General features: G+C 44.4%; 3 protein-coding genes and 1 long non-coding RNA gene across 4 annotated transcripts; all 4 read right to left on the reverse strand.

Annotated features, from left to right (window-relative positions):
• Nucleotides 1–19,202: 19,202 nt before the first annotated feature.
• On the reverse strand, nt 19,203–20,178 carry LOC136485950 (uncharacterized). Its single transcript, XM_066482739.1, has 2 exons — nt 19,746–20,178; nt 19,203–19,417 (listed from the first exon to the last, which is right to left on the reverse strand). Exons 1-2 carry the CDS (start codon nt 20,073–20,075, stop codon nt 19,343–19,345), a joined length of 405 nt encoding a protein of 134 aa, XP_066338836.1. The 5' UTR covers nt 20,076–20,178; the 3' UTR covers nt 19,203–19,342.
• A 753-nt stretch (nt 20,179–20,931) lies between these two features.
• On the reverse strand, nt 20,932–25,596 carry LOC136489649 (putative disease resistance protein RGA3). Its single transcript, XM_066486227.1, has 3 exons — nt 24,673–25,596; nt 21,157–21,702; nt 20,932–20,958 (listed from the first exon to the last, which is right to left on the reverse strand). The coding sequence occupies exons 1-3, from the start codon at nt 25,594–25,596 to the stop codon at nt 20,932–20,934; spliced, it is 1,497 nt and encodes a 498-aa protein (XP_066342324.1).
• Nucleotides 25,597–32,557: 6,961 nt separating this feature from the next.
• On the reverse strand, nt 32,558–34,309 carry LOC136485725 (uncharacterized). The gene is made up of 3 exons (XR_010766529.1): nt 33,296–34,309; nt 33,032–33,217; nt 32,558–32,926 (listed from the first exon to the last, which is right to left on the reverse strand). It is a non-coding gene; the product is annotated as an uncharacterized lncRNA (long non-coding RNA).
• A 339-nt stretch (nt 34,310–34,648) lies between these two features.
• On the reverse strand, nt 34,649–41,074 carry LOC136489650 (putative disease resistance protein RGA3). The gene is made up of 3 exons (XM_066486228.1): nt 40,289–41,074; nt 34,808–35,351; nt 34,649–34,680 (listed from the first exon to the last, which is right to left on the reverse strand). The coding sequence occupies exons 1-3, from the start codon at nt 41,072–41,074 to the stop codon at nt 34,649–34,651; spliced, it is 1,362 nt and encodes a 453-aa protein (XP_066342325.1).
• Nucleotides 41,075–65,819: the final 24,745 nt, after the last annotated feature.

A 65,819-nucleotide genomic window follows, 5' to 3' on the forward strand; every position in this document is an offset into this window, starting at 1 on the left:
GCCACGACCCAAACATACAGCAAGTGCTAGCAGTGATAGGTGGTGTGGAGCCCAATGGAGGCAGAGGAAGGACTGAACCTTCGTGGTGTGAATGGCTGAATGCTGAAGCACAGGTTGGCCGGTGGCAGGGAGAGAGAGAAAGCTCAGAGGAGACGATGACCCGTGACTGCCAGTCAGTCGTCGGCGTACGGGCTTGCCGCGTTGTGTTTTATGAACAGCTACCGCGTTTTTCATTGTGACTGAACGATCTATGTGCCTTTTTGACAGTGAAGAGAACCGGGGTTCATTTGTCTGCATAGCGTGCTAAGGTTGCTAGCAACGGAGTTTTAATTTTTGTGGCCCGCATCGTCGTGTGAACTGCTGGACCAATACTCGGCCGCCGCTGGTGTTGGACTCGGAAATGACGCATGTATCTCCAACCAACAGTTTCCACGGATAAACAACAGACGGCGCGGCAACGCCCCGTGCCATGGTTTTCTAGTGGATTTCGAAATCTAGCAGCCAAGGATTGCTGCCAGGCCATAAGCCAAACATGCACCTAAGTTCTAGCAGTGACAGCTGGTGTGGAGCCCAATGGAGGCAGAGGAAGGACTGAACCAGCGTGGTGTTAGTGCTGAAACAGAGGCTGGCCGGCGGCAGGGGGAGAGAGAGCTAAGACGAGACGACGACGACCCGTGACCGGCAGTCAGTCGTCGAAGTACGGCCTTGCACTACGTAGCACTTCGCTGTCGGTTCAAAATACCCCATCACTGTCGGATTTTGAACCGACACAACCATGCCGACAGTCAGTGGCGGAGCCAAGATGAGCACCTCGGGGGGGCTAATCAATAGAGATTTAGAACAAATATCGAAGATTAATGGTGAAATCACGTTTTTTCTACAGTAAATACAAAGCAAAATCACTCTCACGGGGGCTGCAGCCCCCCAACACCCCCCCGTGGATCCGCCACTGCCGACAGTGATGAGGATCAGCTATCACTATCGGTTCCTACAAACCGGCAGTGTTCTTCAACTTCATTGCCGGTTCTTTACAGAACTGGTAGAGTTCCGGTCCACCAACACTGCCGGTTCATTAGACCATCCGGCAGAGTTCAGTTCCACCAACACTGTCGGTTTGTGTTTTAACCGGCAGTGTTATCATAACGAGCACTGCCGGTTTGTGACAAGAACCGGCAGTGATGGATAAGCTAACGCTGCCGGTTTGTGGCTCAAGCCGGCAGTGCCATCTTGGCCAACACTGTCGGTTTGTTTCTAACCGGCAGTAAAGGTTACGACAACACTGCAGGTTTGTGGCTCAAGCCGACAGTGCCATCTTGGCCAACACTGTCGGTTTGTTTCTAACCGGCAGTGAAGGTTACGACAACACTGCCGGTTTGTTGCTAACCGGCTGTGATGACCCGTTCGCATTTTATTGTTTTATAATTTATTTTAATTTATATTTTTTTGTGAAATCGGGTTTCGCTTTATATACGCTACGTAGACGACAGGTCCATCAATATTTACAAATGTTATGGTTACAGTTCAAATATTCTTATCAAGAACTCGATCCCTCAAAATAAAAAAGAAATTATTCGATAAGATGAAGCATGCTTCTCGGACTTCTTATAATAATCTAGCGAGCCGCTCTGGGCCATACTGGTCCTTAAACTTCACGGATTGTGCGATGAAAAATACTCCATCTTTTTCTAATACCTCGGCTAAGATGAATTTTGCCAGCTCCGGTTGCAGTGCGACGATCTCCATGTCTAACAGTCTTTCGTGGTTATATCTCTTGCGCTATCGTTCAAAAAAGATGATATCCATAGAGGAATTAGTAAATCATTTTGTTGAATTATTAACAGACAAAAATAAAATGAGGATTATACACACCAACTTATCTGCTTCTTCTGATTTCCTGCCGATGTAGCGAAGCATTGCCCACATTACATAAAATTCGCATTCATTGTTTCCTGCCGGCTGTTTTAGGTATTTCCCCTCTATTTCGATAACCTTGAATGGGACCTGCGACCCACCGATATGTCTTCTTCGCACACTGTGCAACATTAAAAGGAGAAACATTAGAAAGCGGTATGTGTGACTAGAAAATAATATGTTATTAGGATCGCTTACTAATTCAGCACTGCCACCGGTGCATCCAGATGATGAAATGGTTTTTTCTTCGAGTCCCACACCTTGATCAGATGTTTAGCAAGATTGACACAAATGAAGACGAAATGGTTGCTGCAATCACATAATCCTAATTATCGACTAATCTTAACGAAAAAAGAAGCATAAAATTAAAAGCCGAGAACACATACTCGCAGTTGTAGGCTAGAAGTATGTGGGTTTTGTTCTTCATCTTGAATTCATCAAAAATAACAATCAATCTCTCTTTCAAGTCTTCCACGTCATATCCATGGAGGCCTAAACATGTCTTCTCATTGACTCGGAAGGGGTCCAAGAAGCCTATGTTATCCTATTTGCTTTTTAGTATGCAAAATTTTGCTATACACCTACATAAAATTATGAAAATTGGTCAAAAGTTAACAATTTGTGTCTCGAGAGAGTAGTTAATTATAATATCGTACGCGTAGGGTACTTACATAGTCCACAACAACAACATTTGTGAATCGAGAGAGCGTTTTTGGTATAGCTGGAACAAGCATTCCCACTCGACATCGAACTTCTCTTCTTCTGGATAATGAAAAACATGTGGTGAACGGATAATAACCTCAAAACCAAAGTCCTCAGTCTCTGTTGCTTGAGCCATGTAATATTCATGCAACTGGCGCATATATGTTGTCAAATTTTTATACTCGTCATTGGGAACCAAAAGATTGCTCCATCATACTTCATTGCCGGTGTTCCCGTCCCTTGTACATCATAGTAGATGTTCGCGGACTCTTCCATGGTTAATTTGGGGTTGTCTTCGACGTACTTCTGTATCTTCCTTAAATCTTTATTGTGTATTTCATCGGCCCTTATTGTAGCGTACTGGTTATGTGTTTGCCTTTCAAATTTGGACTTCAACAAACATGGAGGCAGTGAGGCATAGAGATTGAAGAAACTAACACAATCTTTCTTCGAGATGTGTGCTGTAAATTTTTCTTCCATCAAGTTTGTAACGCTGCCACTGAACGGCCTTTTTCTTTTTTGTTGGTCCACTTTGGGAGCATTAGCTACCGAATCCAAGGACCTTTTCTACGACTGTGAGGATGCCTTTGATCTTGTTTTGGGCTGAGGTGGTGGAGGAGGAGGAGGATGACGACGAGAATTCTGTTTTTCCGGGGCTGATGAAGATGGAGGAGGAGGAGGAGTCTTCTCTTTTCTTGGGGCTGATGAAGATGGAGTCAGACGAGGAGGAATAGAATTTGACCTCCGTCTTCTCGGGGGTGAAGGCAAGGGATGAGAAGGGGAGTGATCTCTGTTGGGAGATGGTGAGTGATCATCGCGGGGAGGCGAAGACTCGCAGTCGTCCTCATCATCAGAGGACAATTGGTGGTCAAGCTTAATGAAGCGCTTGCACCAGGCCACTTGACAGACCTTGTTATGACCAAGTTTCGGCCTGTCTACCGCTGTGGGGTACTCAATGTGTATCTTGTTATACTTCTTCTCAAGTATTCTGTCAATGGTGACGCGAGCGTACCCTTGTGGAATTGGGTGGCCATTAATGGTCCCGTCTCCCGTAGGCCAGGCCTGGCCGAGTGCCACCATGTCCTTTGTCCATTCCTGACAGATGTAAAACTTGACATTGACGGGTTTAGTGATGCCGTCCACCGGATGAGGCACATTCACATCTTATTCGTCGAGCGGGGTCGATCTGCAACTGCTGCGACCCCTAAACTGTAGGCTAAATGTAGTAGGAGTAGGGTTTTGTGGTACTCCTGACCCCTTGGACAACAAAATTTGCTGGACTCGTGCTTCAACAGTCGAGTCAATTCGTGCGTCCATTCTGTCTTCTATCTCTTTTAGTCACCTCAAATACTCTGCCTTCTGATCCACTCTACCCCTCGAGCGGCTCCGGTAAATGTTAGATTCTTGAGGGAATGCTAGTTTCCAAGGAACAACACCGGTTCCTCTAGTGCGACCAGGGTGCTTCTTGGTTCCGAGTGCTTGGGTGAGCACGTCTTTCTCCGTATTAGAAGTGTGAGTCCCTTGCCTCACCTCCTCAGTTACCTAGGAGATCCTCTGGATGAGTTTGCTCATGGGTTGATTTGTGGAGCTAAAGCTCCCGTCCTCGGCGTGACGTACATTCCTCCCCATACAGTATATTACTGATCTGGGCTCCCAATTGGCGGTCTCAACCTGAACGCCTTCCTCAGCAAGGCAATCCATCTTTTCAAGTTCTACTTCAAATTCTAGCATCTTTTTGGCGTAGCCACGAGAGCCGAGATGATGAGGATTCGTCGCTTTCTGCGAGTTCTCCTTATTCTTCATGCTCAGTTCTAAGTACTCCTCGGATAACCTGTATTCCTTGAAATTCTGCAAGAAGTCCTTCTGCTTGCTAAACTGTCCACCATCGAAATCTGGCTCTTTATTTTGGAGGACAATATTCTAGTACAATGTCCCCTTGAGATTCTTGAAGCATGTCCCCATGATTTCTTTTGTTTTTTTCTTGACTAACTCCTTGTCATACTCCATTGGGAAAGTGAAATACTTTGGGATCTTGATATCCCATATGTAATCCTTCTCACTTTCAGAAACCCTCCATGGATCATCATCTTTCCCTATCCACTTCATGTACCTAATCGGGATGAAGTCCCTTACAAGTAACCCGAGGATAGTCTTGTATTTGGTCAAAGCTATAGGCGGTGAGAGTGCATCCCCGAATTCATCGAACTCAGTGATGTGCCAGTGTGCATTCCTACCAACAGGAATCTTTGACACACGTCGCTTGGATCTGGCCTTCCTACTACCCGAACCCTCTGCCTCCTCGCCCGGCGGAGGCTCTTGCTGGAGACACCAAGTATGCTATGACCCTCTCAATTGATTAGCGTGTGTGGCTACATTGTCACATGATACCAAAGTTACCTGGCTATCTTGGTCATTTTGACCCAGATCGAACAGGCCGGACGGGGTCCATGGCTGCTCGTTCTCACCGTCCTGATTGACACCGTCACCGTTTGTCGGATCATGTGGCTCTCCTGTCCCAGCGATATCAGCCGCTTCTTGTTGTCGATGTGTTCTTCGGCAAAAGAGTAACAGGCGATGACGAGTCATGGCTATGACACGATCGTGGTTAGTTTTGGCTGCGGACAACTACTAATAGCATATGTTCATATTATATATATATATAATATGTTTAATGCAAAGTCTAATAATAAGTCCATATACAACAAAGTCAAATAATAGCATATATTCACCTAGAACAAATTCATTGTTTGATTGACCACATACAACAAAGTCCACTTACTGTTCTATGAATCTAAGCCTACATCAACTTCCAAATAAGAAAAGCAATGACCATAGCCATAAATAAAAGCATGACATCTTTCCAAGACTAAGGAGCAATTCTCCGAATCTTCACATCTCTGGCAGGTGGCTTCTCTTCAATCTCTAGTGCCAGCGGATGGCAATGGTTTGCATCAATTGGACCATAGTAGGCTGGTTGCCTATGGTTTGCAAGGTAGGCCGGATGACTATAGTAGGCCCTCAAAGCTTCCGCTTTTGTGTTGTATTTTTTGTACAAATTACCAGGGTAACGATTGACTTGAGCATAGCAATCTTCCCAGGTTCGATAAATCCCAGGCGCGTGACCAACATGCACTACATACCATGCGATGGTTGCCTATACATTTAAGTAAATTAGGTTGTCATTCAAACATGATGTATTCTTATAAAATTTAATATATTTATGAATAATACACAACCATTGCATAGATAGGAGTGTTTGGAAAACAGCTATTACTTACACCCTATTCCGAAAGAGGGACCAAAAGTTTTTACAGTGGTTCAAGCCTAAGACATGAACCTGAGCACCTTTTTAGGATTGGGAAGCACTATCTAGTTATAGGCATCCTTTTAGATATAAACTACATAGACTTGTTGAGGCTGGGCTAGTAAGCTCCAATTTATAGTCTTTTGGTATGTGGTAAGTGGTAATGGTAACTCACTGAACAAGAGTTATTATTCAAGTTATATGGCCAAACTAAATCTATTTAATGTTCTTTATCCTTGACATGATAAAAAATTATCTCAATAATGGGACTGTTTATTATTCGGAGATCAATGTGGTTTAGTAATCATACTTGCTAGCATGCAGCATCATGTGTCATTACTTTTTTACTGTGCACACATAATATTTTAAGGAGGTCCAACATTGTAGTCCACTCCGATGCTATCAAAGTCAGATGAACAGTATCTAGCCATTTCCAATAAATACATGGGTGTTTCTAATAGATTAAGACAATTAATAACAACTTGGAAACATGGTCATGTGCCAAGTTCTCTCTGTATCATAAAAAGACAAACACCTATTTTCATGATTTTGATCCCCGGTTATCAGAATGGGTTATATAACTGGTGAGAAATTTGAATCGCCATAAGTGGTCGTGATTCGGAACAACAACTACAATGAAAAATCTAGTTCCACTGTCTGCTAACCCACCAAGCAGTTGGTGCATTCCCAAAGTGTGCTCATGGATGGAGCAGGTTGTGGCATCACAGGACCACTGTGTGGTGCTCCTTCCTGGCTACTGGGCTGCAATGCACACTCACTAATCGTGACTGTGGAATCTGCAGCAACTGATTGACTGCAGAGAACACAGAGAAAAGGAAGGAACTGCCTTGAGCACAACAATTTTGGTGATTATAGCAAACACTAAAACAAAGCTGGAACAACATTGTGTATATACTTAATTCTAGAGCCCTGCCATGCATGACCTCGAGAGCGAGACTCAGTCCACCTTTGCTGCTGCTGTCGAGCCAATTTTAAGAGTTGTTTATAACTTTTTTTTCTAAAACAAACATCTATAGATGCCTTTTTTAAGCATGCTATACATTCCATCAAAATCAATTGACACTCTACCTATAGTGATTATTTTTCCTACAAATGAAATTCAGCAACATCATTTCTAGATATAGACCTTTTTTACTAATGTACGTTGTTAAGCAATGTATAGGTTGAGCTCAGCTTCCCAAATGCAGTTCTTTGTACAAGCAGGCTTAAAGCCTTTGCTGCAGATTAAAAAATAGAGGGGAACAAAATAATTTATAAAAGGAAGCTTAAAAAATAACCTAAAAGATAACAACACATGACCATAGCACACATGTCTGTAGCCTCAGTAATAGTTACTACAACTTATGATTATATCATCATTGCACATGACCATAGCCTCAGTCCAATTAATATATTAAGTCATCGTAACCTTAGTCTAAGTGCCATCATAGACGAGAGAAAACACTCAGATTAAATATAGTTATCATCGGCACTGACGTCATAGGAAATGGACAGTGCTAAGAAGTAAGAAGACACCATTGGCAATGGATCAATGCTCAGATTAAAAACAACCATTATAAGCATAGACATGTGCTTGGTATAGAGAAATCCTCAGAATATAAACAATCATCATTGGCATGGACATGTGCTCAGATTTATATAACAAACATATTGCAACAATGGACATGTGCTCAGTATAACCATTTTCATTAACAAATTCAACTCGAGCTTCAGCAATCACTGAGAGGCCTCACAAAGACGGTGGGGCATTTCATCAAACACAAAGACGGCAGTGAGCCACGCACTCACCGTGGGGGGTGTGAAAAGCAGCTGTCCGCGCGCTCCTGAAGGCCTCGGCAGTGGGAGTGCAGTCTTAGAGGAGGGGGCCACTGCCGGCGTCGTGGACGAGGAATGAGGGCACGGACGGCGCGGTGCTCCGGCGTGGGGCAGTCGATGGCGTGGGTTGGTGCTCCGGCGTGGGGCGGTGCACGGGCGTCGGCGTCGAAGAAGAGGAGCGCGGGGCTAGGAACAGCGGGCCAGGGGCGGTGGACGGGTGCGCGAGGAACGGTGGTGCCCGTCGGCGCGGGGTGGTGCTCCAGCGGCGCGGGGGGAGGGGTTGGCGCGAGGTTGAAATGAATTTGGAAGATTTCAACCCGCGCCTTGCTATATACCAATGAGGTTCATCACTGCCAGTTCTAATAATAAACCGACAGTGATGAGGAACCATCACTGCCGGGCCATTCCTCAAACCAGCAGTAATGGGGGTGTAACAGTAATGTTTATATATATTAAAAAAATTCTTTTATATACTGAATAAATAGAAGCATGTGTATTCCTATGTTGAAATGGCTTGAATTTTTTTTTGGCAAGCATGTACACCCAAATTAAGACCCCACACAGGTTCTTAGGTTTTTCTGATCATTTTTTATTTATTATATTTTTCTGTGTGCTGAATGAAACAAAAGAGGGTGAATTTCATCTTGGACCCAATAGATTTTTTCATCAACCTCCACAAAATTTTTATCCCTAAGGCACATTAGAGCCTATGTAAAAGTTTGACACCATTCCGGATCTTTTTGTGGGTAGACTCAGTTCAACCTATAATTAAATAGTGTCGTCGCGCGAAAATTCAATTAAACCTCAGAAAGTAGCAAACCGTCTACAGAAAATCCCAAACTAGGTGTTTCGTTCACACGTGGCACGTGCAAGCCTAAGAAAAAGTTTGAGACCAATACGACACCGGAATGCGTATGAACCACAGAAACCTTGATAACCTATGTGTATAGTCATGGTTCGATGAAATGGCTCATGTACCTCTGTGAAGAATATATACTTCGCCTATTTCGAAATGGCTTGAATTTTTTTTACCAAGCATGTATACCCAAATTAAGGCCCCAAACAAGATCTGAGGTTTTTCTGATTATTTTTTTATTAATATATTTTCTCTGTGCTGAATGAGACAAAAGATGGTGAATTACATCTTGGACACAATAGATTTTTTCATTGACCTCCACAAAATTCTTATCCCTAGGGCACATTAGAGTCTGTGTAAAAGTTTGGCACCATTCTGGATCTTTTCGTTGGTAGACTCAGTTCAACCTATAATAAATCGGTGTTATCGCGCAGAAATTCAATTAAACCTCAGAAAGTAGCAAACCATCTCCGGAAAATCCCAAACTAGGTGTTTCCTTCACACGTGGCACGTGCAAGCCTAAGAAAAAGTTTGAGACCAATACGACACCGGAATGCGTATGAACCACAGAAACCTTGATAACCTATGTGTATAGTCATGGTTCGTTGAAAGGGCTCATGTACCTCTGTGAAGAATGTATACTCCGTCTATGTCGAAATGGCTTGAAATTTTTTTGGCAAGCATGTATACCCAAATTAAGGCCCCAAACAAGATCTTTTCTGTTCCTGCGGTAAGGGTGATCCTTAGGTAGGAACCTACGGTGTCCCATATAAACTATCTTTGAGTTATTTGATAGATTTACAGCATCGGTGTCGTCCAAGGACTCGACACATCCAGTATAGCCTTTTGTCTTCTCTCCGGACAATGAACTTTGACCTGGCATACTTCCTTGATCGTGACATGTTCGTTTTTGTACTCGTCCCAAGCATCCGGCACACCCTTTTCAAACATTTCCACTAGTTCATTGATCACTGGTTCTAGAAACACATCAATATCATTCCCAGGTTGTCTATGCCCTTGGATCAGTAGTGGCATCTGCATGTACGACCGCTTCATACGGACCCAAGGTGGAAGGTTGTATATACAGAGCGTCACTGGCCAGGTGCTATGATTGCTTCTAACCTGGTCGAAAGGATTCATCCCATCTGTGCTCAAAGCAAACCAAAGGTGCCTTACCTCTCCACCGATGTCCTTATAGAACATAGTATTGATAGTCCTCCAGTCATACCCATCGGCGGGGTGCCTCATCATTGTATCTTTCTTACGCTCTTCGCCATGCCAGCGCAACAGCTTGGTTGACTTTGCACATGCAAACAGCCTATGCACCCGGGGAGCTATAGGGAAATATCAAACGACCTTTACGGGACCTCCTCTGGTCTTGGTACCCTCATCTGACGGCCCTTCCTTGTACCGTGGAGCTTCACACTTGGGGCACTTGTCCAAGTCTTTGTATTTTTCTCCACGGTACAATATGCAATCATTGGAACATGCGTGGATTTTTTTAATCTCGAGGCCGATGGGGCAGATCATTTGCTTGGCCAAGTATGTCTTTTCTGACAACTCGTTTTTTTGGAGCATTTTCTTTATTATACCTAACAACTGATCGAAGCCTATATCGCTCAATCCGTTTGTCGATTTGAACTCTAACAACATGATATCGGCTTCTAGTTTGCTCATTGGACAATTCCTATACAATGGTGTTTTGCCATCTTGTCTCATTTTCTCTAGCTTTCTCAGCTGTCTTTCACTAAGACATCCGGTCTCTACATTGCGTAGTAGCTGAGAAATGCCATCGTTATCCTCGGTGTCGTCAGCTAGCGTGTTCCTAAACACATTATTAACTGTGGCCATGGGTTCCATATTGACACAGGGTTCCTCATCAGCATCGTGGATGGCTACGTTAGGCATGTTCACATCATCATCGTTTTCTGGCAGAACTTTCACACCAACCGCACCATGCATAGTCCATATCATATAGTTTGGCATGAAACCCCTGGTAATCAAGTGCGATCGTATAGACGCAATTTGACGAAAGTTCCTTTGATTTTTGCAATCTTTGCATGCGCAGAAAGACAGGGTTCCCATTCCCAGCATGGGCTTTGGCATTGGTGATAAACTGGCTGACGCCATGCATGTACCGCTTGTCTGTTCGGGACAGATGCATCCACTCTCGATCCATCTCTGCACAAAAAAATACTGAGACAGTAATTACAAAGAATTAATAAGAAATCGAGCTTCATGAACAACAATTGTAGCTCGAAAGTATCATTTTTGGAAAACATTATTGTACACTAATTATTAGAAAATTGAAATTGGTAGCCCCGGCCCTATAAATTGAAAATCGTAGTAAAAAACAATTATTGTATAATAATGAAGAACATCTATTCTACTCTACTTCTAAGAACTAATTATAGCATCACATACTAACAATGATGATCTTGACCACCATGGAATAATTAGCTAGGAATTTAAATGTGTTCATAGACACCAACCTTTTAGATGATGGATTCACCACAATTTGAGCCTTGCACAAATGTCCAATTGGAAAAGTGCTCTCTAGAATGGAGAAAGAACTAGAATGAGAATCAAGCAATGTAGCCATCAAAACGAATCTAATTAAACAACAAAATCAAAGGAGTGGATGTTTGTTACTAACCTTAAAGCAAAAAGATCAACCATTCTTCAAAATCCAAACTCTAGCTTCATGGTGAAGAGCAGCCACAACAATGGAGGGAAGGGCCCAAACGCGCGCCTCTGTTCTCGGGATGGAAGAGAGGAGGAAGGAGAGGACGGTTGTAGCCTTTTTGTGTTGTAGGTTTATCACCGTTGGTTCTTGGCTAGAACCGATAGTGATAGAGCCCAATCATTGTTGGCTCTTGGCTTAAACCGGCAGTGATGAGTGGCCGCCAAAACACTGCCGGTTCAAGCCACAAACAGGCAGTGATGTGGTCCTTCACTGCCGGGTTTAGCCCAGCCCCAATCATTTTTTTCATTTTCAAGCTCATAACCGGCAGTGAAGGTACATCACTGCCGGTTGTCACAAATCCGGCAGTGATGAGGCCGACAGTGATGTCTAGATCTGGCGTAGTGTTGCCTCCTGTTGCTTGATGAATCCATGCAGGGGTAGCTGGCTGGCAATCATTTGCATTGCATCGCGTGTGAACGCTGGGAGAAAGAAGTTGTTGGCACGCAAAATTGATCCGTGCAACAACATGATAACTGTCATATTTTCGCAACGACGAGCGATTGCTTTCTGAGCAAAGCAACAAAGGATCCTCGCTTTCGTGGAGGGGAACCGACTGTTTTTCATCGCAAAACAGTAAAGATGAATCAATCCCTAGGGTAGCTAGGGTTCGGCAAGATTACGAACTACTATGCTAGAAAAACGTAGATGTATTTTTGTGTTTGTCGATTGATCAGGCAATCGGCCGTGCCCCATACAAAATATATATAGGGTGCCTGGTCTACGGCAATAGAGGAGTCATATACATATACGTACAAGATTAATTATCCCTTGTACAAGCCTAGTAGAATATTCCTATTCCTAACTGATCTGGTCATACGGATCTGATATGTCTCAGAGTCCGATTGGAACTTTCCGTGTTAGGCCAGCCAAGGACAAATAACTAATAGATGCAAAATCCTTTTCCGTTCCCTTCCTCTGAGATCTCTCTTGCTTGCTTTCTCCAACACGTATGCTCCAGTATATATCTATCAAAATGACGCCTGATTGCACATGCATATTTCTGATCGTACTCCTTCACTAGCGCCTACAGCTTGATGTCAAACTGCCACCAGCCAGCACTTGCCAATCCAGAAGAATGTCCTTTTGCTCCTCTTGCATGCTGCTGCTAGACTAGGTTACAAATTCATCAGAATACTTGTCAGCGACCGATTTATTTTGCTCAAACATTAAATCGGCCAATGGAAATATTGCAGTAGCCTATGAACAAAACATTGCCAAAAACCAAATTTCACGATAAACCCGGGGTATCCAAATTATGCTATCAAAAGAAGTGTGTGGTGTTAGTGCTAGAGCAGGGTGGGGTAGTGGCAAAGGGTACCAACGAGCCCCCACCGCGAGTCAGTCTCAGTCGTCGGTTGCCTTGCTTGGTTGTAAAAAATAAAGCAGCTGATCTCCAGTCGATGCATGGTGGTTGTCGACTTGGACATTGGACACTGCGTCTTTAATTTTGCACACAGAGATAGTTTCTTAAGAGGAACTACAGTAGGTTCTATACTTAAGTCTCCATAGCTAAATATAGGTGTCAATGTCCAAAGGCCAACTCTAACAGGATCCTCGTATTTAGATGCGTACCCAAATTCTCCTTCTGGCTCCCATTGCCAAGGGTCCTGGGGAAGGGCCCCAAATTTCTGTTGGGGCGGTTCCTCCGTCCCGCCCAAGCCCGGATCCGGTGGCGCATCCTCCTTTTTCGCTTCCCCATCGCCGGTGGAACTCCTCTGCTCAACCCGGCCGGGAACCCCTCCCGCAAGCACGGTGCCACTGTCTGTGCCATGCTCGCAATGGTCGATGCCGAAGACCAGCACTGCCTGTGCCCTACACACAGTGGCCAGGGCCACCTTCGTCCGACGCCCGCCTCTTGATCCGTGTGGCCACCCCAGCCAGCTCCCTATCCTCATGCCGGTGAGGCCGCTCGGCCTTGTTTGTTTCCTCCTCCTAAACTTTAGTCCCTATCACATCGGATGCTTGGACACATGCATGGAGTACTAAATATAGACTAATTACAAAACTAAATGCACAGATTGAGACTAATTTATGAGACGAATTTTTTAAGCCTAATTAGTCCATGATTTGACAATGTGGTGCTACAGTAAACATGTGCTAGTGCTGGATTAATTAGGCTTAATAAATTGTTCTAGCGGATTACTGAGGACTTGTATAATTTGTTTTTTGAGTAAATTGCACGGCTGATCCTTAAAGTATTGGGTGGATTTCGTCTGGGTCCCCAAACTATGAAATCGCACTCTTGGCTCCCCAATCGACTTAATTTGGTCCATCTAGATCCTAAATAGCCCAGGCAGTGTCAAGCAGTCGACATGGCTGTCCACGTACGCAGGGGAGGCACGTGAGGCACACGTGACCCGTGGCAACTGCTGGCTTTTTAGCAAGAAGGCTCCGGACGATCTCATCTTCTCCCACTCACTCCTTTCCTTTCTCTCGGACCTCGACGAAAGGGGGGAAAGGGGCGGAGCATGACGACGCCGGCGACTGATGCCGTTCACGGAGGCGGCGCTTGCAGAGAGCGAGTACGACCCGACGGCCGCCCCTTGAGGGCCTCTAGGCGCGGACGGTGGGGGAGATGGCCGTCGAATCGAGCTCGATGGCGGTGACCAGGAGGCGCAGTGATGAGCCGCGACTGATTACGTGCCCGAGGTGCCATCGTCATAAGGTAGTAAAGTGCCGTTCGAAGCAGCCGTGGTCCTTGGATCAGATCTTCTACACCTGCCTAGATCACAATGTAAGTTAGGTTTGCCAGTTTGAGTTCATTCCAAATCCGAGTATTAGAGTCCAAGTTTTCAGTATGTGTGCTTTGTGTGTTTGATGAATCTGCAGAAGGATGGAACTGGTTGCCCATTTTTCCTTTGGGAGGCAGGATACATCAACCACTTGGAGACAGAAGTAGCAAAAGAAAAGGCTGCTGGGATGCAATCTGATGAAGTTACTAAGAGCCTATTGGAGAAGAATGTCGACCTGGGAAATGGAGATGCCACAACTGTTGAAGTAGAGCATGCCACAACTGTTGAAGTAGAGCTTAAAACTTTGATCAATATAGGATATGATATTGTAGGGCTCTTGAAATGCATTCTCTGTATGTGCTTGATAATTGTAGTTGTGCAACTGCTGTTGGTGTTTGTTCAGATGAAGAAGTGAATGGTGAATGTGAAGAAGGTTTGAGGAGTAGGAATGCTTTTGTTTATGTGTGAACTTGTAATGTTTCCATGTAAGAACTGGTAATGCTTTATGGTATTGAACATGTATGTTATCTGACTGCAATTTGTGGTATTTGTGACTGCAATTTCAGAAGAACACATTTCACTTAGGCAAACTGCATTATGATGCTTAGCAACCAAAGTTGTACATCCAGTCATGAAATTGTACATCCAGTCATGAAGTTTGTAGCTTAAGACAATGGCATTGCATCACATGCATACAACCATCTACACTTGGACAGCTGCAGCTCAGTGTAGGCATCCCTATACAAGATGTCTAGACTTTTGGCATGCATACTAGTGTTTATGCATTACAAAAGATGATGCTATCCACAAAAGCAACTATACTGCTACCATATTCCATGTTGCTATCAACAAAAGGCAACTATATCGCTTTCCTATTTCAGTCACAAAAGTCAGGTTGGCATGTCCACAGTTTCATGCAGCATTTTCAGATGTGTTCTTCTTTCCTTGAACTCCTCCAGTCTTCTTGCCCTTCTTCCCTCCACCTTGTCCAGCTTCTTTGCTCTTGCCGGCAGTTGTTACTTTCTTCTTGTTCACTCTTGCCCCGCCTGCTTTTGTTGCAACAGTGATAACTACTGGTCTTGCAGTTGGCTGGTTGGACTGAATGAAGGTAGAGTCTGGCAAGGGTTCCAACTGCTGATCTAGGCTGTTGCATTGAGTGGGCTACAGGTGGCAAGAAAAATGCAGATTGAGATTAGTAGAGTAAAATTGGTCATGCAAACGGTAGAGTAAAATTAAAATCACACAAACCTGAGAGTGCATCTATGAAAGCATTGTTTCCTGTGTCATCTCTACCCTATTCCTAAGGTTGTACTCTATGATGGCCTTCCTAACAAGCTCAACTATACCAAATACTTGCCCTACCCTGAATGATGGATTCAACAAATCTTCCTGCCAAAATTCTCTGAACCATTCCTATTGCTACCTTCATCAGAACCTGCCAAGTCAATCTTTTCCTCTTCTGTTGATTCATCCTCGTCTCCAACTGACATAGTCATAGATTGCTTCCTCTTGAGTTTGTTGCCCGCAGCCTTCTTCCATTTGAACATTTTACAACCCTTAGTTGCCCCTTCATCAAACACACCAGCATCGACATTGTCAGCAAACAGGTCATCATCAGAAAATCCAATCTCATAATCACTATCATTAAAGTCTGAGTCATCTGAATTACTGTCATCTGCCTCAATGCCATCATGTACTGGATCTTGGTTCCACTCAGTGGCCTTCCTCAGGTTTGTGTAAAACACTGGCAATTTCTCTCCTTCCTTTCTTTCAGCTGTCACAACCTTAACATGACTAAAGACCTTGGGCAAACTACAGACAGGATTTGCTACAATGTCATCCCAATTGATACCAGAACAAATCATATCATGATGATCAAGATAAATGACCAGGTTCCTCACCCTATCAATCACAGACATCATGACCATTGTGTCACTATCAGTCTCTATAAGTCTCAAACCATCTGTTATTGTCTTCCCTGGCAATAACCAATGCACCTTCAGTGTACGTGATTTCTTATCATAACCTAACTCTTTCGCAAAGTCCTTTATCCATAGGGGTGACCAAGTATCAACATCACACTGATCAAACCAGTCAATTTTTCCATCGAGGTAAGCACGGTTCTTCCGAACACCAACAAAAAAACCACCATGATGCACCTCTAGACTGAACTGGTTAGACCCTGGACCTATATTTCAATCAATTTTCAACATTCAGTTCAAAATTTTTCTCATCCGTACCAAGAACCCTAGAACACCGCCATTCATGCCTACAAATCAACTACTTTCAAATAAAAATGGCTCAAATATACCGTAATGTCCACAAATCCATAGCAAAAACTCAATAGAGGGTCCAGATCAAGATAGGGTTTCTTCCACTCACCGTATTCAGCCACCGGCTCTCCTTTCTGACGCAATCTGGCGGCCGTCGAGTCATCCTCGCTCTCCGCCCATGCCACCTCTGCGAACAGCTCCCGTCACCGGCGTCGCCACCCTTCGCCCCTTCTCCCCTTCGTCAAGGTCTGAGAGTTATGGAAAGGAATGAGGTGGAGAAGGTAAAATCGTGCGGGGCTTTTTGGCTAAAAAGCCAGCAGCTGCCGAGGGTCACATGTGCCTCACGTGTTCCACGTCGACTGCTTGACACCGTCTGGGCTGTTTAGGACATAGATGGACCGAATTAAGTAGATTGAGGAGCCAAGAGTGCGATTTCATAGTTTGGGGACCCAGACCAAATCAGCCCAATACTTTAAGGACCGCTCGTGCAATTTACTCTTGTTTTTTTATTATTACTATTTGAACACTCTTCACGTGACACCCCCATGTGTCACCCGATGTGACACCTCTAAACTTTAGCATCTGGATTTAAACACCCACATAGCTATGCAGCAATTAATCTTCGAGAACTGCTCCGGTACTTCTCTTTTTTAGAAATTATATGCATCTCAAAGAATATATCTAAGAATTAACTTTTTTTTGAGCAACTTCTAAGAATTAACTAAACATCTTCTTCATTCTAGTCCATCTGGATCCCATATGGGCCTAACCCTTCCAAGCCCAGTCCAAATTCAATCCATTTGTTTTTATCGTCCGGATCCCCTTTGTTCGGAGTCGGACTAGCCTGTAGCCACGGAGACCCATCCTGGATGCTCATCATTTGCGTCGCTGCATCATGTCGTCGTCCTCACCGCAACGGCGCAGCCGCATTCGAACTCGCAGGAGTTGGCCCCGAAGTCATCCTCGCAGCCCTCTGAACGCCTTCCTGCGGTGCGCTGATCCGACCACTGGCGTAGTCAACTAGGCATCACACGACGTATATACGTATACTGCATATGCAGAGAGCAGGATCGGAGACACACAAGGAGCCATATGGGGAAGTGACTTGACGGGCCTCTCCAGCTCTCCTCAGTCGAGGAGGCAAGCGTGGGCGTCTGGCAACGGCGGCCAGCGACGGAGCGGCCCGCACCTCCGTTCTAACTACAGGGCTGCCGTGGTGTTTTAGCTTCGTGAACAGCTTTGTCGGTGAAGCCGAACTTTTTTCTTGACTCGTTTGGCAAAATAGCTTCGCACAGAAGACAAAAAGAATAAAATTACTATAATACCCCTCCTTATCTTTTACTTCTCTTTTTTTCCTCGTCTTCTTCGTGGGTGTCTTCTTCGTTCTTCCTGCAAGCCTTTCTTCCAGACGACACCTCTCCCGGTGGCCCTCCAGGCGGCTCGTGCCCCTCTCGGCGGCCATCTCCCCCTGTAGCGGCTCCCCACCCATCAGCCCTCCAGGGGCCCACGGCGGCGCTCCTCCCGGCGGGAGCAGCAGCGCCCCTCACGGCGGTAGGCATAGCCAGCGGCGCGCCCCTTTTTTTTTTACTCCAGCGGCGGCGCCCCGGACACCTTTTTTGTGTGACTCCAGCGGCGGCACCCTTGACGCACGCCTGCATCACCACGCGCCCGGCGGCCGCGTCTCACACCCTGGTGGCCAGCCCTTCGGGTTCCGGCCATGGCCGCGTGCACCTCACGGCTGCGCACTACATGCTGACGTCACTGAGAGAGGGCAAATGCAGTCTTTTAGGAAATTGGGGCCCACTTGTATCAGATGAAGCTGGGATAAGCAGCTTTTTTCATCTCTCTCCCACCCTATGCCTCTGTAAGAGGAGAAAACAACTCGTGAAGCTATTTTGAAAAAGGATGTTTGGCAAAAAGATAGCTCACAGTAACTTATAAAGTTGTTGGTGAAGTTGTACCAAACAGGCCCTTAATCTTCATCTTCAGCGAATGTAGTCGATATTTGGCGACTTGATATGGCTCATCTTGTCGTACTACCCCATTCGGCTTACCTTATAATCTGGCTTATTCGACTTCTTATTTCAGCTGGAACAGTGTTTTTCTCTCACAGCAATTCAGCCGGAACAGTTTTTTTCTCTCACAGCAGCTGCCTATTAACAAAGACTCATACAAAAAATCCACTAAGGTCTTGTTCGGATGATGTCAGATTCACCTCAATTCATTTGTGTTGGTGTGAATTGGGGTAGAATTTAGTTCAAGTTACACTCCAATCCACCTCAACACATGTGAACTGATGCGCATCCGACTATGTCCAAACAAGGCCTAAATGTAGTTGTTATCAGAAAAAGTATCTGTTGGCTTTACACGAATGGGCTGGGAAGAACAAGATCATTATGTACATGCTACTTTTTTCTTTTTCACAAAGATTATGTACATGCTACTTGACGGATATCTTCCTCTACAAGTGGAATTGTGAATTGGTCTGTCAGGCAATACTGGGTGGCTTTTATTTTTTTTGGTCATTTTGCTTCACAAGATTTTTTTAGACGATTTTGCTTCACAATGTTAGAACGACCGATTCAAGACAAAAAGAATGACGGACAAATAGTGTCGATTTGACCACCAAAGCCACCATGCTTGGTTCATCTGTTATCCACAACTAACAAGGAAGGCTCGTTCTGGACATTTGCCCCGTCTTCGTCAGAAAGCAGAGCACATCATAATCACCATGATGATCTGGCAGGGATCAGCAAACCATTATGGTGCTCCCATGTCTTCTCCCTGTTTTATTACAAATCCATTACTTGTACAAATATACATAGGTCCATTATTACTTCAATAAAAAACATACATAGTAGATGAAATATAGAGGCCCAAGTAATACAAGAGTGCCTCCGGTTACAATGATTCCTCAGTATGTCGTTCGTAGGCCTCTGTACACAGTCTGGGTGTGACCACTGACCACACCCACCGGCAGCATCAAGCAGAGCAATTGAGCAAAACAGAGTACTGGCCGCTGCAAGCTAGCAGGATGCGGCTCCGCCATAAGGATCCCTGCATATATATTAGTTACATACAGGATCAATGGATAATGATACTTCAAAATTGAGTCCGTATTAAGCGGTACTACTACGTAGTAAGTACTACGACTGCACATGTAGGTCACTGCACTGTGAACCAAAAGTAATGTGGAACACCTGTTACCTGAAAATATAGTACGTAGTTTATTTCTGGTATGGTCGTGCAGCAATTAGTCTTCATCTTCAGCACAAATGGTCCGTGACTTGATATGGCTGATCTTGTCGAACTCAGATGAGCTTCCTGTTAACAAGGACTCATACAACTCCTTGCTGCAAGTCAATTTGAGATATCTTGGTCTTACTGTTGTCACATATTCCGGAACTGTCTTCATGGTGCCGTCCTCCATCTCCATGCTGTCGAGTGATGGGACACCATTTAACACCTCCAGATTTCGGCAGTGTGAGATCCTGATTTTCTGCAACTTGGAGATATCACTGATCCTTCTCAGCTCCGGGCAGTCGAATACTTGAAGTTCCACAACTGAAGGGAAGTTCTCTGTATATGTCAGGTTGCTCAGCTTGTACAGGCGCACTTCTCTTAGAGCATGCCTCCTGCTACTGGCGAGCCCTGGTGGAAGACAGTTCAGCTTGCAGTTAATAATTACGAGACCCTTGAGTGCAGGCATTGCCATGGCATCTACTGTTGCATCCTCACCCTGTTCCTCCCATTCCCACTCTTCCCATTCGCACAAGCCAGCCAGACGAAGAGTTGCCAGGTTAGGAAAACCTACTACTGATCCAGTAGTGACAATACCTCCAACAACTGGCAGGGAGGAGGGTGACTGGAACTCAGGCCCAACACTCTTGATAGCAGGTGCGTCATTAATGGAAAGCGACTCCAAACTAGGGAGCTGGCACAGACCGTCAGGGAGTTGGGTGCAACAACAAAGTTTGTCCATCCTTAAAAGCCTCAGGCTCTTAAAGACACATGTAGCTGGAACCATCATCCAATTTGGTAGCCGGCTACAAAAGTATCCTACAATGCTTAGATGCCGTATGCTGGATGGAGGGCTGAGCTTCTCAATTACCTCCTCCACTACTCTCTGCTGCTGCTGCATGTTGGTTTCATCCCTCAATCCCATGAATCCGCTGCTACTCCAATGTAGTTCCAAGTAATCAAGGTGCTCCTTGCTACTAACCATGGCCATTCCAGCGGACGAGCTAGCAGGCACATTTTCTAGACCATGTAAGGTAAGCTCCCTAAGCTGGGACACAGGCCCTATCTCTTCCAAGCTGCACCAGCGCGTGCCCCCATTCTTGTCCAAATGTACTCGGAACCCATAAAGTGTTCTTAGATTTTTTAACTGACCAAACCCCTTGGGTATTAAAACATTGTAATGGGAACCATACATGCTAAGAGTTCTTAGATGCAGAAGCTGTGTAATGCAGCTAGGAAGATGGTCTAGCTGTGGACATCTGGCAACCACAATGTGCTGCAAGAACTTCATCCTATGAATGTCTCCAGGTAGCCTAGATATATTTGTATCCTCAGTGGAGGTATCTCAGGTGCCTCAGCTGACATATAGAGTCAACCAATATATCACAATCAGTACCCCTTATAAAAAGCACTCTTAGGGTAGACAATCTCCCAAATGAGTCACTAGGCTGAACATTAATTCTTTTATTTATAATTAATGTTCTTACTGATTTGTGCTTCTGTAGAATATCCCATTCTAGTGCTGACTTGGTTGATCCTATAGACAAGTGACGTACATGGCTGATCTTGCTACCACCATCATCTTGCTGATCCTGGACCACCAATGATTCTTCTTTAGACATAAACTCTGCAAAAGATCGCACCACGTCATGCATGGTGCAAGAGTATGGAGTGAGAGCTGATTCTGGTTCAATAAGATTCCTCGTGATTAGCTCCTGGTAATACCCATCTGCTATTTCTTCTAGCCAATCATCATATGAACTACTGCTTCTGTCCGGTGGATGGATAAATCCCTCACTGATCCACATCGGAACAACTTCACGTTGCCAAATAGTTGTACCTTTAGGGAAAAGTGAGCAGTATAGGAAGCACTGCTTCAGCTGGGGAGACAAATCCTCATAGCTCAAGTAGATCAAGTTGTCCAGTTCCTTAGGCAATCCAGCTACTGACCATGCATGATGCTTCAAAACAGCCTCCCAATCACCCTTGCTTCGGGGCTTCGTACTTAGCAGTCCTCCCATCACTTTGATAGCAAGTGGTAAACCTCCACACTTACTGATAATTTTCATCCCGACAACTTTCAAGTGATCTGTTCCATGTACCTACCAGCACAAACAACCATTTCCACTCATAAAACATATTTACAATATTTAATTTGTAAAATAATGGTAAGGAGTTAGCCGATTTACTTTGTATCATAAATGTTAGTAGTTTCTTATATAATTTTGATCAAAATTTAAATTACTTGACTTCTTGGGAAGTGAGAATTGCATTATTTATGGAACAGAGGGAGTAGAAAGGTTCAGTTTGGAATTTGTGGGCCCACCTCACATTGGGAGCATTGGCTGATTTGTTGATGGACGCTAAATTTTTGGTTTCCATTCAGTTTGCTACCTAAATTTGCCTACATCGCACATTTAGGTTGACAAATCGATGACAAATATTTTTGTGCAACTTTGCACAACTGAATATTTGGCATGGAAAATTTCGAGAGCCAACCAAGCATGCCTTAAAAATGCATAAATTGCCAAAATCAAATTATGATTTAGTGGCCAATCTTACATGTAGATGGGAGAGATGAGTAATTTATTGGAGACTTATAAGTGACCTTAGATTATGTTTAATACTAAAAAAAAATAATATTGATGCAAATTTAGAGGTACATTTATTACCTTTTTATAGTCGTACAAGTCGATAATTTAGATGCAGATGTTTATGTTACCTAGATTATTTTTACTAATGAAAAATATGGGTAATTTAGATGCATATTTAGGTGTTACTTTTGTTATTTTCATGATGATAGAGATGGATAATTAAATGCATATAAGGGGTTTTCTTTAGGTTATTACTAGCAAACATACATGTGCGTTGCAATGGGAACTTTGTCATGTAGTTAGATTACTCATGTAGTGTTGGATATCTATTTAGTAATCACTTCATGTGTTTCAATTCATCTAAAATCAAACTCTATATTGTGCCTTGACACATGCTATATTTTTACTCATATGTGTATGGGAGGAAACTCTCAACAATCATGTTATTTGTTCCATTTCATTTTGGAATCGGGCTATGCACCACGCCTAAACGTACACTTAACTTGTACAGACATAGGTAAATGTGGTGGACCATGGTAACACTTTTGTATTCCAATTTGTTTTGGAAATAGACTCTGCATCATGCTTAGACATCCTACTCTAAGTTGTACACAAATGGAATAGATTGAGTCTGTTGGATCCCATCGGGCAATTGTGATTGATGAAAGATAAAGAAACCTTTTGGTCTTTAATATATGAAAGAAGGCCCGTGCGTTGCTATGAAAGAATGCCTAAGAGTTTTGAAAAAAGATGTGTCATTTGTCCGGACAAGTTTTTAAATAAAACAAAAAATGAGAATTATTTTTGAATGACGGAAGCAATAATTAATACAGTTTCAAGGGCATGACTAGGAAGTTTTTGGTGCCATATCCGATGACAGTGTGTAATACTCTGCGTCCAGAATTTGCTTATTTGACCCAGTTCCTCAAGTGCAACGGGCCTGCATACACATAGCACCTCTCTTGCACTTCAGTCCTCAATTTGTGTAAAAGGATTAACTCAAAGATGCTATTTTTCCAATGACAAGCCTTCACACTAATAAATATATAAGGTGGTAATAAACCCACCAATTGTAACTGCTCATGTGCCACATGGGCCAACAACAGGCATCTAACAGGCTGAGGTGTTACATTCATCCCATGAAGGGTTGATGTACTTGGCAGCTCACCACACACAGCAGATGCCTAGAACCACCCCTTGGTACACCCCTCCTTGATCACATGCCAAAAGAGTTGATGCTCTGAATACTACATATAACACCATATGTTCGAAATCTGCTTACAGCCCAGCTCCACATGTGGAACGCGTCTGCATAACACATCTCTTGCACTTTCATCATCACTTTATATAATAAAAAGGTTAACCCAGAGGTGCTACAATTGGAATGAAAAGGATTATAAGCTAGCCGTCACGCGCCCTCACGCTCCTAAGCTTCCAAGGTGGTACTAAACACACCAACTATAACTCCTCATTTGGCAGATGGGACGCATGGGCCAACAACACAACTACATGCTTCTAACGGGCTAGTGTGTTACACAATGTTCACCATGTTTCCAATGAGCCATTATTAAAACTTTCTGGCACTTTTTTGGGATTTAACTTGGAAATCATTGTCAAATATGTGTTGTTTAGGTTATCACTGTGGATGTTGTCTTTAGGATCTCTTAAGCTTTTATGTCTTGTTGCAAGGTGGCTCCTTCCATGTAATGGGGGTCATTCCCTAATATCTGCTATTTTTTCTTAATAGGTGAATATACAACTAGAGTTTCAACTTAAGATATATGCATAGAAAATTACAAATGACTAATAATAGGATAAAAGATGTAGTCCATGACATCGTAGCTCATCATGGACTACAACCATTGTGGACACACAACTTTGTGATACAAAAAGGAAGAAATAGTGAATATTGATGAAAAACATATAGATTACTTGGTCAAATTATCACACTTCGGTAGAGGTAACAGAGTATCTATATGGTTATTATGTATAAAGAATAAAAGAGAGATAAAGGGCACAAAGACAAGCAATTTGATTAGATATAGATACTAAACATTTCCACAAACTTCTAAGACTTATATCTCAAAGGTTCAAACCTGTATAAGTGGACACGTAATGGATTAGTGTGGATTATTTAGATGCATATTCATGAGTCACTTTAGATTCAACAACAAAGCACGATAATTTGGATGCGTACTTATGGCTTTACTAGGAGTTGTATATTGTAACTTGTTTGTAACACCATAGTTTTCTAAACTTACTATGTCAAAATAGGCCCTGAATAGATAGAGTTAAGGGAATAATGTGCATTAAACTGCAAAATAAATGGTATATGTGTTCACTAACTTGGCCAGGTGTTGGAGGCAACTGTTTGTTGAGCAAGGACCAAGCATCATCTTCGTTGAGTGGGCTGACATGATGTTGGTAGGAGGCTCCGGTCCTTAGGGCTAGGTCTTCTAATCTTGTAGTGATTAGCACCCAATTGCCCTGTTGATTTTTACTTGCATTTATGACTGGAACACTAAGCACATTGCTCCATGCTACATTACTCCACACATCATCCAGGACCAGGAGAAACCTACCCATGGACAAGGTGTTGGTGAGCCTCCGTAAGAGGAGGGTCTTGTCTTGCACCCCACAATGGACACCCCCAGCATGCTCAATTGCTATCCTGAGAAGCCCAACCTCATCAAAGTGTTGGGTGATGCTTAGCCATATCTTCACTTTGAAGTGTCCTTGGACGGTGGTCTCATTGAAGATCTTCTGGGCCAAGGTGGTTTTGCCCATGCCACCTGGGCCCACAATGGCCACCACTTTGATGTCATGGTGTCCATTGATGGTTAGCATTTGAGCAAGCTCCCTTGTCTCCCTCTCAATTTTCTCACCAACAATAGCTGACTCAACAAACTCAGATGTCATCTTCTCGCTAGTGGACATCCTCTGCTCCGGGTGGGAGCCTAGATTGATGACGAAGTTGAACTTGTGAGCCTCTTTGTATATGTTGTCCAGCCTCTGGTTGAGCTCCTTGATGCGGCTGCCTATCTTGTGTGCGAACATAGGATTCCGTAGGCAGGAGAGCAATGGCCGGCAGCAACCTGGAGCCTTTTCAACCATGCTGCTACCTTTCGACTCCCTCTGCTTGTCAGCTTCAATTTGACATAGGTCTAGGATGTCAGTGGCGTCATACATGGCGTTCTTGAGCATCTGAACCCATCTTTGCACCCTCTTTTCATTGATGCGCTTCCTCTCAGCATCAGCAAGGAAGCATTTGATACTTTCCATGTTGTTCTCTAGCTTCTCAATATCGCCAGATATGCCCAGCAACATCTTCACCTCTTCTGTTGCCATGTCGGCTATCAGCTGCATCACGTAGGGTCCCATAGCATCCAAGATTGCGGCCATGGCTCCCCCAGACGTCCGTCCTATACATATACAATTACATCAGAATCATACACTTGTTTCATCAGAACAACCACAGGATCATTTATTCTTTTGTGCCACTTGTACTAAATCACCTTATTCTAGACCCTCATATAATTTGGATCATGATAATTCTTTTTTTTCAATCTAGATCTATTGTTTTAAAGTGAATTAGGATTTGCCAAGGGATACTAGACGTTTAGTATGCTTACTTACACCAAAAGGGCGAGCAGCTGGGAGTTCAAAGATCAAGACGTTAGTATGCTTATACTTACACCAAAAGGCGAGCAACGGGGAGTTTAAAACTAACGCTGGAAAAGAACCAGCCTCGCTCAAGCTACCTATTTCGCTCATTCTTTTTTTCCCTTTTTTTAGAAGGATAGAACTTGCAGTCAACATGTAGATTTGCTACAGATACATTTTATAGGCATGATCCTGCATTAATGTGAATAGAACATGCATGCATGTATAGCTAGCTAGAGAAACAAACTTCTCCAAGAGGATCTCTACACACCGCTTTATCATAAAATTTAGAAAACAAAACAAAAAGCCAGACTCCTATAGACTCTCCAAAGCACTCTCCATGTCTTTTGCAACCTAAAACCACCCTTCTCACTCTCCATCAATAGAGAGGCTAGGCAAGTTGTGCCTTACTTTAGAGCTGCGTACATCGCTTCCACTTCCCTCCCCTGCTTCAGCGTCAGATGCTCTCATGTTATTTTTCTCATCTCCTTCCTGCTCTCATGTTATCTTCGTCTGGGTATATATAATAATAATAATAATTTACGTACCTTCACCTATCTCAATCGCACCCTTGCATACATGGCATTTGGGTTGTGATATGCTCCGATCTGTTATGTGTTTCCTTCCTTGCAAAGCAGAGCATCTGTGTATATATGATATATAATAGTACAACTAGTGCTCTCATGTTTCATTCATCAACACACCTGATTCAAGAACCTTTTTCCCGCCTGGCCTACTTCAGTCGCAGACCACCAAGGATGATGGGAGTAATCGCTGGTCAAAATGTTATGCGCACCTGGCCATCATCTGTGAGCCGACAGCTCCTGCTATTGCTTATGGCCTTGGCATTAATGTTCTTATATTTGACCTTCCATTGCAGGCAAGACTTTTGATGTCTCTTATCTCGGAAAAAAAATTAGGCTGGGATGGTCCCCATCGAGTAACATTGGGCACCCAGAATAAGTTTGGTACACGTGTCCATCTACACCCTGTTCGCATGATCTAATCAGCCATGATACAGTGTTTTTCTCTCACAGCAAAACAACATCAGCTGACTTATAAGCCACAGAAACGATCAAGCGAACAGGGTGCTAACAAATGAAACTATTTCTTAAATTTAGAAGGAATAATTGGAAAGAAAAACTACATCTCTCTTATACATTGGATGCATGCACATAGACACATGTCGCAAATCCATGATGGGGGCCTATGGTTGCATCATGGGGATGGTCCCCACCCTTTTTTTTCCCATCGGGGAGGGTATCTTTGAGGTCAAGGCCACAGCCGGTGACACTCACCTTGGTGGTGAGGATTTTCACAACCACAGATGTAGGGGCCGAGCTGGAGCAAATTTAAGGCGGGGTGTGCTTGCCTTGTGGGTGCATTGTTTTTTGCCATATGGATATGATGTGTATAATATACTTGTTCTCAGTCAATAGTCTACATTAATTAAGAAGGGAGGGATGGGAACATACAGGTTCTATAGTAAAACCTGTCAATAAGTTGAAAGCATGCACACAACACTAGTAGGTACTGTACGTGTGCAAGTCCTAACATCTCCATATACTACTCCATATAACTCCTAGATTCCGCGTAACCAGAGCGTTTTGGTTCCTGTTTAGTTACTGTTCATGAATCCTGAGCATCCACGTGGGCTCGTGCGTGTGTGAGCGTCGATTTGGGCTCTCCCGATTAATTATTGTTTAGTTACTGTTCACGAATCCTGAGCATCCACGTGGGCTCGTGCGTGTGTGAGCGTCGATTTGGGCTCTCCCGATTAATTACGGCCTTGCGCCGGTTACCTCTCGCTCTCTCCGCCAAAGAAGAAAAAAGAAAAGAAATCACATGGCACTGCGCCTCGCCATCTTCGTCCGTATTGCGTCCTCCTCCTCTCCCCCAGCTGAGGCGCTTCCTCTCCCCCAGCGGCGCTGGCCAGCCTTGCCTATGCCGCCACCATCCGCACTTCTTCTTCCTCCTCCTCCTCCTCCTCTCCCCCAGCTGCAGCGCTTTCTCACGCTCGGCGGCGGCTGCAGGCCTTGCCTACGGTTCCCCGTGGAACCAGGACGGAGAGGCAGTGACGGCAACGGCGCTTGGGTCGTCGGCAACCATGGGGCACAGGCGACGGTAAGAGCCCGCCCTCATCGTCATCTCCTCCAGCAAGCATGGGCTCCCCAACTCTACCTCGCCATCTTCCTAGCACTAAGGTTCACGCCCCCTCCTCCTTCCCTGTCCGATCTTGATCTTCTTGGACAGAAACTATGTTTGGTTAGGTCTTGGCTACTTGCCTCCACGTGATTTCCAATTTTCCATGTCCGACAGATGCACGAGTTCTCGAGGTGCAACATCCCCTTCTCTCCTAGGTGCCAGATCCCTTCCTCGCTCATTTGCTCTCCCTCCCTCCCTCCCTCACTCACTCACTCACTCAAATTTCCCCACACTGATTAGTTATTCTACTAGGGTTCGAGCAGCTCATGGTGCGAGAGGATGCACATATAGCCAATTGCACTCTATGCAGTTAAGTTCAGATGTCAGCCTGATATGGTCAGGCAAGGAACCACTGCCAATATGCAAATATGATACATGATGCCATTTTTTATTTGATGCCCTCTCTCCCAGTCAGGCAGGTCCGCAGGTGGAGCATCGGTGGCAGCGTCCAAACCAATTCAGAGCCTGTTCGCTCGTCTGTTTCAGCCGGGGCTTATCAGCCATGATATAGTGTTTTCCTCTCACAACAAACCAGCACTAGCCGGGCTTATCAGCCCAGAAACCAACCAGCGAACAGGCTAGAAAACACTGATCAATGATGGTTAGGTTGCTCCATACCAATTTGACTTCGATTATCTCATTCAGTAATGAGAATCAGACATTAGTAGTGTTTTTACAATTTAAGATACTCCTACCATTTTTTTTTGCATTAAAGTTTTTTTATGGTTGGATGCCAATGGTTCATAGAATCACCAGTAATTTTGTTTTCGCTGTTACATTACACGAAATTGATCTACGATTTTGATTCATTCTGTACTGTACTACTCTTTTATCTATTTATAATATATATATTTAAGTAGCAGGGAGAAACTCCTACTGATCCCTCAAAAAAAAACATTACACGAGTCACTGCCCAGATCAGCTTATCTGCCTCTCTGTGTTCTGACTATGATGAGTGTATGATTCTGATTGTTTTTTAGTGTAAATAATTTTGTGCAAAATTGATTTACATGTACTCTGTCAAACATCTATAGGTAACTATTTCGCTCTACGATTTCTCTGAATTTTGTGTGGAGTAATTATTTGGCTCTACTATGAATTCTCTTTATTTGATTCTGTCATCCTGTGAAACATCTGAATGAGCCCATTTTGTACATTGCTAGAGTGCAGTCAGCACTGCAAATTTACACTTCTCCATCTCTTTTTCCTGTCAGATTGTTTCATGTTCTCCATTTTACCCTCTGTATGTATGGTTCTCATTGTGTTTTAGCATAAACAATATAGTACACAATTGATCTACAAGTAATTATTTGGCTCCAGGATTCCTCTATTACATTCACCTTATTTGGTTCCGTGAGACATCTATGAGTGCATTGTGTGAATTGCAATCAGCATTGAAACTTTTCTTTGGTTATCTATTTGTTGAGCAGAAAACTAAAACTGCTCTTTTGCAGAGGTGGACCTCTGTTTTTTCTCATACCTCTGAGTCCTGTTTTTCGATGTTCAGCATTAGGATATATGCCATTAGCATGGGCCATAGTTCATGTTTCTGATTACCCGTCAAGATTTGACATGCTGTGGACATGGTTGTAATCCTACGTACACAAAGGTAAAATCGTTCCTTCTGTGTGGTGCATCTCATAAGTTATGCCCATTTTCAAGTGTTGTTTTACTTAGCTTATTTGAACTAAACGGGTACCACATCGATATAGACCTCCATTATTTCGATCAAATTGGTGAGTCAAAAGTTCATTGTCGAAGACCATGTGCATTTAAGCTTGAGGGGATAGATTCTTTGTTCATTTTGTACCAATATCTGTTGTGTGTCAATTATTTCCTTCTTTCTGTATGACTTAAGTTAGCTAGCCTAGCCACTTAGCCTACAATCAACAGATAAAATTTTGAAAGATTTTTCTCCCTGTGTCACGTAGGGACAGTGAAGCAAAATAGCTAGCACAGATAACCTTGGCACTACAACTGCATAATGGTCTGTGGACATGGATCATATCTTAGATGTTATGTAGGCTACACATGAACTGGATATAATTATCGCGCCAAGGTAAGTATCATGTGTGTTATCATAGACAGACAACCTTTGCACCTATGCCCTCAACTGAAAATGAATGATTGGCACTTAAACACAAAAATGACTCTCTTTTTCTATTTGTGTCTTCTGATTCTTCCAAAATAAAATGCAGCAAGACCTGAATTACATGATATGAATTCAGAAATACAATGCATATCTCTATTTATATCTTATTTCATTTGATAATGATCTGTGCTAAACTACAGGATGGAAATACCACTATCTAATATCATTTTTTCTTGCGTAGGATTACAGGTTCATATACATGGCGATAGGTACGACAAGAATAGCTAAAATCATGATGTATAGTCAACAAAGATGATATTTCTTTTCTCTCAAAAAGGCACAAAGTCTTCCAGAATTGAAATGAATTGTGGATATATGTTAGAGGTAGGTGCAACTTCAATAGATGGTTTATGCAGCAACAACAGTACCAAACTAGGCTAAGATGAAGCCCTACAACGTACACTCTTTATCAATCACGTCAAGGCACTGAATCCCGTACTGTTATTAAGGTGTCAGTTGTAAAGGAGTAAGTTCTTCTGGTGATCAAAATTTTTACGTGCCTACAAAGTGATATATATCCTGTAATGCTAGGATTTTGATGTTTTCAGGATTTTGTATGTGACTGTCATGTTGTATCATACTTCATATACATGTTTGATACATATATGTTTGTCTATTCATACGGAATCAACTGTTAGACTTTTGGATCATTGATTATAGGATTTGAGGGTTTCTATATCTAATTCTCTTAGGTGCCGCACTGGACCTCACCATGTGCGATGGTCTAAGTTTTAACGGGCTAGCCCACTCTGACCTATATGCGTTTCATCAGCCTCAAAACACGCGCCTCTCTTCCTAGTTAGTTGTACAACTCATAGAAACCAAATATATACGTGCGCAGGCAAGGATACAACTAGTGCTGCAGTCTCACCTCTCCAGCTCGGTATTTCAACATTGCTAATTCACCATATAATATCAGGTCTTGTTTAGATTGAGGTTAGGAATTAGTATTTGGCACTGTAGCACTTTCGTTTGTATTTGACAATTATTGTCCAATCATGGCCTAACTAGGCTCAAAAGATTCGTCTCGTAATTTACAATCAAACTGTGTAATTAGTTATTTTTTTTATCTACATTTAATATTCCATGCATGTGTCTAAAGATTTGATGTGATGGAGAGAGAGTGAAAAAACTTGCAATCTAAACAAGGCCTCATATAGTAATATTATACCTGACACCCTGCCGTGTCCCTGTGTGGCCGGGGAAAACAAAAGGTTTTGCTCCCTCCTCGAGATCTGCAATTGAAAAATTGGCGTCGTCCAGCCCAAAGGCCAGCTGATATCTGTCGAGGCCGGCACCCTTTCCTTTCCAGCACACACCTCGGCCACGCCGGCTTCTTTGGCTTCTCATGATTTGGCACTAGGTGGTCGATCGTGTCTTTGCAACTGTCCTCTGTGTGACAGTGTAGAAAACTGAAATTAAATCTGCCAGCTAGAGATGATGATCCCTGGCCCCGCGCACTCCAATGGCAGAAAGGAATGTACAGGATCCCATCCCTGCATACATTAAGTTGGTTGCATAAAAAATACATACTAAGACGAGCAATGTGTTGCGAGAGAAAATTATTGACAACCTGGCCCTGGCTAAATATACACTTGCTTTATTTCTGATCTTCAGGAAAGTAGTCGACTGATTTGATATTGCTGATCTTGTCGTTCTCAGATGAGCTGCCTCTTAACAAGAACAATTATCAACCCGAGATACCTCGGGCTTACTGATGTTCGGTATTCCAAAAGTGTCTCCATGGTGGCATCAATAGTCTCATCTCATGCTGTCTAGTGATGGAACTCCTTTTAGCACCTGCTCATTTGGGCAACCAATGATCCTGATTTTCTGTAACCAAGAGAGGTTGTTGATCCTTTTGAGCATGGGACAATCGATTGCATATGTCGAGTGCGGGGACACATCGAAGCACCTGCTGAGGCCAGTGGTGGAAAAGCTCCTCGTACAGGTTGAGAGCCCAAGCGACAGAGGTGTTCTGGTGCAAGGCCCAAAAACCAACCGACGACAGGGTGGCTGTGCTCTGCTCTGCTCTGCTTTGTCTCTGCTCTGTTATACTTCGTCCTTCCTCTCTTCACAGACATATGGTATATCTATATATACGATGAACCTCTGTCCCGTGCTTCCAAAGAAGTATGAATGAACCATTATATTCCTCAGTCACAGCTTTGCAGACACAGTGAAGGCTCGTCTGTCTCCCTCACAAAGCAGAGGGCCTTCATATATTGGTGCAGTGCAGGCGACAGAAGCAGAGGACACATATGGTGTTGCCACGAGATTAGAGGAGAGGAAAACTCCATAATCGCCATTACATTGAGGAGGTTGAGTAAGATCGACCAACAATAATGATTGGGATGCCTGATTTCAGTATCATCAATCAGGTCAGAATACAATGTTCTTACTGCATGTCTGCTTTCATCACCACACATTCGGTCCATTACAAGATCCACGACTTCAGGCCCATTACTTGTGCAAATATATATAGGTCTATTACTTCAAAAAAATATATATGGAGTGTACAAATATACATGGTCAAGACTACAAGAGTGCATGAGACGGTATCCGTAACCATGATTTGGCAGTATGTCGACAGTCTGCATGTGAACAGAGTATGTGTACTGCGTGCTGGAGACGAGCTTCTACCAAGCAGATCTCAGTCCCACTTGCCAGTGCAAGCTAACATCATGTGTCTGCCATAAGGATCCTGGATGCCTGCATACATTAGTTACACGGTCAGTGCATAATGACACTTGAAAATACGTAATAATTTGAGAGAAAAAATATAATTACAAATATAAGAGATGATAATACACATACTTTGGCCAGACTTGAACAGGGAAAAGGTGAACACAAGCACTGTGTTTTTATTTTGTTCCAAGACAATTGATTGTTAACAATTGTAGATGTCCTATCGTCGGACGGGCAGGCTGTAGCAACACTTTGTTTAATCACCATATATTTTGATGCCCTGTTGTTCTATGTATGGTCCAATGAAAGCTTTTCCTGCAACGAATCAGAGTACAAGCAATAATTAATAAATATGAAAACTCACTTCCGGCCTAGTGAAAGAATGAAATTTACCTGAACATACGAGCCACCTCCAATGCAGCTATGCAGTTACCAGTCTTGGTCTGCATCTCAATCTTGGAGGCAGGCAATCTTGTGCTTTCCAATGTGGCTGATCTTGTCCCATTCGGAGCTACCTGGAGATGAGGAGGATTCGTATAGCTTCTTGTTGCAAACCAACTCGAGATACCTTGGGTTTACAGCTCTCATGTATTCTGGAAGCGTGTCCATGGTGGTGTTGTGCAGTCCAAGGCTGTCGAGTGCTGCGACACCTTCTAGAACCTCCAGCTTTGTGCAGCGAACAATCCTAATCTTCTGCAACATGGGGAGTCCGCTGATCCTCTTCAGCTCAGGGCAGTCGAACACGTCAAGTTCCACAACTGAAGGGATGTTCTCCACATGTGTCAAGTTGGTGAGCTTGTACAGGTTTAGTTCTCTCAGAGCATGCCTCTTGCTGCTGGCGAGGCCTGGTGGAAGACAGCTCAGCTTGCAGTTTTTGATTTGGACTGTCCCCAGACAAGGCATGGCTATGGCAGTTTCCACATCCATATGCTCCTCACAGTCGTTCCATTCCCACTCTTCCCACTCACATAGCCCAACCAATTGCAGATTTCTCAGTTTTGGAAACGGTGCAGATGTACTAGCATCGGAACCTCTAGCTGCCAAGGAGGATGACGCTTGGAATTGGGGGCCAATACGCTTGATGGCTGGCGCGTCTATGATGGTCAGCAATTCCAAACTTGGGAGGCAGCATAGACCATCTGGGAGCTGGGTGCAGCAAGGCAGGTTCTCCATCCACAAATACCTTAGGCTCTTAAGGTCCGCCGACGCTGGAGCACACATCCAGTATGGTAGCTGGCGACCAACGTATCCCCCTTTCAAAATAAAACTCTCCAGGCAGGTTGGAGGGCAGAGCTTTTCCAAAACTTCCTTGGTCACGCTCGGTTGCTGTTGTTGCTCTGCCTCACCACCACCTGTCCACTTGCACTGTAGTTCAATTCTAGATACCCAAGGTGGCACTTGCTGCTAATCATGGCCTTTCGAGCCATCCAGCTGTCATGCACCTTCTCTAGGCCATATAGTGTAAGCTTTCTAAGCTGAGAGAGAGGCTCCAGCTCTTGCAAACTGCACCAGCTATTGCTTGCATCCATGTCCACATGTACTGGGAAGCCATAAAGTGACCTTAGATTTGTTAACTCACCAAACCCCTTAGGAATGACACTAACATTTGATCCATCGATGTCAAGAGATCTTAGATGCACAAGTTTTATGATGCTGCCAGGAAGATAGCATAGCTTCTTACAATTACCAAGTGAAATGTACAGTAGAAATTTCATCTTCTGGATATCATCTGGTAGCCAAGATATATCAGTTTCCTTCAAGTGAAGGTATCTTAAGTGCTTCAACATAGATGAAAGTTTACTCTAGAATTTATAATTAATGTCCTAAGTGACTCTCGCCTTTGCAAATTGCCCCAATCCAGTACTGATACGGTCTGTTCTATGGAGAGGCGACGGACATGCATACCAGTAGCAGCCTGTTCTCTGCCAACCACCACCACTAGTGATTCTTCTCTTGCCATGTATTCAGCAAAGGTGCGGACCACATCGTGCATGGTGCACCGGTTTCCAGTGAGACCATATCCTTTTGTAGGTTGTATAAGATTCCTCTTTATTAACTCTCGGTAGTACTCAATTGCCATCTCTTCGAACCCATACTCATGTGAAATAATACTACTACCATCCAAAGGTTGTATAAATCCTTCACTAATCCACATTCGAGTTACTACATCTCCAATGATTTCTTTACCTTTAGGAATTAGTGAGCAGTACAGAAAGCATTGCTTTATCTGGGGTGACAAGTCCTCGTAGCTCAAGTATAGTCGGTTGTCGAGTTCTGGAGGCAGTCCGGTCAGTGACCAAGCTGGCTTGTTCAAAACAGATTTCCACTCATGCTCACTTGGGTATCTTGTGCTCAAGAGACCTCCAATCACTTTAATTGCAAGTGGTAAGCCATCACAATTTTCAAGAATTTCCATCCCAATAGTTTTCAGTTGATCAATTCCATCTACCTGCCAACATTTAATTTAAAGCTTCTTAATTATTTCTAACATCTATCAGGTTGCTTATGTACTTCTCTAAGCAAATAAGCTTCTTCTGTAAAACAATGAAGCGTAGGTTGGCCAACATATTGGAAGTGTACCATCCTTTATTCGAAAATAAGCACATGACTATGCTTGGAAAGGGCCGATTTGAAATGGAATCCGCAAAATCCCATAAGACTAATATATGGAATCCGTGCATTGCAATTGGGCTTTAAATGTTCTCATTTGGGAAATAGGACTATACTACAGAAAGTTTTGTAGTGGCTTTCCTTGCAAAAAAAAAAAGTTTTCTTGTGGCTACAGAAATCAGACTTTAAATGGTCTCTTTGCGTTTTAAATTTGTTGTGTGTCAGCTACGTGGTATTATTAGCTATAGAACAACTAGGATAGTCGAAAGTCAAAATCTGGGCATTATCTACTAGGACGCACTTGATGCATTAAAATATTCATTTATATGCAAACTTAGGGTCTTCGTTTTGGTTTATTAGAAATGGTAGACTGAGTAATTTAGTTGTAAATTTTGGACTACTTTACATTATGGTTTGTAATGGCATAGGTGGATAATTTAGACAAACGTTATATTTATAGGTTACTTATTGATGAAATCCAAACATAGGGATATGTTAAGCCTCAGGATCAAGGGTTCCTGACAGAGAGATCCAACGACTGACCCCTCCCGGATAGCTTGGGGGCTACACCCATTGGGTGCGCTCGCGTGCACCCTCTGGCTAAGGCATTGGGCCGAGCCCGAACATGCCTGGCACCTCTGCTTGGGACTCGGGGGCTCGCCCGAGCCCCGGGCTCCTGATCGAAGGGAGCATGGACCCGATCCTTAGCTCCTTCCCAGCCTTCGGTTCTAGCAAAGGCCTAGGCTCGAGGCAAACCCCCAGAGCCACCAAGGCTTGGGGGCTCCCTAGCACTGCCCCACAGACGTGGCACTGTCAACCGCTCCTCCGAAAGGGTCATGCACTAGGCGTGATGCAAGAAGCCAAACTCCTCCGCTAGCCTCGGGGGCTCTAGGGCTTCCAGGGTCGCGCGTTAGCCCCCCAAGCTGGCTGTCTTCGCCACCAAGAAGCCTCCAGAAGGCGCACCTGGTGAAGACCGGTCCAAACCGACATAGCCTGACATTCAACGTGTAAGAACAGAGTAGCCGGACGATGACCAGGGCTTCTTTGGCTCCACGACATCGCCACGGTCCACTTGATGCCACGTCAACCCCCTCCTAGACTCCAGTGCATGTAGACCATTGGCTAAACTCTCACAAACCATCATGTACCCGACCTACCTTGATATGTAAGGGGAGGTCGGATCCTAAGATGGGAGAGGATGATTGTAGTTGACGATTCCAGAACACAATTCCAGATGATCCAGAGACAAATCATTGGACTCCTCAGCAAACCAGTTCATGCTCTGCACCAAGAGCAAATCCACCCAGAGAGGGGCACTGAGAGCTCCTTCCCCTTCCTCCGATCGTCTTCCTCCTCTTCAGCGAGGGGGAAGGCTCCACCAGCGGCAAGGCTTCCCTAGGATCAGCACCGAGTGATCCCTACAAATCTCTCTCTCTTACACTCTGTTGTAACCCCCAGATTTTGGGTGCCCTTGAGTATAAGGATCATCAGCTGCTGGACGTAGGGACCTGAGCGCCCGAACCAGGATAAAGCATAGCGTCCCCTCTGTTGATTCTCGTGTTCCTTGAGTCCACCCAAGACACTGGAGACATGTACTCTGACACTAATACGAACAACAATGCTTGCTGTGGTTCTGATCCCGTGACAGCTGGCGCTCTAGGTAGGGGAGCACGTCAAGTGTGATTACTGCTCTATAGTGGCTAGAGCCACCCGCCTCATTGCCGGATCAAGCGGCGCCGCCCCAGACGGTGGTGTCCGCTTCCCCGGAGAGTTCTCCATCACGGCCAGCACCTTTGCTCTGGGCCAGGTCCTCAACTTCGGGAGCCTGGCCTACGTCGCTGACCACTATAGCGAGCTCCGCCCACTCAAGGAGGCTCCGCCCGCTCAAGTGTAATTTGGCCATGGTTCTTCTATATGACCAGGACACTTTGATTGGCCAACATATTAAAAGTGTGCCATATTGTAAAGATTTGCGGTACGGCACTCTTCAATGGTGGTCTTTGCTAAGGGACACTGCTCACTGTTGTCTTGGCTACAAAGTACTTTTCAATGCTGGTAATTGGTTCTTAGACAATGTAGCTATTAAAATAATATTTCTAAGGACTGCTTTGGAGAGAGAAGTTAAAAGTGACCAAAATGCACCTGACTATCATTTTTTGGCAACGCCTTGCTATTTAGTGGTAACTCTGTGCTCCAATATTTGGTTGTGGAAAAGCACCCAAAGGTGTATGTTTTATTGGTTTTTTGTGTTTTTTGAGAGCTAGTTGTGGGTTTGAGCACCCAGGGTGCTTTTTTCTTGCTTTTTAATAAGAAATGAGGAAAAATATATTATGATATGTAAAATTCACTCAACCATGTGGTATTGGTACCCATCTTGATGAGGACAAAATTTTAAAAATATATATTAATTGCTCCTGGTGTGTAAAGGGCATCAACGGTGGCATCAGTTAGTCAGGGTGACGTGTGTTTGGTGGGGCAGTGTGTTGGTGTCCTGCCTACTTGGTGGGCGGCTCGGTTGTGGCCTTATCCTTTTTTTCCTTTAGACCATGCGTAGGACTATGCAAGGGCCATGAATAAAAGTGTGGCAATACAACAATTATTTGCAATGAAATATATTCCAATATACCAACCGTGGCAATATGTACTTGGTGAGATGGACAGTGCCGTGCAGTTGTTCTTGGCGGCGTGGGGGAGGGTGGGGGGAAGGGCGTGATGCACGCGCCGTGGGGGGAGGGCGCGACGAAGGCAATGGCGTGGCCACGAGAGGGAGGGCACAACAAAGCCCTCATCTGTTTGTGTGACGAGGCGCGCGGCTCAGCGAGCAATAGGTATGCCCTGCGTTGACCTTTTCCTGGACCAAGGCACTTGTGGTCCAATAATGACAATGTACCGCATCAAAACAATCCTGAACTGATGCAATAAAAATCATATATTGCATCACAGTTTAGCACTATCAATTGTTGCAACAGTACCACCTACATATTGCATAAAAAATCAATAGTAACGCAACAAAATTTTTCCGATGTAATAATTTCTACCTATTGCATCTAGTGTACAAAATCGGTGCGATAGATCATACCTATTGCATCGAGATGAAGTACTATCGCATCCAACTCCCTGTCGATGCAATAATGACCACCTATTGCATCAGATTTGCAAAATTGATGCAACAACAGCCACCTATTGCATCAGATTTGCATTTGATGCAAGGTGAAGCGATGCGATAGGGTCAAAAATTACTAGTGGCTGAGGAGCCCCTGAGCATCGGTAGCTCGGGGCTTGTCTTCTTGTGCCTGGGCATTGGCTGGCGTCGTGAGCTGGGAAGGAGCCAAGGACCGGGCTTGGTCGTGCCGTAGATCGATAGCCCATGGCTCGGGGAAGCCCCCGAGCCCTAGGCAGAGGCTGCGGTCGAGTGAGGCTCAGTTGGTTCTCTTCGCCAGTGGGTGCGCGCGAGCGTGCCCGATGGGCATAGCCCCTGAGCCCCCGGGCGATCCTGAAGGGGTCGGTCGGGGGGTCTTCTTTGTTCGGGAACCATTGGACCCGAGGCTTAACATACATGTCTGTTAGGATCTCGTCAGGCGGATCTATAGGTGATTCGCTGCCCCTCCTCCGGCGGCGCTTGGGGCGTGGCCCTCTTCCAGCAGCGGTGACAGATCCGCGCGGGGTGCGTGACCCCTCCTCCTGGGGCACGTGTGGGTCGAGGCCCTCCTCCATTGGCGTGGCGGCACGACCACCACTGCTAGCGACGGTGGGGCACGACCACCACCTCCAGTAGCGGTGGGGCATGGCTACCACCTCAAGCAGCGGTGGTGGATCCACGCAGGGCGAGGCCCTCCTCTAGCGGCGGAGCGCGACCACCAGCTCCCGCTGTAGTGACAGATCCGAGCAGGGCGCGTGGCCCCTTCTCTTGCATGGTACGAACGTGACAATGGCGGGCTCAGAACGCGGTGGCATGAACACAGAAGCGGCGGGCTGTACATGGGTTTGACGTTGGGCTTGGGATATTTTATTTGTTTTATTTTAAATCAATTAACAGATGCGGGCACCGAGCACCGCCTATGTTAATCGTGATTAACACATACATTGGTTTGGTGGCGGATAGCTTGCCTGCCTCCCAAAATCGTTTAGACCGCCTGTAGTAATATTTACTATGCTAGTGAAGGGCGGGTGATGCAACTGCCTCTCATTGGGCGCTTGTGGAACTATTGATTTACTTCTTTCTCCAACACGTCTTATGAGCATCATTGTGGAGGCATTAAATAAAGTATCTAATTATGTACTCCATACATTCCAAAAGTGGACAGCTTTATTAAGTCAAACTATCTTAGGTTTTACTAAATTATAGAGTAAATTATTAACATCTATGAATTGAAATATATATATCGTAAATTCATTTCTCCATAAGTTAAATCTAATGATACTAAAGTTGATATGATAAATATTGTTACTTTTTGTTGATATACTAAAAATAAGGGCAAATTGGAGATTGGTAAACTTCGCATTGAAATGGATGTGCACTGAGTTTCTGGATGGAGAGAGTAATTAATAGCTAACCTGACCCTATAGTGTCATTTTGTTATTAAATTTGATTATTATGTTTGCTAGATCATAGTTTTCCTGGTGTCTTTTTGCTACTCTCCAAAGCTGCTGTTCTGCGCAAGAATGCTTAGATTGTACTACGAGACTTCATAGGCTTTCTATGAGTAAAGCAGGTGTCCTAGTGTATAGAGTATGGATAGACTAGCCTTTTTTTGTGGATAAGACGGTTAGACTAACCTGATCAGGCTGCAGCTGTTTCTTGAGCAAGGACCAGGCATCATCATTGCCTAGAGGCCTGACACGGTGTTGGTGCAGCGCGGCTCGCATCTGCTGTGGTAGGTGTACAAATCTTGTGGTGACTAGGATCTGACTTCCTGGTTGTTTCTTGCTGGCAATTCTAACTGCGACACTAAGCACGTCGTTCCATGCTCTCTGGCTCCACACATCATCCATCACCATGAGAAACCTGCCCTTATTAGATAGGGTGTTGATGAGGGTGTCTGTGAGAGTGCGCTTGTCTTGTTCCCCACTATGGTTTCCCCCAGCATGCTGGATTGCTGTCCTTAGTAGCTCAGCCTCATGGAACTGCTTGTTGATGTTTAACCATATCTTCGTTTTGAAGTGCACTTGGATGGTTGCCTCATTGAAAATCTTCTGGGCGAGGGTGGTCTTTCCCATACCACCCATGCCAATAATAGAGACAACTTTGATGTCATGATTCTTGTCATCTCTGGTTAGAACTTGGACGAGCTCCTTTGTGTCCCTCTCTATTTGTTCCCCAACTATGGAAGACTCGTCGAAGTGTGAACTTGTCTTGTAGATGGATAACTCAGCAGCAGTTAGCCTCCGCGGCTCTGGATTGGAACCGATGCTGATATTGAACTTGTACTTGTCCGCTTCCTTGTAGATGCCTTCTAGCCGCTGGTTGAGCTCCTTGATGCGGCTTCCTATCTTGTGTGCAAACAAGGGATTTCGCAAGCAGAAGAGCAATGGCTGCAAGCAACCTGAAGCCTTCTCCTCCATGCTGCCACATTTAGATTCCTTGTGCTTGTCAGCTTGAAGTTGACAAAGGTCAAGAATGTCAGTGGCATCGTACATGGCGTCCTTGAGCTTCCTCACCCATCGCTGCACGATCTGTTCAGTGATGCGCCTCCTCTCAGCATCGGCAAGGAAGCAGTTGATGGTCTCCATGTTATCTTTGAGCTTTTCAATCTCGCCGGACACACCCAGCAATATGGCCACCTCTTCTGTGGCCATGTCCGCTATCAGCTTCGTCACGTAGGGTGCCATAGCATCTAGGATGGCGGCCATGGCTCCAGAGGACGTCCTACATAAACAAGTAATCCGTCACACATTACTCTCATCGGAATAGCCGAGTCTTGTAATGGACAGCCAAAGTAATTAAGGGCCAGCGTGCACGCACCAACTTAAATGACCTTAAGGTAGCTAACTCATATTCAAACCGGATGCAAGGCTTATTTAAGGAGAATATGTAATTAATGATTAACATGTGACTCAGATCTAAATTAATGTTAACCAATTTGTGATCTGCAAGGTCTCATCCATGGCAAGGCAGATTGGGTAGCTAGTGAATGAAAACAAACATAGACTTCCAAGCACTTCAAACAGTACAGTGGAAACGATGCTAGCAAGAGACATTGGAAAATAAAATGAAATTAAAAGAAGTTGATTTCTGTAGCAACGGGAGAGGATGGAGTCACCTCAATTTGCAGGCGCGCGGGGCTTGAGCTGCTACCTGCTCGGCTGCTTTGCCTCTTGAGGATGTGATTGTCGGTGACACAGGCAAGGTGACAAGTACGTATGGTCTGGCCCCTTATGTATAGCTAGCATTAGCAATGGGGAAAAATAAAGGAGACAAGGATCGAGTGACCAAGTAAACTTGGCATTGAAGCAGATATTCCTTGCTTCTGGAATGAGCAGTCCATTTCCTACTACGTACTCCATGGCTATGAGTTGTGTATTCAATTCCATGCCCGGCTGGAGGATCGAATTCCGGATTGAATAATAGTAGGAAGGAATTAGGCGTCATACTCATACACGGCAAGTTATGCTTTGCAAGGCAAGATGGCAGCTTCTTGGCTGCATACATATATATGCACACATACACATGGCAGATACTGGTTGCATACATATGCATACATACATAGATCAATCGCTTGCTACCTACTTGTGATTGGGATGGGATTGGAATGGAATGTTACTTTGGGTTGGTCCTTGTGCACAAGGAATATAATGCTTTTCTTTCCCTGGAGTGGAAAAGAAAAAGTGAAGAAGAAACGCTTTGCTTGATGGAGCCAAGAGGTTGAGATTCGTTCGCTTCTGTTGGATGTATATAAAAACTGACAAAAGGGTTGTGTGCGCCAAAACGCTTTGGATTCATTAGTATAAACTGATGGGCAAAGCAATTCTTGACCTCGAATGCTGACGCAAAGCAATCTCTTCTCCGTCTCGATCTTCTTCAGTGCTCCTGTGTCTAGCTAGCTGGTGCCACCATACACTGCTGTTTCATGGACGAGGAGGATGCACCCTCGCTCTGGTGGAAGCAGCATTACTGGCCTAGGAATTTTAACAAAGATACTGTTTCTTTGGGAGACATGATGAAATAGAATGACCCCCCTTGATTTCATGCGATGGAATAATTCCGTCTAGTGTTTAGTTGGGAGAACAAGATTAATCGTGCTTAAGTTATGTTTGGTCTGGGGATAAAGAAAGTGGAACGAGTCATTGACAAATGGAACCCAGCCATTGGTAGAGAACCGAGCTTTACTCCCGGTGGGGAACCCCCTCTAGTCCCGGTTCCCCACCCGGGAGCAAGCATCCGGGACTAAAGGGGGGTCCTTTAGTCCCGGGTCAGGAACTGGGACTAAAGGAGGACCTTTAGTCCCGGTGGGTAACACCAACCGGGACTAAAGGTGCCTCCTGACATGCCACGATGGCCGGCACCTTTAGTCCCGGTTGGTAATACGAACCGGGACTAAAGGTTTTTTTCTTTTTTCTTTTCTTTTCATTTTTTTGTTTTCTTTTCAAAATAGGTTTTCGAAGTCGTATTGTACGCTGCTAATTATACATTTATACGCGCATATAGTATGTTTCGGTTCAAGCACAATGAACGTATTAAATCACACAATTCAAGCATAGAAATATATATATATATATATATATATATATATATATATATATATATATATATATATATATATATATATATGCATGCATGCATCATATATATATTTACATGCATGCATGCATATGTGTATTTTACATTATATTATTTCATGTGCATATATTACAAAAGATTGCATTACAGTTGTTGTGACATAACAAGTTTCCTCTCATCCTCTAGCTTGGCTTCAATGGCAGTGTTGGGTCGAAGTAGAACTCGCCCTTGGAATCGATGACCTGCTCATTAAAAAATTCGGCTATAGACTCTTGAATTGCTTTGATTTGGTCTTGCCGTATGACCTTTTCCTCCAACCATCGAGTCTACAGGTTTGAATTAAAGGAAAATAAATTAATATATGTACATATATATATATAAAGACATAGTAACACAATCAATAATAATAATTAAATGAATATATAGTGTATTTTTAACGTACTTTGAGTCTCTCTGTAGGAGTTCTTTGGGAGAGCACCTTGATAAACTTGCAAACATAGTAACCACAGTAGTTGTTCCCCTGTTCCTGCCTCAGACACCACTTTACGAGAAAAAGATTTGTCATCCAATCTGGTGATCCGGTGAAAGCTATATGTTTAATTAATAAAGATGGTGCGATTCAGGGGACTTACTTTCAAAGGGATTACATTCAGTGGCGCTTTGCATTTTTCCATGTGTTGCTTCTCAATAAAGGTTTTCCAAACACTGCCCAATAAAAAATTTGCCACATCATCAGATATAGTTAATCATCATGTTTGTGTGTATATATAGTTGCTAGAGATCCCGAAATTACCTCTGGATAATATCTATCATATCTTGGTAGTCTTGTTGTGGTTTTCTCATCGAGTCATAGATTATCAAGTGACTTTTCACCAGATCGATGTCCATCAATATCCAGTGATTGCTGCATGTGTTTATAGGATATAACGCATAACACTCATTAATTAACTAGAATCAACATATGAGCCATTAAGGATATGATCGACATGATTAACACTCACTTGAAGTTATAGGGAAAGAGTATATCCTTCTTGTGGCGTTGGTTCACTAAGAAGTTCATGAGGTTACTCTCTGACTCAGACTTCCAATTAGTCTTTGGAGTAATTGGGTCTTTGAATACTATATGGGGATCAACAAAACCAATTTCATTGCAGCCTTCCTTTCTGAGCTCTGTCATTGTAAATCTGCATATATATAGTACTTGTTAGGATAATTTATATGCATATACACACATATTATGAGTTTAATAATAGATCGAAAGAATTATTACTTATAGGCAATAGCAGCTAATGATAACTTTATCCAGAGAGGTCAGGTGGCATAGTTGATGAAATTCTGCAAAGTCAACATACATAACATCATCGCCACGGAACCAATGTTCGTCTCTAATTCTGACACCAACGCAGAAGTCTCCACTGGTAGACGCCTGCATGTACCACTTGTTTAGCAGGTACATTTGCGTCCCCAGATCAGATAAGCCTTGAGGGTTGTATAGACTCTGGCCTAGTACAAATTTTTTCTTCCAAATATCAACCTCCGCCGCACTCTCAATGTTTCCATCACCAAACATCTGGTAAAGGTCGAGACCAGTCTCATTAAGAAATTCACCAAGGTGATCCAAATCGACATCCGGAGGTATGTTTGCCTGATGCATTAATCCTAAATTCGAACCATATTCATTACCAACAACTAGCGGGGGGATTGATTGGTGCGCTTGTTGTCCGAGTTGGGCAACTCCTTTCCCTGCCCGCTTCTTTTTCTGTGCCACCTCAATTGACTTGGTGAGAGTGCGGTCATAGTCTGATAACGTTGATTTGGACGGCTTACGAGATTCCCGCTGTTGTTGCTGGTAAGAAGTCACCTTTTTTCTTAGAATATCTGGAGCTACGAAGAAGTACGGTTTCTCCGGGTTTCTCCTTGCTTCTTGATTCATTTTAAGTTTGTCATAGAATCTAGACATGTCTTTTTTATATGCATCAGTTCCTTCTTCCTTCTCTTCAGATATTATTTTGGAAATAGCCCTTGGTTTCACGGTGGCTTTCTTTGCAGGCGGGGACTGGTTCTTCGTTTGAGGGGCTGGCCTCTTGCTAGGCTTCTTGGTAGGCGGGGGCGGGGGAGGCGTTGGAGACCTCCTTGGAGGTGTTGGCAGCGGCGTTGGAGACCTCCTTGGAGGTGGCGGCTGTGGCGTTGGAGACCTCCTTGGAGATGGTGTGGATGCAGCCTCGTCTTCCAACACAATGTCATCGTACAGAGCACTATGATGATCTGGCGATTGAACAATTGGATTTAGGTTGGGGGAGGATCTGCTACAAAAAAAGGAATGACATATTATTATGAGCAGATTGTTAATTATTTAAGCCAATACAAATTAATGATGTAGTGTTTTCATCCGCACGTACCTATGGTGAGGTAGTTCAGGAGGAGGTGGAGCCGACATCCCTGGAATGATGATGTAGCGCTTGCGCCATAGAATGAATGTCTTCTCCGCTTCTCCAAGAGTCTTCTCGCCATCACCTCCAGGAATGTCAAGAGGCAAATCACTAAAACCTTTTTCAGCTTTATCTACCGAGATGGTAGCATATCCTTCTTGGATTATATTCCCATGAATCCTTGGTGTCTTGGTTCGGTCGATAGGATTAACAAGACCGATAGCCACCTTGATTGTGGAATTCTCCTTCGGAATGTGTAGCTCACACGTTGTACAAGGTTCAGTGACGTCATCCACAGGGAAGCGCAGTCTTGTGTCCCCTTGATTTGGTATCTCCGTGGAAGCGCAGCTGCTTTTCAACTGAACAGATTGGCTAATGTTGATTCCTGGCTCTGATGCCTGCTTGCTTGCACTCACTGCTATTTGCACTTGCCTTCTGATTTCCTCCTGCATTCTCGCTTCAAGGTTTTTTTCCCGCTCCTGTGCTTCACGCACCGCTTCCTCCAACCTCTGGAGCCGCTGTGCCTCTTCTTCCTTCTTTCTCTAGCGACTTCTGTAGGAAGGTCTGTCCTGAGGGAATCCATGCTCCCACGAGACACTTCCTTTGCCTCTAGTTCGGCCACCATGTTCAATAGTCCCAATGGCGTATGTCAGCTCATCCTTCTCTCTGTTGGGCCTAAACGCACCACTAGCAGTAGCTCTCTGAGCATAAAACAATCTTTCTGCTACTTCTTGCAGTCTTGCGCCATAAACACACTTCCCTGTCTCCTGGTCTAGTGTTCCCCCATGACCGAAAAACCAATTCTTTGCACGTTCTCCCCACTCGAGTGATTCTGGTCTGATACCCTTGGCAAGAAGGTCTACTTCCATTTTGTTCCACTTCTTAATGGCAGTCGGGTAGCCACCTGATCCCAAGGTATGGTGGTATGTCTTCTGTTGGGCATTACGTTGGTTCTTTATCACCCGACTCACACCCTCTTCCGAAGTCTTGTACTGTACAAACTCATCCCAATAGGGCCTCTGCTTTGAGATCGGGCCTGGGACAGTAAAATCTGGTGCTATGTTCTTCTTGATATACGTCGTGTATAGGTGTTTCTTCCAAGTCTGAAACTGGGTGGCCATCTTCTTCATTGCCCAATCCCTAACTCGCTCCTTCAATTCATCACCATCTATTATATCATCATAACCATCTGTTTGGAGCGTGAAATGTACCAAGACATCATTCCAAATTAACGCCTTGTCACGATCGGAGACAAAACTGATATGAGGAGCATTGGTCTTCTTCTTCCATTCACGGGTACTAATCGGGAGCCGGTCCCGTACAAGGTAACCACAGTGGTGCACAAATTTCATTTTATTCGGCCCCCCCCGGTTCTCCTGTATCCACATTGAACTCCGAGATGATGAAGCGGCCCTCCAATGGCTTTTTGGGACCTCGAACATTTTTACTCTTCGTTGTAGTTGTTGATGTCGATCCAGAGGGCTACAAAACATAAACATTATTTTTAATGTCATGAGCACACATAAGACATATGATAATATATATAGCTATTAATAAAAAATATATACTTGGCCAATATGTTGTTGCTCATTTTGTTCAAGAGCTAAGTACTGACTCCCGTCATCTGTATCCTCTTGCACGTTATTTTTAGCACCATCATCGCCGGCAACTTGAGTGCCAGTGTTGATCAAATTCATCATCAACTCCTCCTCATCCATGTTTCTCGGGTCGGCCATCTAGCTTCAAAAAACAAAACCAATATATAGTACGTCAAATATATATGTCTGTACACATGGGTGAACGAGGGCGGCGGTGCTCCGCCGTATACATAGAAACGCATGGACGAACGAGGGCGGCGGTGCTCCGCGACGTATATATACATGCATATGAATACAAATGACGTATATATACATGTCGGCGCGGTGGCCGGTGTGCTGACGACGACGACGTGAGGCGGGCCGGCGTGCTGACGACGACGACGATGTGAGGCGGGCCGGGGCGGTGTCGGTGCGTGATGTTGTGATCCTATGTACCATGTGAACCATGTAGTCATTCATCATATGAGAAAATTCTATGTTAATAATGTAAGTATAAGTCATTATGAAATGTAAGTATATGTGTCTTATTGCTAATATAACCATTACTATTTCTGAAATGATAAGAATTTATTTTCTTCTTCTACAGGCGATCTCTGATGCTATGATATAAAGTTTGAAGATAGTCTTCCCGGAAAAAATATGTAATGCTCATATTACTTTAGCAACATTAATATATTATATCTGTATATTCAAAGTTCACAAATGAAGAAACGTTGAAGTTTTCCTTCATTTGTCTGTAGCCATGCATGCAAGTCCAACCAAAACTGCTTACATCATCACATGTGATATTTTTTATAAACTAAAAAATGCTTAGTTTACAAACTGGGTATCAAAATTGAGTTCCTATTTGACCATTATATATCCTACAACAAATCCTTCAAAAAAAAGACCCTACATGAATATATTTGGATAAAATTTCGTTAACAAACATTGATCTATGAAGATAGAAAAAATTCTTCTATTGAAACTGCATCTTGGAATAATGGCATATCATATAGTGATGAATATATGGCGGTTGATGGGCTGGATCATTTTTAGCTTTAGTGACAACGACAATGGTTTCCAAATAATATATAGCGTGTTTATTATACAAGCCATGGATTTACATCGATCTAATTAATTTCTAAAGTAATTTCATTGGTGGTCCTTAATTAAACTTGTCATGAGTTCAGGTCCCAGTGATCTTAAAATGTATTTTAGTACCATAAAATGCAGTTTTTGATACTCTAAACTTGCTAATTTATCCATATAATATCCAAATATTCAAAACTTGCGTTAAGATATGGTTTTGAGATGTGAGCTTGACAACTCCATCTTTCTCTCTTTGGCCTCGCTCTACTGTAGGCAGAACTGGAAACAGCTGCAGCCACAACCCAATAATCACAGCTGATCAGGTTTTTTATTTAAAATCATTTAGAGTTCCAAATATTCATTTTCAGTTCCTAGATTTTGTGATTCAAAATTTGGAATTTTCAATCGACCTCGAGCATTGACATGGCTTACACCAAAGTTGTAGTTTTCGACGTGATTTATAACTCGGCAGTGGAGGGCTCGGGCGAATGTACAAAGAGATCGACGAACATATCATCTCGAGCTCGGCAGTGGAGGGCCTCGGGCGCGGTGGGGCCACGGGCGCGGTGGAGGGCCTCGGGCGCGGAGGAGGGCGCGGTGGAGGGCCACGGGCGCGCGCGGAGGAGGGGCACGGGCGCGCGCGGTGGAGGCCGCACGAGGAAGAAGAGGGCGGCGCCGGTGTCACGGAAGGCGAACGGACGCGGCGCGAGGAAGAAGAGGGTGGCGGTGTTCGACGAGGAAGAAGACGAGCGGATCGATCTGCGCCAGGCGCTGGAGGTTATATATCAGAGAGAATTACTCCCGGTGCCAGCCACCAACCGGGAGTAAAAACCCTTTACTCCCAGTGCGTATTACCAACCGGGAGTAAAGGTACCTTTACTCCCGGTGCGTGTTACCAACCGGGAGTAAAGGTATACCTTTACTCCCGGTTGGTAACACGCACCGGGAGTAAAGGATTTTTTTTGAGGGCCACGAAACTGCAGCCCACCTTTACTCCCGGGTGGGCTTCCCACCCGGGAGTAAAGGTGGCCTGCAGTTTCGTTTCCCGCCTGTTTTAAGCAATAGTCTTGTTAAATACAATAGAAATGCAATAGTTTTTGTTAAATACATAGTAAATTAAATAAAAGGCATAAAATTATTTTGTTAAAAATATGAATTTTCTCTTTGTTTATTGCACATAGGAAAAATCTATAACCTAACTTTTTTATTTTTTGTTAGAATTATAAAACATAATGTAACTAATATTTATTATTTCATTAATGCAAAAATGTAGTGTTTAATTAAAATTATTAAAACTATTGGTTTTGGACAGGAAATTTGTTTTCACATCATTTTAACGTTAATATTTTAATTTTTCATCACTCAGTATCCTAATTTACCTTTTTGAGAGAGAAATCCCACCAAATCAAACATTGATTTAAGTTGAAACATGACATAATAAACATCTGAATTCACAATTATTACATAATATCTCAAACACACACTATATTAAATCACTATATCATCAAGTGGGCACAGCAGTGAACTTCTTCTTTATGTATGTCCCTTGGTTATGATCGCTTCGTAACCATGGAGTGTCCTCATCATTTACCAAGATGCTAGGGTCTTTGATCACTTTGAAGGGCGGAATTCGGTCATCCTTTTCATATTCTTCTGACATGTCCGACTTGTCCTCAATTCCCACGATGACTCTTTTCCCTGAAAGAACTATGTGGCGCTTTGGCTCTTTGGTTGAGTCATTATCGTTTTTCCCTCTTTTTGGTTTGGTAGACATATCATTGACATAGAACACCTGATTCACATCCTTGGCAAGGACGAATGGTTCGTCTTTGTACCCAATATTACTAAGGTCTACTGTTGTCATTCCATACTCATTGTCTACTGTTACCCCGCCTCCGGTCACCTTGACCCATTGGCACTTGAACAATGGGATCTTCAAAGTAGGTGCATATTCTAGTTCCCATATTTCATCTATGCGTCCATAATATGTCTGCTTATTCCCATTCGGGTCTGTGGCATCTATGCAGACACCACTGTTTTGGTTGGTACTCCTTTTATCTTGGGCTACTGTGTAGAATATGTTCCCATTTATCTCGTACCCTTTGTATGTGACGATATGCCATGATGGTTGCATAGCCAATAAATACAGTTGCTCATGGATGCTCTCATCACCTTGACATTTTTTTCGCAACCAACCGCCGAAAGTTTCCATGTGCTTATGCGTAATCCAAGCTTCAGTCTTCCCTGGAAACTCGGATCGTAAGAGATCCTTATGTGTCTCAATATACGGATCTACCAAAGAGGAGTTCTATAGAACTGTGTAGTGCGCTTTATTGAAATAATCATCATCCGTACCAATATATGTTTTCCTCCCTAGTGTCCCCTTTCCGCTTAGTCTCCCCTCATGTCTCGATTCAGGAACACCAATCAAGTCAAGGTCGGGAATAAAGTCAACACAGAACTCAATGACCTCTTCTGTTCCATAGCCCTTGGCGATGCTTCCTTCTGGGCGAGCACGGTTGTGAACATATTTCTTCAGGACTCCCATGAATCTCTCTAAGGGGAACATGTTGTGTAGGAACACAGGACCGAGAGTGAAAATCTCCTTGACTAGGTGAACTAGGAGGTGTGTCATAATATCAAAGAAGGAAGGAGGGAACACCAACTCAAAGCTGACGAGACATTGAACCACATCATTCTGTAGTTTAGCTAGATCAGTTGGATCAATTGCCTTCTGAGAAATTGCATTGAGGAATGCACATAGCTTCACGGTGGCTAGACGTACATTTGGAGGTAGAATTCCTCTTAATGCAACTGGAAGTAATTGCGTCATGAGAACGTGACAGTCATGGGACTTTAAGTTACAGAATTTCTTCTCTGGCACATTTATAATACCCTTTATATTCGAGGAGAATCCAGATGGTACCTTGATGTTGTTTAAGCATTCAAACATGATTTCCTTCTCCTCTTTGCTTAGAGTGTAGCTAGCAGGACGTAAGTAATGGCGTCCATCATCTGTCTTCTCTGGATGCAGGTTGTCTCTTTCTCTCAAACAACGCAGGTCCTGTCGTGCTTCAAATGTGTCCTTAGGCTTTCCATACACACCCATAAAAACTAGCAGGTTCACACAAAGATTCTTCGTCAGGTGCATCACGTCGATCGAGCTACGGACCTCCAGGACTTGCCAATAGGGTAGGTCCCAAAATATGGACTTCTTCTTCCACATGGGTGCGTGACTGTTAGCATCTTTCGGAATAGGTTGGCTTCCATGTCCTTTTCCAAAGACGACTTTCACATCATTGACCATATCGAGTACATCCTCACCAGTTCGGTTGCGAGGCTTGGTCAGGTGGTCTGCCTTCCCTTTAAAATGCTTGCCTTTCTTTCTTACGGGGTGATTTGCAGGAAGAAATCGACGATGGCCAAGGTACACGACCTTTCGACATTTTTTCAAGAATACACCTCTAATATCACCGAAGCAGTGTGTGCATGCATTATATCCCTTGTTTGATTGTCCTGAAAGATTACTTAGAGCAGGCCAATCATTGATTGTTATGAACAACAATGCTCGCAGATCAAAGTGTTCCTGTTTGTACTCATCCCACACACGTACACCTTCTTTATTCCACAAAATGAGAAGTTCGTCAATAAGTGGTCTCAGGTACACATCGATGTCATTGCCAGGTTGCTTCGGGCCTTGGATGAGCACAGGCATCATAATGAACTTCCGCTTCATGCATAACCAAGGAGGAATGTTGTAGATACTTAGAGTAACAGGCCAAGTGCTATGACTACTGTTCTGCTCTCCAAAAGGATTGATACCATCTGTACTTAAAGCAAACCTTAAGTTTCTTGCGTCATTTGCAAACTCCGGGAATTCTCTGTCGATTGCTCTCCACTGGGACCCATCAGCAGGGTGTCTCAACATATTGTCTACCTTACGGTCTTCTTTGTGCCATCGTAACAATTTTGCATGTTCTTTGTTTCTGAACAGATGTTTCAAGCGTGGTATTATAGGAGCATACCACATAACCTTGGCAGGGATTTTCTTACGCGGACGTTCGCCCTCAACATCACCAGGGTCATCTCGCCTGATCTTATACCGCGACACATGGCATACCGGGCATGCATCCAATTTCTCGTACTCTTTGCCACGGTACAGGATGCAGTCATTAGGACATGCATGTATCTTCTCTATTTCTAGCCCCATAGGACAGACAACTTGTTTTGCTTCGTAGGTAGTGGCGGGCAATTCATTGTACTTCGGAAGCATCTTCTTTTGGATTTTTAGTAACTCTCCAAATCCCTTGTCAGATACACCATTCTTTGCCTTCCATTGCAGCAATTCTAGTGTGGTTCCCAACTTTTTCTGCCCTGCATCACAAGTTGGGTACAACAATTTCTTGTGATCTTCTAGCATCCGCTCGAACTTGATCTTCTCCTTTTCACTTTCACATTCTCTTTGTGCGTCACGAATGACCTGACAAAGATCATCAGTCGGCTCATCTTCTGCGGCTACCTCTTCTTCAGCTTCTCCCATTGCAGTATCATTGAAGCACGCACCATCAGGAATAATATCATTGTCGTCCCATTGTTCTTCTTCACCTTCTTCCATTACAACACCGGTTTCTCCGTGCTTTGTCCAACAAATATAGTTTGGCATGAAACCCGACTTGAACAAGTGTGAATGAAGAGTCCTTGAGCAAGGATATTCCACCGTATTCTTACATATGGCACATGGGCAGCACATGAAACCGTCGCGTTTGTTTGCCTCGGCCGCACGTAACAAAGAATGCACGCCATCAATGAACTCTTGGGAGCGGCGATCAGCATTATACATCCAATGACGGCTCATCTGCATTACATGACATAAATATCATATTAAAACCTAGATCATAATTAATTATTTATACAACATGCGTGCCACCACAAAAGATACAAATTTATGAAAGCATCGCTACAATGTAGACAATCCCAAGTACCACTAAAAGAACTAAAGCTAAAATACATTTCAGGAGCACAAGGATTTCGCGACCAATCTCAACTAAAACAGACAGATCCCCCGATTGTGCAACATCTTTGGGCTTCTTCGGCTGGATCACTGCCTCATTAGCCGCCGTATCTGCCTGTTGTGCAAGATATTTTTGCACGAGTTCAATATACTCTTCCTCCCAGTAGAAGCCTGAACATCGTGCACTGCCATCCCACTGAAATTAAAACAAAAAATTAGAACTTTAATCACAACCATCATGAAAATAGGTATAAACTAACCATAATCATTAAATACGATAAAATAACTCACATTGCGATCCGGACACTTGTAGAAGATACGATCCTTGTTGGGACCCTCCTTCTTCACTCGGTACTCCATCACAATCTTCGTCTCATCACGACACTTGCCGCATGGAATGAGAGGAAGGCCCGGCCTAAGTCGCTTTGGAAACCCATGAGAGGCCGAGGACCCGGAAGCAGTTGCCATCTACTCTCTATACTCATTTTTTAATACACTATAAATTTCTCCTTTTATAAACAAATAAAATTAACAAACTATAAAATTATCTAGATCTCTAAACAATGATATTTTTAATGGTCATTGTCTTCTCGTCTTTTACTGCGGCAGGTAAGTAATTCACATGATATTTCCGCAAATTAACAGAAGAATGGGAGTGTACACACATAACAGACTACTGCGACGATATCGGGACGTGTGAATAAATAACCATCCGTACTAGTTGACCTTGCTTACGTGATCATCTCGGCGAGCATTTCTCCACCGGACGGCACTGTACTTGGCCACGGAAGAGCTCCAATTCTACGAGGAAGGGAACACGGTCTTCCACGACCGTTGCTGCTCTCCCTCGTAGAATCAAAGCTCCTCCTTGACGTCCGTTACCGGTCGGCAGAGAACATGCTCGCCGAAATGAACACGGTCCGCTAGTTCAACTAGTACGGATTTTCTATAATTTTCTAACTATTTTCTAAGTTTTTCATTTCATAAAAAGTTAAAATAAAAAGTACGGTGATTGACAGACTACTGCGACGATATCGGGACATGTGAATAAATAACCATCCGTACTAGTTGAACTTGCTTACGTGATCATCTCGGCGAGCATTTCTCCACCGGACGACACCGTACTTGGTCAAGGAAGAGCTCCGATTCTACGAGGAAGGGAACACGGTCTCCCACGACCGTTGTCGCTCTCCCTCGTAGAATCAAAGCTCCTCCTTGATGTCCGTTACCGCTCGACAGAGAACATGCTTGCCGAGCTGAACACGGTCCGCAAGTTCAACTAGTACGGATTTTCTATAATTTTCTAACTATTTTCTAAGTTTTTATTTATATATACTACGTTTAGGTACGGTGATTGACAGACTACTGCGACGATATCGGGACATGTGAATAAATAACCATCCGTACTAGTTGACCTTGCTTACGTGATCATCTCGGCGAGCATTTCTCCACCGGACGGCACCATACTTGGTCAAGGAAGAGCTCCGATTCTACGAGGAAGGGAACACGGTCTTCCACGACCGTTGTCGCTCTCCCTCGTAGAATCAAAGCTCCTCCTTGACGTCCGTTACCGCTCGGCAGAGAACATGCTCGCCGAGCTGAACACGGTCCACAAGTTCAACTAGTACGGATTTGCTATAATTTTCTAACTATTTTCTAAGTTTATATTTATATGTACTTTAACCTTCTTTCATGTAAATATGCAAGCTTGAAGTGATTTTGAGCTCAAATTGCTTACAAATGAAAAAAACCACAATAAAGAACCATAAATATATATAGTGAACAAAATGGCATAAGAAAATGGTGAAAAATGAGAGTATGAGATTGGTAACCTTTACAACTGAAGAATCGACGGAGGAATCGAAGAAATCGACGGAGGAATCGAAGAATGGATGGAGGAACAATGGAGGGAGGGAGGAAGCAAGAACACTACTGCAGTGAGCTTCAAAATGTGCTGAGCTCGGGCTCGGGGAGGAAGGAGGAGACGGCCGATTTATAAAGGGAGAACATTTAGTCCCGGTTGGTGGATCCAACCAGGACTAAAGGTAACTTTCCAACCCCGGGCGCAGCCACGGCCCGGGAGTAGACCTTTACTCCCGGTTGGAGCCACCAACCGGGAGTAAAAGTATACCTTTAGTCCCGGTTGGTGGCTCCAACCGGGACTAAAGGTCCCTGCCACCTCTGTCTGGTGTAGTAGCCGTTGGGCAGGGACCTTTAGTCCCGGTTGGAGCCTCCAACCGGGACTAAAGGTATTTCTAGTCCCGGGGGCAAAAAATTCCGGGACTAGAGCCCATTTTGGCCGAGGATCAAAGGTCTGTTCTCTACTAGTGAGCCTTTTTTTTCTTCTTGTTTCTTCCTTTTTCTTGCTCCATTTCTTTTCTCGTTTTTCTTTTTTCTAATGGTTCTTATCAGGATTAACATGGAGGCTACGTTGGGGACCTTTGTTTATAGTTTCTAGTATTTATTTTTCGTCCTAGGATATGTATTTAGCAGAAGCCTAAGCTTAAGATATATAAACTGTCTTATTGCTTTCATTTTTTTGACTTAAGGAACGAATCTATAGTTTATCTCACAACTTTTAATATAGTTTTTTTGCAACTTTTATTCAAAATTTAATAGAGCTCTATCAACTTTTGGATGACAGACACTTGAAATAAATAAAGATTTACCATGGCATGGATGCATATAATATAACTGTTGTCAATCCATAGTCTACATTAGAGTGTTCTGTCGTAACCTGTCAATAAGTTGAAAGCATGCACACAAGACTAGTAGAACTCATAGAACACATATCAAACTCAGCTAATTCACCTTACAACTAGTGCTGCAACCTCACCTCTTCTGCTGGTTATATCAACACTCTGCTAATTCACCCACCATATAATATGCTAATATTATCTGGCACCCTTTCCTTTCCAGCACGCACCTCAACCACGCACCGGCTTCTTGGCTTCTCATGATTTGGCACTAGGTGATCGGTCGTGTCTTTGCCAAGTGTTAACTGTGTACAAACTTGACACTACTACATAGTTACTTTTTACTGTCACCACTTTCACTGCCATAGCGATAAAAGCGTCGGTGTGAAACTTTCCCCGTCGTTTGGACCGATATGGAGGCCTCGTAAGCAATGAAACCGGTAGTTGAAAACCATCAAATGCGGCGGTGGTAGTGGGGTTGAATTCCACCATCGTTTGGAACGCAAAGCCGACTGGGATACGCGTTATGGCCACCGGACCTACACGACCATTTGGTGTACCGGCGGTAGTAAATTCAGCATGAGTTATTTCCCCATTTTCCAACTACCCACAACACCGTTTCATCACCATTACTTTCCTACGGAGTATGCCTCATCATCCCTGATGCTTATATTAATTGCTCCTCTCTACTTCTCCATCTTCAAGGTTGGCCTACTTAAGCTGGGGCTTGGATGCCCTTCTTGGCAATCCACACACTCCATCCTTCTTAGATATAGATAGATACAGACAAAGCTCTTGAGCCAACTAACGGAATCCTAACATATGGGTATGTTAAGCCTCGGGTCCAATGGTTCCCGAACAATGAAGACCCCCTGACCGACCCCTCCAGGATCGCCCGAAGGCTATACCCATTAGGTACGCTCGCACGCACCCTCTGGAGAAGAAGCCCGGCCGAGACTGGCTCCACCATGACTTCCGCTTGGGGCTCGGGGGTTTGCCCGAGCCCTGAGGCTCCTGATCTACGACAACACTTCAGCCCGGCCATTGGCTCCTGCCGTGCCAATGATCCCAGCCAACGCCCGGGCACAAGAAGACATGGCCCGAGCTATCGAGGCTCGGGGGCTCCATAGCGCTGCCCCTTGGGCATGGCATTGTCGGCCACTTTTTTGACAAGGTCACGCACGGGGCGTGACACAAGAAGACAAAGCTTCGTAGCGGCCTCTAGGGGCTTGGAAGCCCCTAGGCCCGCACGTCAGCCCCTGAAGCCGACCTCCTTCACCACCAAGAAGACTCCAGAAGGTCCACTTGGGGGACGCCGGTCCAAGCCGACACAACCTAACACGCAGAGTGTCAAAACAGAGCAGCTAGATGGCGCCCAAGGCTTCTTCGGATCCATGACACCGCCACGGTCCACAGCGCATCTCTGCAAGGCCCTCCTGGACTCCGGTGCATGTAGACGGTAGACTAGTTCCCCCAAACCACCATATACCCAACCTATCTCGTTATATGAGGGATAAGGTTGGACCTAGGGCGTAAGGAGAGGACAGATCATTCGACTCCATTCCATTGCTTGGCCTTCACTCAGCATAGAGAGCATGGCAACCCACTGAGGGGCACCAAGAGCTCCTCCACCGCATCCCGTCGTCTTCCTCCTCTTCGACGAGGGGAAGGCACCACCGGCAGTGAGGCAACATTAGGATTAGCACCGAGCTAACCCCTACCAAATCTCTCTACAACCCTGTTGTCACCCCCCGATTTTGGGTGCTTTTGAGTATAAGAATCATCAGCGGCTAGACGTAGGGTACCGATTAGCCCAAACCAGGATAAATCATTGCGTCCTCTCTGTTATTTCTTGTGTTCTTGAGTCCACCCGAGCCATCAGAGACCCATACTCCGACACCGACTCAAACAACAATGCTTGACGTGGTTCCGACCCCGCGACAGCTGTCGCGCCAGGTAGGGGGTAGTGTCAAGTTCGATTCTGGCTCTACGGTGGCTAGAGCCACCTGCCTCGTCACTGGAGCAAGCGGCACCACCCTAGACGGTGTTGTCCGCTTACCCGGCGAGTTCTCCATCACGGCCGACGCCTTCTACATGCTGGCCAACGTCCACCACCAGATCGCCACCGACGAGGTGCTCCCACCACCTGACCGCTTCTGGTACTACCTCCTAAACCTACCTTTTGGGAAACAGAATGTGGCGGCGTCCTTTTAAATGGAGCTAGAGCACCTCATTAGATTCGAGGCACCGCGGAGTGCCATCCTCTCTCGCATGGCGAGGACTGATGTCCCATCGCTGCGCACCTTCCTCGAGATCCTTTTGTGGAGCGACTCGGAGTACAACTCCGACGATGTCGACTACAGCGCCCCTCCGTGCATGTGTTACCACATCGACAGTGAGGTTCTTGCCGAGGAGGCGCCCGGGCTCACGCCGCTGGACTAGAGTCCCCATAGCCGCGCGGCCTACCTTTAAGACAAGGAGGATCGCCTATGGGCTCGGTAGGTGGACCTGGAGGCCGCCGAGGCAGAGCTCGAGCGCCAAAGGTGTTGGCAGCCCTAAACTCATATTTTCACATGCCAACTTTACACAAATTCCATGCAGACAAACATCAAAACTTGGTAAATTGGGTTTTACACTAACGTATTCCATAAGTTTTGGTGAGTTGGTCATTTTCAGGACATATGCATGGAATATATAGGAAAACACATCAAAAGGACCAACTCAGAAAACGTAAAGCAATACTGCACAACGGAATAAAAGGAGAAAGCCTACCTATGCAACAAACCTATGCTAGGCACTGACGTGGGAGCCATCCATGTCCAGCCAGGAGCCTGCTAGAGCAGGGCAGTGCCGAATGGGCTAGCCTAGGGTGCGGCTGCTACGCCCCCAAGCCCACTCGGCCCCTGCATGGCGGCATGCTAAGGATGGTTTCCTATTTTATCTCCCGCCAAACTGACCACAAACATGTATAAAAGCATGGGTAGAGCCATCCTCATTCCAACAACACCTCAAGGAAGAGCAACACCACAAGAGCTACACTCCAAGGGCCATAGCTAGTAGACTTGGCTCGGGAGAGATGTGAGGGAGAGTATGGGGAAGAGCCAGACTTGTCGGTGTCTCCCTGAGCTTGTACCTTGACGAACACTTGTGCCTCAAAGGAGCTTTTTGCTAAAGTGAGTGTTTGTGGTTCTTGTGGCATTAAGTTCGTTGAATAGTTAAGCTCTATTCTTACTTGTTTGCGGGTTCATCGTCCGCCCCCGTGGCGGATACTGTAGTAGAGGGCCTTGATAAAGATGCATGAACCAACGCGAACGCTAAAGTAGTTGTCAATAGCATAGACGTGGTGTCTAGGCTAGAGGCTACCTTTGTTTGCCTCGTATCCTCCGGTTGAGGGGTAGGCGGCAGGTGGTGACAGCCCTATCCATCCTTTGTAATCCCCCACGTTCGGATATAGTGTAGAGCTGTATGCCGATATCACCTGGCAGACTGGGTGCGCTCCGGTGCTCGAAGTGAGCAAGTAAATGTAGAGTTTATCTGTCCTTAGACCCAAAGGCCATAGGAATCCATCTCTACCCTTTCCAACTTTACCTCTTGTGTTGTCCTTGGATGAATTAGCTAGAAGAAATACCTCCATTCCCTATGGAAATACGATACCCTGATTACTTCCGGGTGAAAGATACAACGGTAATTTCGTGCGCTGGCGGATCCTTTCTATTCGCGTTAAGAAATGACAACACGCTTTCTGTCACTGTTGCCGGGGAACAGTTTCTATTTTCTTCAACCTAGTTCATCCTTGTATCTGTATCCTTCTTTTTATAAAAACAAAAATATTTTCTTTCCTTTTTATCACCATGACATCAACTCCTATCCTATACCCTTTCGCTTCAAAGGGGGAGTTCCCTAAGCCACCTTCAAAACCTAACTGTTCATCTGGCTGTGAACTCCACCCTAGTTTAAAAGCTATGGTTCGGGCACAACCCTTCTCTAGGCTAGAAAATGAAAACCCCTGCCATCACCTGCATAAATTTAAGGAGATGTGTTCGTGCCTGAGCATCTCAAGCATGACACAAGAAACACTAAGGTGGAAGTTGTTTCCCTTATCCCTCACAGGGAAGGCGAAATAATGGTACACATTTGCTGTAGGAATTACGAATGGGGATTGGGATGAACTTAAAGGAAACTTTTGTCTTGCATTCTTCCCTATGTCCCATATCGACTCCCTACAAAGGGCAATCCTTGATTTCGAGCAGTATGAGAAGGAATCTATAGGAGAAGCCTTGGCCAGGTTTTCAAAGTTAATACATGCTGGCCCAGACTTGTCTTTACACGACAGCATGTTGTTGCATCTCTTTTGTTCGGGTCTCACCATAGAAGCTGTCCTATACCTTGACATGACCATCAGAGGGTCATTTACACATAAAACCATGACGAAACAAGTAGAATTCCTAGAGCACTTCATAGCCAATCATGCTTCTTCCATCATGAACCCTAGAACTCTCCAGGCAAAAGTCATGTCAAGTGTTGAGAAGTCCTCATCTGTCGAATCCAAGCCCATACCATCCCTAGGTTCGACTTATGAGCCCTCACCCAAACCATGAACACCGAAGGAAACAATGCTTCATCCTTCGGAGTTCCCTATCAAATTCAAGGATTATGGCAATACCTCAAAACTCTTAAGGAAAAAAAGCTTACACATCCTCCCAAGGAAGTTTCCCCCAGGGTAAATCCATCAAAGGAATGGTTAATGGAAGTGAAACGTTCTTTCAAAGCAATTCGAATTCTTTAACCTTCCACAACCATGCCTTGCTCATCAAGGGGAACAGTTTTAGAAGCTTTGTGATGAGGACATCGCCACGCTAGACACACCGACGCCATGGTCTTCCCCAAGTTCCAATTCGTTCCCAACTCAGCTGCCACGTCGCCCTCGGATTCAGTAGACACGTCGTCACTGTTTCGGTCATAACTTCCTCATACGACATCGAAACGGGCCGTTCTTGGATGCGTTGGAAAGGGGACGACAACGCCGTCGTTTTGGATCTGGTCCCAGCTCCAGAAGGTCCGTGGATCATTCTGTGTGACCACGGCAAGGTGCTGTGTCACCTATTTGGGCCAACTTGGCCATGTATCGTGTCGGGCCTTAAGCCCAAGTTGTGGGCGCCCAACCCCTGGCCGTCCCCAACCCTAGGTCGAGTCTTAGACTATAAACACAGCCGCCGTCGCTGCTACACAATTGGGTTTTGTTTAGAGTTTAGTTTTCCATCGAGAAACTGAATCGTTCATTGTAACTGTGGTGACAAATCCTTTTACAGTGATCCAGGGCCCCCGTTCTTGATCTCCTCCACTGTGTCGATTAGTCCTTTGGAACCGAGTTCTTGAACCCTCTATTGATATTCGCGACATTCATATTTGCAATTTCAGATTGCGTGTTTTACCTTCTTGCTTGTGCTCTTCGATTCACTTGCAGGAAAAGCCTTCTTGGCGAGGTCAATCAAGTTGTGCTTGGTTGATAACCAACGGAGCAGTGGTGTAACGGTTGCAGGGTTCGAATCGCGTCTGATTTGAAGCCGGATCGCCAACGTCGAGATCTCCACAAATCGAACTTACCGGCTACCTCTCGGAAGATCGGGCCTGTACCCATCAATTGGTATCAGATATTTCAGGTTTACCGTGAGGTATAATCTCGTTTGCCTTAGATTCATATTTGTTCATTACCTAGAGTCCACAAAAAGCCCAAAAATATTTCAATTTCCGCTGTCCTATCGCCCTTTGTGCCTTTGCAATTTCGTTTCAGATTCGTGTTGTTGAGTTTGTGTCCATGGTCGAGTCTTGTTGCTGGTTTAGGATTGTGTTCATGGTCGTAGTTCAATCGCCCGTTGCTGTGATTTTTGTTTTCCGCCGCTATCCCATCCACCGTTCCCAAACGACAGCTTCTTGACACCATTTGGACCCGACCCAAACTAGGCTTTGCCCTGTTTGGTTTCGTCAAAATTGCCAAAAAAATTCGGGAAAATAAAGAAAAAAAATTGTCAAAGTTTTTGCACGCTTTTCAGAGAACGTGCTGAATTTCTGTTGACCACATCCCACCTCAGTTGTAGGTGCCAATTTTTGTGGTTGCATCTTTTGTGATCCTTGTTCAGAGAAAAGTATAAATAAATAGTAAAAAAAAAATTTTTTGTTTCCTACTAGTGCCTTTTGGAAAAATCCGGGGAAAAATTCAGGAAACAGGCGAAATCCGGGCTATTTGCTTGTTCCGTGAGTTCTTTCGATCGTCCTTTGTTTTCACCTTGTTGCGCTACGTCTCGTCACGTCTTAGCCAGCACCTGTGACTTGTACTTTGGATCCGGATTGAACAATCGTTACTCTGCACTCGTTAATTGCTAATCCTTGCTGTCATATTGTGTGCCTACCCATAGCTCCACATATTCTTCTGTCAGCACAGGTTCATCTTGCAACTGTTACCCACGCTCGACAACAGATTGCTTCGCCACTTTGGTTTTGCTCCTGTTTGGCGTTGGTAAGAATACAGGCAAGACGGTGGTAAGCCGCTTGTGATTTTGCATTCCACTTTCACCACCACCACCACCACTTGTTTCCTTTTAGTTGATAGGGATAATACTTTGGTGTTGTCTTTTTCTATCTTCTAACCATGGCAGGAACTCTGACGGACTTCAATGAGTGCGTGTCCAAGGGCGAGCTTGCAACGTTCATGACTGAACAACGCAATCTTATGACCGAGCTGACGCGCAACGTGAACAATCTGGTCACCCGCATTGAACAGCTTGAGCAACGCCCTCCGCCTTATCGTGCTGATGATGAAGATGCGGATGCTTTTGGTGATGAAGATGCGTATGCTGACGGTGGTGCCCGTCGCCGCCTCAACTTCAATCGTCGCGGCATGGGAGGTAATAATCATGGTAATAATGATCCTTTTGCTAAAATTAAATTTAGTCTACCTCCTTTTGCTGGTAATGTTGATCTAGAGGCATATTTAGATTGGGAGCTTGCTGTTCAACAAAAATTTGATTCTCATAATGTTCCTCCTGAGCATAGAGTTAGACTTGCTACTAGTGAGTTTACTAATTTTGCTTTGTTCTGGTGGAGTGATCTTTGCAATGCTAATAATGCTGCTGCTGTGCCTCAAACTTGGAATGTTTTAAAGCAACGTATGAAATCTCGTTTTGTTCCTCCTTATTACCAACGTGATTTACGTTTGAAACTACAAACTTTAAAACAAGGTGATAAAGGAGTAGAAGCATACTATCAACAATTGCTTATTGGTTTAGCACGTTGTGGTATAAATGAAGATGATGATGATGCTAGTGCTAGATTTTTTGGTGGTTTAAACCATGATATACAGAACATACTTGATTACAAAGAATGGCGCAATTTTTCCCAATTGTATCATCTTGCTATTAAGGCCGAACGAGAAGTACAGGGACGCAAACAACACCAGCCTTTCAGGTCTAACAATGGGAGGAATTTTCAGCAGCGTCCCGAGCCGGAGACGCCCAAGCTTCCTGTTGCACCACAGCCATCTACACCTCCATTTTCTTCCGGGGTAAGTAAATTGTCTAATGTGCAGTTTCCATAGCTGAAGAAAGGTGGCACTCCGGGTGCTTCTACTAGCTCCTCCTCGTCCAGCTCTAAAATCATTTGCCACCGATGCAAAGGCATGGGACATGTCATGAAGGAATGCCCCAGTCGTCGCGCTTTCATTGCTACCGAGGATGGATATGTAAGTGCTAGTGATGTTGAAGATGATTTAGCCCTTGCTGCTAACATTGATGCAGATCCCATCGAGGGCGATCAAGACAAGGAGGCCATCACCATTGACTCCGTGGCTGCTGCCGCGGACTACCCTAGCCTTCTTGTGCAGCGTGTGTTGAGTACACGTGTGGGTCATGAAGAAGAGATGAAGATCCAACGCCACAATTTGTTCCACATGTATCTCATTGTGCAGGGTTGTCGTGTTCTCACTATCATTGATAGCGGGAGTTGCAACAACTTGGTGAGTTCAGATTTGGTTGACAAGCTTGGCTTGACCACACGACAACATTCGTATCCATATAAACTTCAATGGTTCAATAATAGTGGTAAGACTAAGGTAACTAAATCAGCACGCATTAGCTTTTTCATAGGCTCTTATCATGATACTGCTGATTTTGATGTTGTCCCTATGCAAGCTTGTTCCATTTTGTTAGGTCGCCCATGGGAATTTGATAATGATGCTTTACACCATGGTAGAACTAATACATACACTATCATACATAAGGACAAGAAAATTACATTGCTGCCTTTGTCTCCTACGGATATTATTAAACATGCTAATGAGATAAAAAATAAACCTCCAACAGACATTGCTAAAAATAATGGGATTAAGTTAAAAGGAGGTGCTTTTCTTGCTACAACTCCTGCTACTGCTGAGTTATGTGATAATCCTGATGCACCATGTTATACTATGTTTTGTCAACCTTTTATGTCTGGTGCATTGCCTGCTGTCACTAACCTTTTGCAGGAGTTCGCTGATGATGGGATGGAGTCGAGGACGACTCCAATTCTACAAGGAGGGGATGATGAGGACATCGCCAAGATGGAGTCGAGGACGACTCCAATTCGAGAAGGGGAGGATGATGAGGACATCGCCACGCTAGACACACCGACGCCATGGTCTTCCCCAAGTTCCAATTCGTTCCCAACTCAGCTGCCACGTCGCCCTCGGATTCAGCAGACACGTCGTCACTGTTTCGGTCATAACTTCCTCATACGACATCGAAACGGGCCGTTCTTGGATGCGTTGGAAAGGGGACGACGACGCCGTCGTTTTGGATCTGGTCCCAGCTCCAGAAGGTCCGTGGATCATTCTGTGTGACCACGGCAAGGTGCTGCGTCACCTATTTGGGCCAACTTGGCCATGTATCGTGTCGGGCCTTAAGCCCAAGTTGTGGGCGCCCAACCCCTGGCCGTCCCCAACCCTAGGTCGAGTCTTAGACTATAAACACAGCCGCCGCCGCTGCTACACAATTGGGTTTTGTTTAGAGTTTAGTTTTCCATCGAGAAACTGAATCGTTCATTGTAACTGTGGTGACAAATCCTTTTACAGTGATCCAGGGCCCCCATTCTTGATCTCCTCCACTGTGTCGATTAGTCCTTTGGAACCGAGCTCTTGAACCCTCTATTGATATTCGCGACATTCATATTTGCAATTTCAGATTGCGTGTTTTACCTTCTTGCTTGTGCTCTTCAATTCGCTTGCAGGAAAAGCCTTCTTGGCGAGGTCAATCAAGTTGTGCTTGGTTGATAACCAACGGAGCAGTGGTGTAACGGTTGCAGGGTTCGAATCGCGTCTGATTTGAAGCCAGATCGCCAACGTCGAGATCTCCACAAATCGAACTTACCGGCTACCTCTCGGAAGATCGGGCCTGTACCCATCACTTTGCACAACCCCATGGTCGAGACCAATATCATGTCAGAATACCTTACGGAAACCCTTTTGGGCAAAATGCCGCTAGTCTCGACCAACAAACTCTTCAAAAATCCGTCAGGACTCATTTTTGAGTGTTGTGGGATTGCTAGGGCCGTGCCAATCATAATAAACGGAATCAAGGTTTTCATAGACTTCCATGTTTTTGCCACCCTCGAGTTTGATCTTCTCATAGGCTACCCCGTTGAAAAGCTTTTTCAAGAAAATCCTTCCCATGGGAGACTTAGTGAAAAGTTTGGGAAAACTATTTCAACCACTCACTTAGATTCCCTAATGGTGGAGCATCATACCAACCATGACCCAT

Source organism: Miscanthus floridulus, chromosome 10 (genome assembly GCF_019320115.1).
Source record: "Miscanthus floridulus cultivar M001 chromosome 10, ASM1932011v1, whole genome shotgun sequence".
NCBI lineage: Eukaryota > Viridiplantae > Streptophyta > Magnoliopsida > Poales > Poaceae > Miscanthus > Miscanthus floridulus.

Bases quoted from the DNA above. Each gene is read 5' to 3' on its own strand.
- LOC136485950 (XM_066482739.1), bottom strand. From the start codon at position 20,075: ATGGCAATGCCTGCACTCAAGGGTCTCGTAATTATTAACTGCAAGCTG. The intron at 19,418-19,745 runs GTAAGACCAAGA...ATATATATGCAG, and splicing joins TTCCGGAATATGTGACAACA to GGATCCTTATGGCGGAGCCG.
- LOC136489650 (XM_066486228.1), bottom strand. From the start codon at position 41,074: ATGGAGGAGAAGGCTTCAGGTTGCTTGCAGCCATTGCTCTTCTGCTTG. The intron at 35,352-40,288 runs GTTAGTCTAACC...AAATGTTGGCAG, and splicing joins AACAGCTGCAGCCTGATCAG to GTAGATGGAATTGATCAACT. The intron at 34,681-34,807 runs GTATGCATGTCC...TCTATGTTGAAG, and splicing joins CAGAGAACAGGCTGCTACTG to CACTTAAGATACCTTCACTT.
- LOC136489649 (XM_066486227.1), bottom strand. From the start codon at position 25,596: ATGGCCGCAATCTTGGATGCTATGGGACCCTACGTGATGCAGCTGATA. The intron at 21,703-24,672 runs GTGCTAATCACT...TTGTGCTGGTAG, and splicing joins AAAATCAACAGGGCAATTGG to GTACATGGAACAGATCACTT. The intron at 20,959-21,156 runs GTACGTCACTTG...TCTATATGTCAG, and splicing joins GTGGTAGCAAGATCAGCCAT to CTGAGGCACCTGAGATACCT.